The sequence below is a fragment of the Oncorhynchus masou genome, unplaced genomic scaffold (assembly GCF_036934945.1).
Source record: "Oncorhynchus masou masou isolate Uvic2021 unplaced genomic scaffold, UVic_Omas_1.1 unplaced_scaffold_609, whole genome shotgun sequence".
In the NCBI taxonomy this organism is placed as follows: Eukaryota; Metazoa; Chordata; class Actinopteri; order Salmoniformes; family Salmonidae; genus Oncorhynchus; species Oncorhynchus masou.
This window is the reverse complement of record NW_027012513.1, coordinates 140,001-195,000: the sequence shown is the minus strand read 5'-3', so window position 1 is coordinate 195,000 and position 55,000 is coordinate 140,001. Positions and strand designations below refer to the sequence as shown.

The 55,000-nt window shown below is 48.7% G+C and overlaps 1 protein-coding gene across 2 annotated transcripts; it reads left to right on the top strand.

Annotated features, from left to right (window-relative positions):
* Positions 1 to 14,884: 14,884 nt before the first annotated feature.
* LOC135536387 (deoxyribose-phosphate aldolase-like) lies at positions 14,885 to 36,596 on the top strand. Of its 2 annotated transcripts, none has more exons than XR_010454984.1 (9): positions 14,885 to 15,030; positions 15,772 to 15,869; positions 16,157 to 16,304; positions 17,991 to 18,086; positions 18,306 to 18,440; positions 20,344 to 20,472; positions 27,902 to 28,014; positions 30,935 to 31,334; positions 31,730 to 36,596. XR_010454984.1 is itself a non-coding variant. In XM_064962734.1 (9 exons), the coding sequence occupies exons 1-9, from the start codon at positions 15,000 to 15,002 to the stop codon at positions 31,784 to 31,786; spliced, it is 957 nt and encodes a 318-aa protein (XP_064818806.1). In that variant the 5' UTR covers positions 14,885 to 14,999; the 3' UTR covers positions 31,787 to 36,596. The 2 variants fall into 2 exon arrangements, 1 of the variants encoding a protein (XP_064818806.1); XM_064962734.1 differs by having other exon boundaries at positions 30,935 to 31,084.
* Positions 36,597 to 55,000: the final 18,404 nt, after the last annotated feature.

Here is a 55,000-nt window from a genome sequence, read left to right as displayed (position 1 = left end):
CTGAACGTTCAGTAATCTCACCTGGACAGAGTAAACCTGAACATTCATTAACCTCACCTGGACAGAGTTAACCTGAACATTCAGTAATCTCACCTGGACAGAGTTAACCTGAACATTCAGTAACCTCACCTGGACAGAGTTAACCTGAACATTCAGTAACCTCACCTGGACAGAGTTAACCTGAACATTCAGTAACCTCACCTGGACAGAGTTAACCTGAACATTCAGTAACCTCACCTGGACAGAGTTAACCTGAACATTCAGTAACCTCACCTGGACAGAGTAAACCTGAACGTTCAGTAATCTCACCTGGACAGAGTTAACCTGAACGTTCAGTAATCTCACCTGGACAGAGTAAACCTGAACATTCAGTAACCTCACCTGGACAGAGTAAACCTGAACATTCCGTAATCTCACCTGGACAGAGTAAACCTGAACATTCCGTAATCTCACCTGGACAGAGTAAACCTGAACATTCCGTAATCTCACCTGGACAGAGTAAACCTGAACATTCCGTAATCTCACCTGGACAGAGTAAACCTGAACATACAGTAATCTCACCTGGACAGAGTAAACCTGAACATTCCGTAATCTCACCTGGACAGAGTTAACCTGAACATTCCGTAATCTCACCTGGACAGAGTTAACCTGAACATACAGTAATCTCACTTGGACAGAGTAAACCTGAACATTCCGTAATCTCACCTGGACAGAGTTAACCTGAACATTCAGTAATCTCACCTGGACAGAGTTAACCTGCACATTCAGTAACCTCACCTGGACAGAGTTAACCTGAACATTCATTAACCTCACCTGGACAGAGTTAACCTGAACATTCAGTAATCTCACCTGGACAGAGTTAACCTGAACATACAGTAATCTCACCTGGACAGAGTTAACCTGAATATTCAGTAACCTCACCTGGACAGAGTTAACCTGAACATTCAGTAATCTCACCTGGACAGAGTTAACCTGAACATTCAGTAACCTCACCTGGACAGAGTTAACCTGAACATTCATTAACCTCACCTGGACAGAGTTAACCTGAACATTCAGTAATCTCACCTGGACAGAGTTAACCTGAACATTCAGTAACCTCACCTGGACAGAGTTAACCTGAACATTCATTAACCTCACCTGGACAGAGTTAACCTGAACATTCAGTAACCTCACCTGGACAGGGTTAACCTGCACATTCATTAACCTCACCTGAACATTCAGTAATCTCACCTGGACAGAGTTAACCTGAACATACAGTAATCTCACCTGGACAGAGTTAACCTGAACATTCAGTAACCTCACCTGGACAGAGTTAACCTGAACATTCAGTAATCTCACCTGAACAGAGTTCACCTCAGCTACTGGACCAGGTCATTGTTGAAGGGTTATGTTGTTGTCCTCAGGTGAGACGGTGAGAATCACACACCTGTAGAACAAAGTGGAACATGTTATAAAGGAGGTTAATGGTGTCAACCGCTTCATATGCCGACTGACTGGACAAGTTAGCTTGTAAACGCCTAATAACAGACGTATAGTGAAGTACAACAATCAGTTGGACTTCAGATGACCTCAGACGGGCTCCAACATCAACATTGCCTGATGGGGGGGGGGGGAATGTATATGAAAGAAATAAACAGGAAGTTGGCCTACAATGCTGACTGAGGATGAAGAGCAGTGCAATGCTATTTCATTGTCATTCTACAAATAGAAAGATATTTGTTTTAAGTCTGGGATTCTTCCGTAAAGCACTTTGTGACCTCAGGATGATGTCGAACAACAAAAAAGTGGGCTTTATAAATAAATGTGATTGTTTGTTTTGTATTGACGTTGTTATATCATTTACAGCCAAGCTGGGCTGTTACAGACCGTCTGTCGGGCGCCATTTTATCAGCTCCCCCTGAGCCACTATCGGTGGGGCAACGGGACTCGACCTTGTGGATGTGCAATGTAAAGTCTGTGTAAACTCTTACCATAAATCGTTGCTGGGTGGCACTCTGACCCGAGCTCCCCGAAGTGGGAACAACAAGGTGCCAATGTTCACGCAGGTAAAATGGCCTCTTCAACTTTATTTCAGTTTGTTGCCAGGTGATCGTGGCTCGCAATCGCAGAGGGTTGGCTGGAATGTCAAAAACCAACCATGTTGTGCGCTACATTTTACAGTTCTGTAATTCAGCAGACGCTCTTCTCCAGAGCGGCTTACAGTTCAGTACATTCATCTCCAGATAGCTAGGTGGACCAGTCATAGTCAGGACATTCATCAGATAGCTAGGTGGACCAGTCATAGTCAGTACATTCATCTCCAGATAGCTAGGTGGACCAGTCATAGTCAGTACATTCATCTACAGATAGCTAGGTGGACCAGTCATAGTCAGTACATTCATCTACAGATAGCTAGGTGGACCAGTCATAGTCAGTACATCCATCTCCAGATAGCTAGGTGGACCAGTCATAGTCAGTACATTCATCTCCAGATAGCTAGGTGGACCAGTCATAGTCAGTACATTCATCTCCAGATAGCTAGGTGGACCAGTCATAGTCAGTACATTCATCTCCAGATAGCTAGGTGGACCAGTCATAGTCAGTACATTCATCTCCAGATAGCTAGGTGGACCAGTCATAGTCAGTACATTCATCTCCAGATAGCTAGGTGGACCAGTCCTAGTCAGTACATTCATCTCCAGATAGCTAGGTGGACCAGTCATAGTCAGTACATTCATCTCCAGATAGCTAGGTGGACCAGTCATAGTCAGTACATTCATCTCCAGATAGCTAGGTGGGACAACCACATATCACAGTCCTAGTCAGTACATTTTTCCTCAATAACATAGCTGTAAGTAGAGTCAGAGCTAGAATGGGGGATGGGGGTGGGGGGTCAAGTGCTGGTTAGGTGTATTTATGTATTTATTTTGGAGGGGGGGGGGGGTCGAGGTGAGGAGAAGGATTATTTCAGATGCTGTTTGAAGAGGTCGGGTTTCAGATGTTTCCAGAAGATGGGCAGGGACTCTGTTGTCCCTGTTTCAGGGGCAAGCTGGTTCCACCATTGGGGGGACAGGACAGAGGACAGTTTGGACTGGACTGAGAGGGAGCTGCCCTCCCATTGGGGTGACAGGACAGAGGAGAGTTTGGACTGGGCTGATAGGGAGCTGCCCTCCCATTGGGGTGACAGGACAGAGAAGAGTTTGGACTGGACTGATAGGGAGCTGCCCTCGCATTGGGGGGACAGGACAGAGGAGAGTTTGGACTGGACTGATAGGGAGCTGCCCTCCCATTGGGGTGACAGGTCAGAGGAGAGTTTGGACTGGGCTGATAGGTAGCTGCCCTCCCATTGGGGTGACAGGACAGAGGAGAGCTTGGACTGGACTGAAGCAGCTGCCCTCCTATAGGGGTGACAGGTCAGAGAAGAGTTTGGACTGAGCTGAGAGGTAGCTGCCCTCCCATTGGGGTGACAGGTCAGAGAAGAGTTTGGACTGGGCTGAAGCTTCTGCTCTCCTATAGGGGTGACAGGTCAGAGAAGAGTTTGGACTGGGCTGATAGGTAGCTGCCCTCCCATTGGGGTGACAGGACAGAGGAGAGCTTGGACTGGACTGAAGCAGCTGCCTTCCTATAGGGGTGACAGGTCAGAGAAGAGTTTGGACTGAGCTGAGAGGAAGCTGCCCTCCTATAGGGGTGACAGGTCAGAGAAGAGTTTGGACTGGGCTGATAGGTAGCTGCCCTGCCATAGGGGTGAGATGGCCAAGACACCTGGGGTGGCAGAACGGAAATCTCGGGCTCTGTGTTAAGGGTCTTCCATGGTTTAAAATTGTCACAATCAGTGGTGCCAAATGCTGCAACATTATTCTAGATATATTTTTCTGCAGTCTTTGAGAAATAATGATCTTTTAATTTGGAAAAATTGATTGACTGGTCAATTGACATGGACTGGCTGCGTTAAACTCCAATACCGTGCTTGTACTACCATCTAGTGGCCACAGTGGAGTACTGCACAGAGGACAACAACTTTTTTTGCCAAAAGATCCCACAACAGCCAATTCAGTCATCGAAATCATTATAAAACATAATAATATATATATTTTGATGAATGAAACTGTGTTGTGTTTATTTTGTTAGTATGCAGACATACATAGTTTAATGATGAGGTGCTCTGTGTTACATACAGTGGTTTGTGTGAGTTTTGATGAGGTGCTCTGTTTTACATACAGTGGTGTGTGTGAGTTTTGATGAGGTGCTCTGTGTTACATACAGTGGTGTGTGTGAGTTTTGATGAGGTGCTCTGTGTTACATACAGTGGTTTGTGTGAGTTTTGATAAGGTGCTCTGTGTTACATACAGGGGTGTGTGTGAGTTTTGATAAGGTGCTCTGTGTTACATATAGGGGTGTGTGAGTTTTGATGAGGTGCTCTGTGTTACATACAGGGGTGTGTGTGAGTTTTGATGAGGTGCTCTGTGTTACATACAGTGGTGTGTGTGAGTTTTGATGAGGTGCTCTGTGTTACATACAGTGGTGTGTGTGAGTTTTGATGAGGTGCTCTGTGTTACATACAGGGGTGTGTGTGAGTTTTGATGAGGTGCTCTGTGTTACATACAGGGGTGTGTGTGAGTTTTGATGAGGTGCTCTGTGTTACATACAGGGGTGTGTGTGAGTTTTGATAAGGTGCTCTGTGTTACATACAGGGGTGTGTGTGAGTTTTGATGAGGTGCTCTGTGTTACATACATGGGTGTGTGTGAGTTTTGATGAGGTGCTCTGTGTTACATACAGGGGTGTGTGTGAGTTTTGATGAGGTGCTCTGTGTTACATACAGGGGTGTGTGTGAGTTTTGATGAGGTGCTCTGTGTTACATACAGGGGTGTGTGTGAGTTTTGATGAGGTGCTCTGTGTTACATACCGTGGTGTGTGTGAGTTTTGATGAGGTGCTCTGTGTTACATACAGCGAGTCAATGTTGTCGCATCTAAAAAAGGACCACACACAAGTACCTCACCGCAACTAAATCACGTCCTGTCTCGCTCTCTCATGCCCTAGAATCAGAACCAGACAGCAAGAAACAGAACCAGAACCAGACAGCTAGAAACAGAAACAGAACCAGACAGTTATAAACAGAAACAGAACCAGACAGCTAGAATCAGACCCAGACAGCAAGAAACAGAATCAGAACCAGACAGTTAGAAACAGAATCAGAACCAGACAGTTATAAACAGAATCAGAACCAGACAGCTAGAATCAGAACCAGACAGCTAGAAACAGAATCAGAACCAGACAGCAAGAAACAGAATCAGAACCAGACAGCTAGAATCAGAACCAGACAGCTAGAAACAGAATCAGAACCAGACAGCAAGAAACAGAATCAGAACCAGACAGTTAGAAACAGAATCAGAACCAGACAGCTAGAATCAGAACCAGACAGCTAGAAACAGAATCAGAACCAGACAGCTAGAAACAGAATCAGAACCAGACAGTTAGAAACAGAATCAGAACCAGACAGCTAGAATCAGAACCAGACAGTTAGAAACAGAATCAGAACCAGACAGTTAGAAACAGAATCAGACCCAGACAGCTAGAAACAGAATCAGAACCAGACAGCTAGAATCAGAACCAGACAGCTAGAAACAGAATCAGAACCAGACAGCAAGAAACAGAATCAGAACCAGACAGCTAGAATCAGAACCAGACAGTTAGAAACAGAATCAGAACCAGACAGCTAGAAACAGAATCAGACCCAGACAGTTAGAAACAGAATCAGAACCAGACAGTTAGAAACAGAATCAGACCCAGACAGTTAGAAACAGAATCAGAACCAGACAGTTAGAAACAGAATCAGAACCAGACAGCAAGAAACAGAATCAGAACCAGACAGTTAGAAACAGAATCAGAACCAGACAGCTAGAATCAGAACCAGACAGTTAGAATCAGAATCAGAACCAGACAGCAAGAAACAGAATCAGAACCAGACAGCTAGAAACATAATCAGAACCAGACAGCTAGAATCAGACCCAGACAGCTAGAATCAGAATCAGAACCAGACCGTTATAAACAGAATCAGAACCAGACAGCAAGAAATAATCAGACCCAGACAGCAAGAAACATAATCAGAACCAGACAGCTAGAAACAGAATCAGAACCAGACAGCAAGAAACAGAATCAGAACCAGACAGCTAGAATCAGACCCAGACAGTTATAAACAGAATCAGAACCAGACCGTTATAAACAGAATCAGAACCAGACCGTTATAAACAGAATCAGAACCAGACAGCTAGAATCAGAACCAGACAGCTAGAATCAGACCCAGACAGCGAGAAACAGAATCAGAACCAGACAGCAAGAAACAGAATCAGAACGAGACAGCAAGAAACAGAATCAGAACCAGACAGCTAGAATCAGACCCAGACAGTTAGAAACAGAATCAGAACCAGACAGCTAGAATCAGACCCAGACAGTTATAAACAGAATCAGAACCAGACCGTTATAAACAGAATCAGAACCAGACCGTTATAAACAGAATCAGAACCAGACAGCAAGAAATAATCAGACCCAGACAGCAAGAAACATAATCAGAACCAGACAGCTAGAAACAGACCCAGACAGCTAGAATCAGACCCAGACAGTTAGAAACAGAATCAGAACCAGACAGTTAGAAACAGAATCAGAACCAGACAGCTAGAATCAGACCCAGACAGCGAGAAACCGGGAGACGAAGGAACTAAGAAACTTTATACAATTTAATAGATTTTCACAAAAGACTATAAAACATCACAAGGGCTCCTAACATATGGCCGCTCCATAATATTGTGGGGCGGTGCCATGGCAACAGGGTTGGTGCTGGAATGCTTTGGGGGCCAGCACAGGACTCCAGCACTCCACTCACAATTCACAGTTAGCACACACACATACACACACACACAAGCTAGCACGCATGCACACACACACACACACACACACACACACACACACACACACACACACACACACACACACTAGCATGCATGCACACACACATGCTAGCACACACACACACACACACACACACACACACACACACACACACACAGAAGGACTGACGGAGTGACGGACTGACGGAGTGACGAACTGACGGAGTGACGGACTGACGGAGAGACGGACTGACGAACTGACAGACTGACGGACTGACGGAGTGACGGAGTGACGGAGTGACAGACTGACGGAGTGACGGAGTGACGGAGTGACGGAGTGACGGACTGACGGAGACGGAGTGACGGAGTGACGGAGTGACGGAGTGACGGACTGACGGAGTGACGGAGTGACGGAGTGACGGAGTGACGGAGTGACGGACTGACGGAGTGACGGAGTGACGGAGTGACGGAGTGACGGACTGACGGAGTGACGGAGTGACGGAGTGACGGAGTGACGGAGTGACGGACTGACGGACTGACGGAGTGACGGAGTGACGGAGTGACGGAGTGACAGACTGGCGGACTGACGGAGTGACGGACTGACGGAGTGACGGAGTGAAGGAGTGACGGACTGACGGAGTGACGGACTGACAGAGTGACGGAGTGACGGACTGACGGGGTGACGGAGTGACGGACTGACGGAGTGACGGACTGACGGACTGACGGAGTGAGGGACTGACTGAGTGACGGAGTGACGGACTGACGGAGTGACGGACTGACGGAGTGACGGAGTGACGGACTGACGGAGTGACGGACTGACGGAGTGACGGACTGACGGAGTGACGGAGTGAAGGAGTGACGGACTGACGGAGTGACGGACTGACGGAGTGTGGGACTGACGGAGTGAGGGACTGACGGAGTGAGGGACTGACGGAGTGAAGGAGTGACGGAGTGAAGGAGTGAAGGAGTGACGGAGTGAAGGAGTGACGGAGTGACGGACTGACAGGGTGACGGACTGACGGACTGACGGACTGACGGAGTGAGGGACTGACGGAGTGAAGGAGTGAAGGAGTGACGGACTGACGGAGTGACGGACTGACGGACTGACGGAGTGACGGAGTGACGGAGTGACGGACTGACGGACTGACGGACTGACGGAGTGACGGAGTGACGGAGTGACGGAGTGACGGACTGACGGAGTGACGGACTGACGGAGTGACGGAGTGACGGAGTGACGGACTGACGGAGTGACGGACTGACGGACTGACGGAGTGACGGAGTGACGGAGTGACGGACTGACGGACTGACGGACTGACGGAGTGACGGAGTGACGGAGTGACGGACTGACGGACTGACGGAGTGACGGACTGACGGAGTGACGGAGTGAAGGAGTGACGGACTGACGGAGTGACGGACTGACGGAGTGACGGAGTGACGGACTGACGGGGTGACGGAGTGACGGACTGACGGAGTGAAGGAGTGACGGAGTGAAGGAGTGAAGGAGTGACGGAGTGAAGGAGTGACGGAGTGACGGACTGACAGGGTGACGGACTGACGGACTGACGGACTGACGGAGTGAGGGACTGACGGAGTGAAGGAGTGAAGGAGTGACGGAGTGAAGGAGTGACGGACTGACGGACTGACGGAGTGACGGACTGACGGACTGACGGAGTGACGGAGTGAGGGACTGACGGACTGACAGACTGACGGACTGAAGGAGTGACCACCTGAAAATGGTCCCTTCACACAGACAGTGTGGTGAAGAAGGTGAGCAAACAAGAGGCGAAAGAGGAAATTCGTCTTGGCCCCTAAGACCCTCACGACCTTCTACGGATGCACCATTGAGAGCGATCCTGGAGGGAACTGCAACGTCCGCAACCGCTAGGGCTCTCCAGAGGATGGAGACGCATCACGGGGGTCACACTGCCTGCCCTGCAGGACATCGTCAACACCCGGTGTCACATGAAGGGCAAGAAGAAATCATCTAGGACCTCAGCCACCCGAGTCATGGACTGTTCACCCTGCTACCATCTAGAAGACCATCAAGGACCTCAGCCACCCGAGTCAAGGACTGTTCACCCTGCTACCATCTAGAAGATTATCAAGGACCTCAGCCACCCGAGTCAAGGACTGTTCACCCTGCTACCATCTAGAAGACCATCAAAGACCTCGGCCACCCGAGTCACGGACTGTTCACCCTGCTACCATCTAGAAGATCATCAAGGACCTCAGCCACCCGAGTCACGGACTGTTCACCCTGCTACCATCTAGAAGATTATCAAGGACCTCAGCCACCCGAGTCAAGGACTGTTCACCCTGCTACCATCTAGAAGATCATCAAGGACCTCAGCCACCCGAGTCACGGACTGTTCACCCTGCTACCATCTGGAAGACCATCAAGGACCTCAGCCACCCGAGTCACGGACTGTTCACCCTGCTACCATCTCGAAAATCATCAAGGATCTCAGCCACCCGAGTCAAGGACTGTTCACACTGCTACCATCTAGAAGACCATCAAAGACCTCGGCCACCCGAGTCACGGACTGTTCACCCTGCTACCATCTAGAAGATCATCAAGGACCTCAGCCACCCGAGTCACGGACTGTTCACCCTGCTATCATCTGGAAGACCATCAAGGACCTCGGCCACCCGAGTCAAGGACTGTTCACCCTGCTACCATCTAGAATATCAGCAAGAACCTCAGCCACCCGAGTCACGGACTTTTCACCCTGCTACCATCTCGAAAATCATCAAGGACCTCAGCCACCCGAGTCAAGGACTGTTCACCCTGCTACCATCTAGAAGACCATCAAGGACCTCAGCCACCCGAGTCAAGGACTGTTCACCCTGCAACCATCTAGAAGACCATCAAGGACCTCAGCCACCCGAGTCAAGGACTGTTCACCCTGCTACCATCTAGTTGCCCCCCAGTACCCTGAACTATAGTCACTGTTACTGGCCTCCACCCAGTACCCTGAACTATAGTCACTGTTACTAGCCTCCACCCAGTACCCTGAACTATAGTCACTGTCACTAGCCTCCACCCAGTACCCTGAACTATAGTCACTGTTACTAGCCTCCCCCCAGTACCCTGCCCTGAACTATAGTCACTGTTACTAGCCTCCCCCCAGTACCCTGCCCTGAACTATAGTCACTGTTACTCGCCTCCCCCCAGTACCCTGCCCTGAACTATAGTCACTGTTACTCGCCTCCCCCCAGTACCCTGCCCTGAACTATAGTCACTGTTACTAGCCTCCCCCCAGTACCCTGAACTATAGTCACTGTCACTCGCCTCCACCAATTCCAGTGGGTCAGAAGTTTACATACACCAAGTTGACTGTGCCTGTAAACAGCTTGGAAAATTCCAGAAAATTACGTCATGGCTTTAGAAGCTTCTGATAGGCTAAATAACATAATTTGAGTCAATTGGAGATGCACCTGTGGATATATTTCAAGGCCTACCTTCAAACCAAGTGCGTCTTTGTTTGACATCAAAATCAAAAGAAATCAGTTGACCTCAGAAAAATAATTGTAGACCTCCACAAGTCTGGTTCATCCTTGGGAGCAATTTCCAAACGCCTGAAGGTACCACGTTCATCTGTACAAACAATAGTATAAACACCAATTCAACTCAATTCAAGGGGCTTTATTGGCATGGGGAACATATGTTAACATTGCCAAAGCAAGTGCAGTAGATAATATATAAAAGTGAAATAAACAATAAAAATGAACAGTAAACATTACACTCACAGACGTTCCAAAATAATAGAGACATAACAAATGTCATATTATGTGTAAATGGTTAAAGTACAAATCTCTCTCTCGCTCACTCATTCTCTCTCTCTCTCACTCACTCTCTCTCTCTCTCTCTCACTCATTCTCTCTCTCTCTCACTCATTCTCTCTCTCTCACTCATTCTCTCTCTCTCTCACTCATTCTCTCTCTCTCTCACTCATTCTCTCTCTCTCTTACTCATTCTCTCTCTCTCCCTCCTCTCTTTCTCTCTCCCCCTTCTCTCTCTCTCGCCCTTCCCCCTTCTCTCTGTCCCTCACCCCTCTCTCTCTCTCTTCCTCCCCTTCTCTCTGTCCCTCACCCCTCTATTTCTCTCTCTCTCTCTTCCTCCCCTTCTCTCACAGACGTTCCAAAATAATAGAGACATAACAAATGTCATATTATGTGTAAATGGTTAAAGTACAAATCTCTCTCTCGCTCACTCATTCTCTCTCTCTCTCACTCACTCTCTCTCTCTCTCACTCATTCTCTCTCTCTCTCACTCATTCTCTCTCACTCATTCTCTCTCTCTCTCACTCATTCTCTCTCTCTCACTCATTCTCTCTCTCTCTCACTCATTCTCTCTCTCTCTCACTCACTCTCTCTCTCTCACTCATTCTCTCTCTCTTTCTCTCTTACTCATTCTCTCTCTCCCTCCTCTCTTTCTCTCTCCCCCTTCTCTCTCTCTCTCCCTTCCCCCTTCTCTCTGTCCCTCACCCCTCTCTCTCTCTCTTCCTCCCCTTCTCTCTGTCCCTCACCCCTCTATTTCTCTCTCTCTCTCTTCCTCCCCTTCTCTCTGTCCCTCACCCCCCTCTCTCTCTCTCTCTCTCTTCCTCCCCTTCTCTCTGTCCCTCACCCCTCTCTCTCTCTCTCTCTTCCCCCCCTTCTCTCTGTCCCTCACCCCTCTCTCTCTCTGTCTCTCTCTGTCTCTCTCTCTCCCTTCCTCCCCTTCTCTCTGTCCCTCACCCCTCTCTCTCTCTCTCTTCCCCCCTTCTCTCTCTCTCTCTTCCTCCCCTTCTCTCTGTCCCTCACCCCTCTCTCTCTCTCTTCCCCCCTTCTCTCTCTCTCTCTTCCTCCCCTTCTCTCTGTCCCTCACCCCTCTCTCTCTCTCTCTCTCTCTCTCTCTCTCTCTTCCCCCTTCTCTCTGTCCCTCACCCTCTCTCTCTCTCTCTCTTCCCCCCCTTCTCTCTGTCCCTCACCCCTCTCTCTCTCTCTGTCTCTCTCTCTCCCTTCCTCCCCTTCTCTCTGTCCCTCACCCCTCTCTCTATCTCTCTCTCTCTCTCTCTCTTCCCCCCTTCTCTCTGTCCCTCACCCCCTCTCTCTCTGTCTCTCTCTCTCTCTTCCCCCCCTTCTCTCTGTCCCTCACCCCTCTCTCTCTCTCTCTCTCTCTCTCTCTCTTCCTCCCCTTCTCTCTGTCCCTCACCCCTCTCTCTCTCTCTCTCTCTCTTCCCCCTTCTCTCTGTCCCTCACCCCTCTCTCTCTCTGTCTCTCTCTCTCCCTTCCTCCCCTTCTCTCTGTCCCTCACCCCTCTCTCTCTCTCTCTCTCTGTCTCTCTCTCTCCCTTCCTCCCCTTCTCTCTGTCCCTCACCTCTCTCTCTCTCTGTCTCTCTCTCTGTCTCTCTCTCTCCCTTCCTCCCCTTCTCTCTGTCCCTCTCTCTCTCTCTCCCTTCCTCCCCTTCTCTGTCCCTCACCCCTCTCTCTCTGTCCCTCTCTCTCTCTCTCTCTCTCTCTGTCCCTCTCTCTCTCTCTCTCTCTCTGTTGGCCTGTCAAGTCTCCTTTCATCATGTTAATTACTGATTGAGTCACTGATTACCGAGCCCAATGAGATGCCTACCAGTGTCTGTTATGGCAATGAAGCATTCACTCCTGCTCCTCTCAGATCTGACTCCGGGTCAGGTCTGAGTCTCAAATATCACCCTATCCCCTTTACAGTGGGCCCTGGTCAAAAGTAGTGCACTGTATAGGGAACAGAGTGCCATTTAGGATGGGGACGCATCCCAGGCCAGGTCTGGTGTTCATTCGTAGCCTACATACTGCTTCTGGGTGGGCCCATAGACTGTTGGAATCTCGGCAGATTGACTGCTCTGTAGCAGGGGCGGCAGTGTAGCCTAGTGGTTAGAGTGTAGAGGCGGCAGCGTAGCCTAGTGTTTAGAGTGTAGAGGCGGCAGCGTAGCCTAGTGGTTAGAGTGTAGAGGCGGCAGCGTAGCCTAGTGGTTAGAGTGTGGAGGCGGCAGGGTAGCCTAGTGGTTAGAGTGGAGGGGCGGCAGGGTAGCCTAGTGGTTAGAGTGTAGAGGCGGCAGGGTAGCCTAGTGGTTAGAGTGTAGAGGCGGCAGGGTAGCCTAGTGGTTAGAGTGTAGAGGCGGCAGCGTAGCCTAGTGGTTAGAGTGTAGAGGCGGCAGGGTAGCCTAATGGTTAGAGTGTAGAGGCGGCAGGGTAGCCTAGTGGTTAGAGTGTAGAGGCGGCAGGGTAGCCTAATGGTTAGAGTGTAGAGGCGGCAGGGTAGCCTAGTGGTTAGAGTGTAGAGGCGGCAGCGTAGCCTAGTGGTTAGAGTGTAGAGGCGGCAGCGTAGCCTAGTGGTTAGAGTGTAGAGGCGGCAGCGTAGCCTAGTGGTTAGAGTGTAGAGGCGGCAGCGTAGCCTAGTGGTTAGAGTGTAGAGGCGGCAGCGTAGCCTAGTGGTTAGAATGTAGAGGCGGCAGCGTAGCCTAGTGGTTAGAGTGTAGAGGAGGCAGGGTAGCCTAGTGGTTAGAGTGTAGAGGCGGCAGGGTAGCCTATTGGTTAGAGTGTAGAGGCGGCAGGGTAGCCTAGTGGTTAGAGTGGAGGGGCGGCAGTGTAGCCTAGTGGTTAGAGTGTAGAAGCGGCAGCGTAGCCTTGTGGTTAGAGTGTAGAGGCGGCAGCGTAGCCTAGTGGTTAGAGTGTAGAGGCGGCAGCGTAGCCTAGTGGTTAGAGTGGAGGGGCGGCAGCGTAGCCTTGTGGTTAGAGTGTAGAGGCGGCAGCGTAGCCTAGTGGTTAGAGTGTAGAGGCGGCAGCGTAGCCTAGTGGTTAGAGTGGAGGGGCGGCAGTGTAGCCTAGTGGTTAGAGTGTAGAGGCGGCAGCGTAGCCTTGTGGTTAGAGTGTAGAGGTGGCAGGGTAGCCTAGTGGTTAGAGTGTAGAGGAGGTAGGTAGCCTAGTGTTTAGAGTGTAGAGGCGGCAGGGTAGCCTAGTGGTTAGAGTGTAGAGGCGGCAGCGTAGCCTAGTGGTTAGAGTGTAGAGGCAGCAGCGTAGCCTAGTGGTTAGAGTGTAGAGGCGGCAGGGTAGCTTAGTGGTTAGAGCATTGGACTAGTAACCGGAAGGTTTGCAAGTTCAAACCCCTGAGCTGACAAGGTACAAATCTGTCGTTCTGCCCCTGAACAACCCACTGTTCCTCATCGTCATTGAAAATAATAATGTGTTCTTAACTGACTTGCCTACTTCAATAAATGGAAAATAAAAATGTGTGGTTTCGGTCAGTGTGGTAAAAAGTCTCAGCTTGTCACGTAGTATTCTGGTCATGTTCTGGCTTTGGCAATGGTTGAAGGATGTCCCGTCTTGGCAGGAACAACAAAAATAATGTGGTTAGTGAGTCTTGCAATAAATGTGTACAGCATTTGGAGTATTATCCAAGATCTTACATGAAGGACTAAGAAATAGCCTGGTTAAATCGATTGCTTTATATATTGACACAATAAATTGAAATTGACACAATACATTTATTATTGACACAATAAGTATATTGACACAATAAATATATTGACACCATAAATTGAAATTGACACAATAAATACATTGACACAATACATTTATTATTGACACAATAAATATATTGACACAATAAGTATATTGACACAATAAGTATATTGACACAATAAGTATATTGACACAATAAATATATTGACACCATAAATTGAAATTGACACAATAAATACATTGACACAATACATTTATTATTGACACAATAAATATATTGACACAATAAGTATATTGACACAATAAGTATATTGACACAATATATTGACACAATACATGTATTGGCACAAAAAATACATTGACACAATAAATGCATTATTGACGCAATAAATACAGAAAGTATAAGTAGAACTTTTGGTTAAAACATTCGTCTGAAAAGATATATATTATAATTGAAAATATGTCACTCATCTTTTTTAAAATTGATGATGTTCCTTCAATCGCACATCTTATGACGCCTTTTCGAGCTGAACCGTGATTGGTGGATTGAGAGGGGCGGTAACTATACATTCAGGAAGAGGTCCATGGACTGTAAACTCTGCTAGCTTGCTAGGTGAATCCGATGGAAAAATAACTCCGTTTGATCGTTAAATCGTCGTTAACCATGTCTGCAAGAAACCCGGGCATGCCCCTTGGTAAGACTCGCTTCTTTATTGTGGGAAATACATGTTTAACATTAGTCAAATCCAGCGAAATAGCTATCGATTGTGTTAGCATGTGCAGCTAGCTAGTATCAACTCAAGCTACTACCGTCGTGTTTTATGTTTAGGACATTTTTGATAATGAATGTTTTGACTGTGACACTTAGGCCTAACAGGAGGAGTTTGGTTTCTAACAAATGTATGTAAGAACTAAGGTTACCGCTCTCATATTACAGTCACTGCACATTGTCTGTCAACGTGTTGAAAATATTCATCTAACGTTAGTTCAGTAACATGCAGAGACCAGAGATACTATGTATCGTGTCTCGTGAACACCGTAAAGATAGTAGTTAGTTAACGTTACGTGCTGAATTACTGAATGTTGGTGGTCTTGACTCATGACGTCCTGGACAATATGTTTCACACGACACTCAGCTCAGCCAGGGTGAATCACGTGACTATCGGTGATCTCTTGTGGTCTGACTGTACTAAGATCCCGGAAAACCTTTCGATGCAGGCCTAACCATCGGTTGTTAACTACTGTCAGCCTACATGATATTAGGTAGATATCTGAACAGAATAGTGGATTCAGTGAGAAATGGGCCAACGTATATATAAACTTCTCTTTACTTGTACTAAAGTTTGACTATTGGGTATTTTTTCCACCACTGTGTGTGTGTGTGTGTGTGTGTGTGTGTGTGTGTGTGTGTGTGTGTGTGTGTGTGTGTGTGTCAGACCTGGAATGGGTGTCCAAGGTGCGGGTGAACACCCAGGCAGTGCTGAAGAGAGCTCAGCAGATCCAAGGACGCAATAAGAACAAGAAACAGTGGCAGGTAGGAGGAGCTTTTGGGGTTTAGCTTTTGGGGTTTAGCTTGTGTGTGTAATACCTTCATCTCCAATGTTTTCCTATAAGACACACAAGATGAAGTGGTGCTCAGTTTATATCCTACTAATAGAATAAGGATATACATTATGTCTGGTATGGTTTTTGTGTTATCTAGTGTTGAAGTGTTGTCCACACCAACCCCTTGTATTGAGAACAAACAGTTAAACACCCCGGTATGAGTTGACATCGGACTCTGTGTTACAACATTACCCATAATGCTCTCTCTATCTCCAGGCGGCGTGGCTGCTGCGGGCGGTGACCTGTATTGACCTGACGACCCTGGCCGGTGACGACACGCCCGGCAACATCCACCGGCTGTGTATGAAGGCGACCCAGCCGGTACGCTACGACCTGCTGAAGAGCATGGACATGCAGGACGAAGGTAGTGGGGGGACTGTCTCTGTCTGGACGAAGGTAGTGGGGGGGTCTGTCTGTCTGGATGAAGGTAGTGGGAGGTCTGTCTGGATGAAGGTAGTGGGAGGTCTGTCTGGAAGAAGGTAGTGGGGGGTCTGTCTGTCTGGATGAAGGTAGTGGGGGGTCTGTCTGGAAGAAGGTAGTGGGGGGTCTGTCTGTCTGGACGAAGGTAGTGGGAGGTCTGTCTGTCTGGATGAAGGTAGTGGGGTGTAGCAAAGAATAGCTTCGTACTGAGAGCAGCTGCCATTTTATGTCGATTGTGAATGAACATGTGATTATTTCTCCCCTTTTTCAGGGACGTAACATGTCTGTCGTGCTCCTTGTTTGCCCACTAGAGGGCGGCGTGCTACTTAGTTTGCCCACTAGAGGGCGGCGTGCTCCTTAGTTTGCCCACTAGAGGGCGGCGTGCTCCTTAGTTTGCCCACTAGAGGGCGGCGTGCTCCTTAGTTTGCCCACTAGAGGGGCGACGTGCTCCTTAGTTTGCCCACTAGAGGGGCGACGTGCTCCTTAGTTTGCCCACTAGAGGGGCGACGTGCTCCTTAGTTTGCCCACTAGTGGGGCGACGTGCTCCTTAGTTTGCCCACTAGAGGGCGGCGTGCTCCTTAGTTTGCCCACTAGAGGGCGGCGTGCTCCTTAGTTTGCCCACTAGAGGGCGGCGTGCTCCTTAGTTTGCCCACTAGAGGGCGACGTGCTCCTTAGTTTTGCCCACTAGAGGGCGGCGTGCTCCTTAGTTTGCCCACTAGAGGGCGACGTGCTCCTTAGTTTGCCCACTAGAGGGGCGACGTGCTCCTTAGTTTGCCCACTAGAGGGGCGACGTGCTCCTTAGTTTGCCCACTAGAGGGCGACGTGCTCCTTAGTTTGCCCACTAGAGGGCGACGTGCTCCTTAGTTTGCCCACTAGTGGGCGACGTGCTCCTTAGTTTGCCCACTAGAGGGCGGCGTGCTCCTTAGTTTGCCCACTAGAGGGCGGCGTGCTCCTTAGTTTGCCCACTAGAGGGCGGCGTGCTCCTTAGTTTGCCCACTAGAGGGCGGCGTGCTCCTTAGTTTGCCCACTAGAGGGCGGCGTGCTCCTTAGTTTGCCCACTAGAGGGCGGCGTGCTCCTTAGTTTGCCCACTAGAGGGCGGCGTGCTCCTTAGTTTGCCCACTAGAGGGCGGCGTGCTCCTTAGTTTTGCCCACTAGAGGGCGGCGTGCTCCTTAGTTTTGCCCACTAGAGGGCGACGTGCTCCTTAGTTTTGCCCACTAGAGGGCGACGTGCTCCTTAGTTTTGCCCACTAGAGGGCGACGTGCTCCTTAGTTTTGCCCACTAGAGGGCGACGTGCTCCTTAGCTTTGCCCACTAGAGGGCGACGTGCTCCTTAGCTTTGCCCACTAGAGGGCGACGTGCTCCTTAGCTTTGCCCACTAGAGGGCGACGTGCTCCTTAGCTTTGCCCACTAGAGGGCGACGTGCTCCTTAGTTTTGCCCACTAGAGGGCGACGTGCTCCTTAGTTTTGCCCACTAGAGGGCGACGTGCTCCTTAGTTTTGTCCACTAGAGGGCGACGTGCTCCTTAGTTTTGTCCACTAGAGGGCGACGTGCTCTTGTGTTTCACATGATAGGCCTATCTTTGGTGTTGGCAATGAGTGAAGAGTACCTATATGTTCTGGTTGTATCTAGGTGTGACTACTGCAGCGGTGTGCGTGTACCCATCTCGTGTGGCTGATGCTGTGAAGTCACTGAAAGCAGCCAACTCCAGCCTACCTGTCGCCTCAGGTAAGAGAGAGAGAGAGAGAGAGAGAGAGAGAGAGAGAGAGAGGGACAGTTGGACAGTCCAGGTGTATGTTGCTTAATTAACACATTAAAAACGGCTCATACAGCCACAACATGAATGAAATAACAGACTATTGTGACATGGAAAAACTATAGATAATGACTCAGCGGCTCTATAGATAATGACTCAATGACTCTCCATCCTGCTCCTCCTCTCCTCAGTGGCGACCGGTTTCCCTGCAGGCCAGACCTCTCTGAAGACCAGGCTGGAGGAGGTCCGTATGGCTGTAGAGGATGGAGCTATGGAGATAGATATAGTCATTAACAGGACTCTGGCTCTCACTGGCCAGTGGGAAGGTGTGGTATTTTAATTTAATTTTACCTTTATTTAACCAGGCAAGTCAGTTAAGAACAAATTCTTATTTTCAATGACGGCCTAGGAACAGTGGGTTAACTGCCTGTTCAGGGGCAGAACGACACATTTGTACCTTGTCAGCTCGGGGGTTTGAATTTGCAACCTTCCTGGTTACTAGTCCAACGCTCTAACCACTAGGCTACCCTGTCGCCCCAATAGACACTCACCGGACACTTTATTAGGTACATCCGGCTAGTACCGGTGTCAAGACCACCCTTTAGTTCCAGAACAGCCTGTAAACATAGTCAGTCAACAGGAATATGTAAACATACAGTCAGTCAGCCTGAATATGTAAACATACAGTCAGTCAACAGGAATATGTAAACATACAGTCAGTCAACGTGAATATGTAAACACAGTCAGTCAGCCTGAATATGTAAACATACAGTCAGTCAACGTGAATATGTAAACATACAGTCAGTCAACAGGAATATGTAAACATACAGTCAGTCAGCGTGAATATGTAAACATACAGTCAGTCAGCGTGAATATGTAAACATAGTCAGTCAACGTGAATATGTAAACATACAGTCAGTCAGCGTGAATATGTAAACATACAGTCAGTCAGCGTGAATATGTAAACATACAGTCAGTCAACGTGAATATGTAAACATAGTCAGTCAACGTGAATATGTAAACATACAGTCAGTCAGCGTGAATATGTAAACATACAGTCAGTCAGCGTGAATATGTAAACATACAGTCAGTCAACGTGAATATGTAAACATACAGTCAGTCAGCGTGAATATGTAAACATACAGTCAGTCAGCGTGAATATGTAAACATACAGTCAGTCAACATGAATATGTAAACATACAGTCAGTCAGCGTGAATATGTAAACATACAGTCAGTCAACGTGAATATGTAAACATACAGTCAGTCAACGTGAATATGTAAACATACAGTCAGTCAGCGTGAATATGTAAACATACAGTCAGTCAACGTGAATATGTAAACATACAGTCAGTCAGCGTGAATATGTAAACATAGTCAGTCAACGTGAATATGTAAACATACAGTCAGTCAGCGTGAATATGTAAACATACAGTCAGTCAACAGGAATATGTAAACATACAGTCAGTCAACATGAATATGTAAACATACAGTCAGTCAACATGAATATGTAAACATACAGTCAGTCAACATGAATATGTAAACATACAGTCAGTCAACAGGAATATGTAAACATACAGTCAGTCAACGTGAATATGTAAACATACAGTCAGTCAACATGAATATGTAAACATACACTGTCGTTCAAAATTTTGGGGTCACTTAGAAATGTCCTTTTTTTGTCCATTAAAATAACATCAAATTGATCAGAAATACAGTGTAGACATTGTTAATGTTGTAAATGACTATTGTAGCTGGAAACGGTTGATTGAACTATGGTGTTGCTATGGCAGTATGAACTATGATGTTGCTATGGCAGTATGAACTATGATGTTGCTATGGCAGTATGAGCTATGATGTTCCTATGGCAGTATGAACTATGATGTTGCTATGGCAGTATGAACTATGATGCTGCTATGATGTTGCTATGGCAGTATGAGCTATGATGTTGCTATGGCAGTATGAGCTATGATGTTGCTATGGCAGTCTGAGCTATGATGTTGCTATGGCAGTATGAGCTATGATGTTGCTATGGCAGTATGAGCTATGGTGTTGCTATGGCAGTATGAGCTATGATGTTGCTATGGCAGTATGAGCTATGGTGTTGCTATGATGTTGCTTTGGCAGTATGAGCTATGATGTTGCTATGGCAGTATGAGCTATGGTGTTGCTATGGTGTTGCTATGGTGTTGCTATGACAGTGTCCATTTAAATGCCCTCTGTCTCCTCAGCCATGTATGATGAGGTGTGTCAGTTCAGAGAGGCCTGTGGGGAGGCTCACATGAAGTCCATCCTGGCTATAGGAGAGCTGGGGACCTACACCAATGTCTACAAGGCTAGTCTGGTGGCTATGATGGCTGGTGAGTGTTCTCTCACACACACACACACACACACACGGCCGGTGTTATATACACCTGGGATCCAACTCACATTTCTCTCTCTCGTTGACGAATGATTTGTGAAAATCCCAGTTGAATGCGCTCCGCTCATCTCTCCTGCGAATCAGGCCCAGTGATATTGTTTTTTGTTTTTTTACAAATGGTGCAGTTTGTCATGTTCTCCTGTGGGGGGCGCTGTTGTTCAGGCTGTACTCTCTGTCTCTGTACTTAGCTAACCTGATGAACACTCTCTCACACACACACACACACACACACACACACACACACACACACACACACACACACACACACACACACACACACACACACACACACTGAACTGTACACTTAGCTACCAGTCACATAATAAGCCTGACTACCAAATTGTCAGCCGGTCCGATAGAGATCATTATTAAAATACATTGCTTTTGTCTCACTGCTTGCTCCTTAATCTCCCCTTGTTCTATAAATTGCGTATGAGATTCCAGAAATTGAATGATAATTTTGCCTATTAATCTATGACTGCGGCTATTTTACTCCGACACACACACACACTCACACACATGCTCTCACACACACACTGCTTACACACACACACATGCTCTCACACACACACACACACACACACACGCTCTCACACACACACGCTCTCACACACACGCTCTCTCACACACACGCTCTCACACACACACACGCTCTCACACACACGCTCTCACACACACACACACACGCTCTCACACACACGCACACACACACGCTCTCACACACACGCTCTCACACACACGCTCTCACACACGCTCTCACACACACGCTCTCACACACGCACACACACACGCTCTCACACACGCTCTCACACACACGCTCTCACACACACGCTCTCACACACACACGCTCTCACACACACACGCTCACACACACACGCTCTCACACACACGCTCTCACACACACGCTCTCACACACACACACTGCTTGCACACACACACTGCTTGCTCACACACACACACACACACACTGCTTGCTCACACACACACACACACTGCTTGCACACGCACACACACACACACACACACACTGCTTGCACACACACTGCTTGCTCACACACACACACACACACACACTGCTTGCTCACACACACACACACACTGCTTGCCCACGCACACACACACGCTCACACACACACACGCTGCTTGCCCACGCTAGCCAAATGAAAGGAGCGTCATTACCGCCATCCTCGTTTAATAACCTCTATCAATTATCAGCTCATTAACATCCCCCATAACCAATGTACAAAATTACTCCTCTGTCCCTCTGTCTGAGGGGGGGGGGGTATGTGGAGAGGGAAAGATGGTGAGAGATGGGGGGTGAGGAGAGGGAGAGGGAAAGATGGTGAGAGATGGGGGGTGAGGAGAGGGAGAGATGGTGAGAGATGGGGGGTGAGGAGAGCGAGAGGGAAAGATTGTGAGAGATGGGGGGTGAGGAGAGCGAGAGGGAAAGATTGTGAGAGATGGGGGGGTGAGGAGAACGAGAGGGAAAGATGGTGAGAGAGGGGGAAAGATGGTGAGAGACGGGGAGAGATGGTGAGAGAGGGGGAGAGATGGTGAGAGAGGGGGAAAGATGGTGAGAGAGGGGGAGAGATGGTGAGAGATGGTGAGAGAGGGGGAGAGATGGTGAGAGAGGGGGAGAGATGGTGAGAGATGGTGAGAGAGGGGGAGAGATGGTGAGGGAGGGGGAAAGATGGTGAGGGAGGGGGAAAGATGGTGAGGGAGGGGGAAAGATGGTGAGGGAGGGGGAAAGATGGTGAGGGAGGGGGACAGATGGTGAGAGAGGGGGAAAGATGGTGAGGGAGGGGGAAAGATGGTGAGGGAGGGGGGTGAGGAGAGCGAGAGGGAAAGATGGTGAGAGAGGGGGAAAGATGGTGAGAGAGGGGGAAAGATGGTGAGAGAGGGGGAAAGATGGTGAGAGAGGGGGGAAGATGGTGAGAGAGGGGGAGAGATGGGGAGAGAGGGGGGAAGATGGTGAGGGAGGGGGAAAGATGGTGAGGGAGGGGGAAAGATGGTGAGGGAGGGGGAGAGATGGTGAGGGAGGGGGAGAGATGGTGAGGGAGGGGGAGAGATGGTGAGGGAGGGGGAAAGATGGTGAGAGAGAGGGTGAGAGAGGGGGAAAGATGGTGAGAGAGAGGGTGAGAGATGGAAAGATGGTGAGAGAGAGAGGGGGAAAGATGGTGAGAGAGGGGGAAAGATGGTGAGAGAGAAAGATGTTGAGAGAGGGTGAGAGCGAAAGATGGTGAGAGAGCGGGTGAGAGGGAAAGATGGTGAGAGAGAGGGTGAGAGAGGGAAAGATGGTGAGAGAGAGGGTGAGAGAGGGAAAGATGATGAGAGAGAGAGGGTGAGAGAGGGAAAGATGGTGAGAGAGAGAGAGGGAAAGATGGTGAGAGAGAGAGGGGGAAAGATGGTGAGAGGGGATTATGAGGGAGAGAGAGAGAGAGAGAGAGTAAGAAAGAGAAGGGGACGATAGTGTGAAGAGAGCGAGAGAGAAAAAGGGAAGAAATAAAGAAACTCTGACTGTAACAATACATAGTACATATCTGTAAAGGGTTCATCAGTCTAACGTAACAATACATAGTACATATCTGTAAAGGGTTCGTCAGTCTAACGTAACAATACATAGTACATATCTGTAAAGGGTTCGTCAGTCTAACGTAACAATACATAGTACATATCTGTAAAGGGTTCGTCAGTCTAACGTAACAATACATAGTACATATCTGTAAAGGGTTCATCAGTCTAGTAATGAGCTGTCGTTAGGGGGTTGGGAGGAGGAAGAAGGGATGGGGGAGGAGGGAAGAAGGGATGGGGGAGGAGGGAAGAAGGGATGGGGGGAGGAAGAAGGGATGGGGGAGGAGGAAGAAGGGATGGGGGGAGGAGGAAGAAGGGATGGGGGGAGGAGGAAGAAGGGATGGGGGAGGAGGAAGAAGGGATGGGGGGAGGAGGAAGAAGGGAGGAGGAAGAAGGGATGGGGGAGGAGGAAGAAGGGATGGGGGGAGGAGGAAGAAGGGATGGGGGAGGAGGAAGAAGGGATGGGGGAGGAGGAAGAAGGGATGGGGGAGGAGGAAGAAGGGATGGGGGAGGAGGAAGAAGGGATGGGGGGAGGAGGAAGAAGGGATGGGGGGAGGAGGAAGAAGGGATGGGGGGAGGAGGAAGAAGGGATGGGGGGAGGAGGAAGAAGGGGTGGGGGGAGGAGGAAGAAGGGGTGGGGGGAGGAGGAAGAAGGGATGGGGGGAGGAGGAAGAAGGGATGGGGGAGGAGGAAGAGGGGATGGGGGGAGGAGGAAGAAGGGATGGGGGAGGAGGAAGAGGGGATGGGGGGAGGAGGAAGAGGGGATGGGGGGGGAGGAGGAAGAGGGGATGGGGGGAGGAAGAGGGGATGGGGGGAGGAGGAAGAGGGGATGGGGGGGGAGGAAGAAGGGATGGGGAGGAGGAAGAAGGGATGGGGGAGGAGGAAGAAGGGATGGGGGGAGGAGGAAGAAGGGATGGGGGGAGGAGGAAGAAGGGATGGGGGAGGAGGAAGAAGGGATGGGGGGAGGAGGAAGAAGAGGGATGGGGGGAGGAGGAAGAAGGGATGGGGGGAGGAGGAAGAAGGGATGGGGGGAGGAGGAAGAAGGGATGGGGGGAGGAGGAAGAAGGGATGGTGGGGAGGAGGAAGAAGGGATGGGGGGAGGAGGGGGAGGGATGGGGGGGAGGAGGAAGAAGGGATGGGGGGAGGAGGAAGAAGGGATGGGGGGAGGAGGAAGAAGGTATGGGGGGGGGAAGGAAGAAGGGTTGGGGGGGGGGGAAGGAGGGCAGAATAGAGGAATGATGCTTTTTACCAGGGTTTGTGGTTCATCTATTAAAAGCCTGTCATTTCATCTTCTATTTTTATCCAGAAAGCTGATAAGACATAATTGTCTCAGAAGGAAAGGAAGGGGATAAATGTAGGGATGGACGGGAGGGAAGGGGATAAATGAAGGGTTATATTGATGAAGCAGGCAGCACACACCCTCTGTTAGCTCTGTCACAGTGTCAGACACCATATGTTCTCCTCTGGCTCTGGAGGCTCTGGGAGCGGAGCGGCCCTCTCTGGAGACCCTGGGAGCAGAGCGGCCCTCTCTGGAGGCCCTGGGAGCGGAGCGGCCCTCTCTGGAGGCCCTGGGAGCGGAGCGGCCCTCTCTGGAGGCCCTGGGAGCGGAGCGGCCCTCTCTGGAGGCCCTGGGAGCGGAGCGGCCCTCTCTGGAGGCCCTGGGAGCAGAGCGGCCCTCTCTGGAGGCTCTGGGAGCAGAGCGGCCCTCTCTGGAGGCTCTGGGAGCAGAGCGGCCCTCTCTGGAGACCCTGGGAGCAGAGCGGCCCTCTCTGGAGGCTCTGGGAGCGGAGCGGCCCTCTCTGGAGGCTCTGGGAGCGGAGCGGCCGTCTCTGGAGGCCCTGGGAGCGGAGCGGCCGTCTCTGGAGGCCCTGGGAGCAGAGCGGCCCTCCCTGGAGGCTCTGGGAGCGGAGCGGCCCTCTCTGGAGGCTCTGGGAGCGGAGCGGCCCTCCCTGGAGACCCTGGGAGCAGAGCGGCCCTCTCTGGAGGCCCTGGGAGCAGAGCGGCCCTCTCTTGGAGACCCTGGGAGCAGAGCGGCCCTCTCTGGACGCTCTGGGAGCAGAGCGGCCCTCTCTGGAGACCCTGGGAGCGGAGCGGCCCTCACTGTAATGTCTCTGGAGGCTCTGGGAGCAGAGCGGCCCTCTCTGGAGGCTCTGGGAGCAGAGTGGCCCTCACTGTAATGTCTCTGGAGGCTCTGGGAGCAGAGTGGCCCTCACTGTAATGTCTCTGGAGGCCCTGGGAGCAGAGCGGCCCTCTCTGGAGACCCTGAGAGCAGAGCGGCCCTCTCTGGAGACCCAGGGAGCGGAGCGGCCCTCTCTGGAGGCCCTGGGATGAGAGCGGCCCTCTCTGGAGACCCAGGGAGCGGAGTGGCCCTCTCTGGAGGCCCTGGGATGAGAGCGGCCCTCTCTGGAGACCCTGGGAGCAGAGCGGCCCTCTCTGGAGACCCTGGGAGCAGAGCGGCCCTCTCTGGAGACCCTGGGATGAGAGCGGCCCTCACTGTAGTGTCTCTGGAGACCCTGGGAGCGGAGCGGCCCTCTCTGGAGACCCTGGGAGCAGAGCGGCCCTCTCTGGAGACCCTGGGAGCAGAGCGGCCCTCTCTGGAGACCCTGGGAGCAGAGCGGCCCTCTCTGGAGACCCTGGGAGCAGAGCGGCCCTCACTGTAATGTCTCTGGAGACCCTGGGGGCATTGCGGCCCTCACTGTAATGTCTCTGGAGACCCTGGGAGCGGAGCGGCCCTCCCTGGAGACCCTGGGAGCAGAGCGGCCCTCACTGTAATGTCTCTGGAGACCCTGGGAGCAGAGCGGCCCTCCCTGGAGACCCTGGGAGCAGAGCGGCCCTCCCTGGAGACCCTGGGAGCAGAGCGGCCCTCACTGTAATGTCTCTGGAGACCCTGGGAGCAGAGCGGCCCTCCCTGGAGACCCTGGGAGCAGAGCGGCCCTCACTGTAATGTCTCTGGAGACCCTGGGAGCAGAGCGGCCCTCTCTGGAGACCCTGGGAGCAGAGCGGCCCTCCCTGGAGACCCTGGGAGCGGAGCGGCCCTCCCTGGAGACCCTGGGAGCAGAGCGGCCCTCACTGTAATGTCTCTGGAGACCCTGGGGGCAGAGCGGCCCTCACTGTAATGTCTCTGGAGACCCTGGGGGCAGAGCGGCCCTCACTGTAATGTCTCTGGAGACCCTGGGAGCAGAGCGGCCCTCTCTGGAGACCCTGGGGGCGGAGCGGCCCTCCCTGGAGACCCTGGGAGCAGAGCGGCCCTCACTGTAATGTCTCTGGAGACCCTGGGAGCAGAGCGGCCCTCACTGTAATGTCTCTGGAGACCCTGGGAGCAGAGCGGCCCTCCCTGGAGACCCTGGGAGCAGAGCGGCCCTCCCTGGAGACCCTGGGAGCAGAGCGGCCCTCCCTGGAGACCCTGGGAGCAGAGCGGCCCTCCCTGGAGACCCTGGGAGCAGAGCGGCCCTCCCTGGAGACCCTGGGAGCAGAGCGGCCCTCAGTATAATATCCTGTTTCAGTCAGAGATACTTTAGAACTAGCTGTGCCTTTTATACTGTAGTAGTATCATATTGTTTTTTTTTAGTCCAGTCTGATGACATCTCTACATGTCCTATATTTATTCAAACAAAATGTATTTCTAGAATGTTTAAATGTATTGTCGTCATCTGTATGTCTAGTTTCCTATTTCTATAGCTCATTCTGCTCGGATGGGATCTTTTTGGAATTGTAGAAAGTTGAAAAGCTGAGTAGATTCCATATTGATATAGAAGAAATTGTAATGGTGACAATAACACCACATTTCCACATTTCGCAAGTCCCCCGTAGTGACATCGCAAGACCCCGTAGTGACATCGCAAGACCCCGTAGTGACATCGCAAGACCCCCGTAGTGACATCACAAGTCCCCCGTAGTGACATCACAAGTCCCCCGTAGTGACATCACAAGTCCCCCGTAGTGACATCACAAGACCCCCGTAGTGACATCACAAGACCCCCGTAGTGACATCACAAGACCCCGTAGTGACATCACAAGACCCCGTAGTGACATCACAAGACCCCGTAGTGACATCACAAGACCCCGTAGTGACATCGCAAGTCCCCCGTAGTGACATCGCAAGACCCCGTAGTGACATCGCAAGACCCTGTAGTGACATCGCAAGACCCCCGTAGTGACATCGCAAGTCCCCCGTAGTGACATCACAAGTCCCCCGTAGTGACATCACAAGACCCCGTAGTGACATCACAAGACCCCGTAGTGACATCACAAGACCCCCGTAGTGACATCACAAGACCCCGTAGTGACAAAGCAAAAACAGGTTTGCAGGAAAGCAAAATGAAATATCACATTTACTTAAATATTCAGTTCTTTTACTCAGTACTTTGTTGAAACATCTTTGCCAGCGATTACAGCATCGAGACTACATGGGTTTGACGCTACAAGCTTGGCACACCTGTATTTGGGGAGTTTCTCCCATTCTTCTCTGCAGATCCTCTCAAGTTCTGTCAGGTTGGATGGGGAACGTTGCTGCACAGATATTGTCATGTCTCTCCAGATATTTGATCAGGTATCTCGTCTGGGATCTGGCTGGGCCAGCAAACATTTCTAAAAAAAAAACAGTTTTGCTTTGTCATTACGTGGTTACTCTGTGAAGGTTGATGAGGATTTTGTTCTTTTACATTTAACATAACGCTTTTGAATACTTCCCCAAATGCGCTGTACATTATAATTATAATTAATTATTAATGTACACATTAAGGTCAGTTGATCTGAGGTCGTTTTTTTTTTAACAATGTCTGTTTGTGTTACAACAGGGTCGGACTTCATCAAGACGTCAACAGGGAAGGAGTCTGTCAACGCTACCTACCCTGTCGCCATAGTGATGGTCAGAGCCATCCGGGACTACTTCCTGAAGACTGGACATAAGGTGTGTGTGTGTGTGTGTGTGTGTGTGTGTGTGTGTCCGTTCAGTCAAGTGGAATTAAGTCAGTTGCAATCAATGCCGTTCAACATCAGATACAGTGGGGCAAAAAAGTATTTAGTCAGCCACCAATTGTGCAAGTTCTCCCACTTAAAAAGAAGAGAGAGGCCTGTAATTTTATTTTTTAATGAATTTATTTGCAAATTATGGTGGAAAATAAACTTTTGTTATTGACCAAATACTTATCTCAATACTTTGTTATATACCCTTTGTTGGCAATGACAGAGGTCAAACGTTTTCTGTAAGTCTTCACAAGGTTTTCACACACTGTTGCTGGTATTTTGGCCCATTCCTCCATGCAGATCTCCTCTAGAGCAATGATGTTTTGGGGCTGTTGCTGGGCAACACGGACTTTCAACTCCCTCCAAAAATGTTCTATGGGGTTGAGATCTGGAGACTGGCTAGGTAACTCCAGGACCTTAATGCTTCTTATGAAGCCACTCCTTCGTTGCCCGGGCGGTGTGTTTGGGATCATTGTCATTCTGAAAGACCCAGCCACGTTTCATGTTCAATGCCCTTGCTGATGGAAGGAGGTTTTCACTCAAAATCTCACGATACATGGCCCCATTCATTCTTTCTTTCCTTTACACGGATCAGTCGTCCTGGTCCCTTTGCAGAAAAACAGCCCCAAAGCATGATGTTTCCACCCCCATGCTTCACAGTAAGTATGGTGTTCTTTGGATGCAACTCAGCATTCTTTGTCCTCCAAACACGATGAGTTGAGTTTTTACCAAAAAGTTATATTTTGGTTTCATCTGACCATATGACATTCTCCCAATCTTCTTCTGGATCATCCAAATGCTCTCCAACAAACTTCAGACGAGCCTGGACATGTACTGGCTTAACTTCTTGACGCTACACATCCCTTTAGCGGGATAATTGTCATCAACAACCGCTGAATTGTAGAGTGCCACATTCAAATAATATTACTAAAAATATTCATATTCATGAAATCACAAGAAAGACACAGTTTAGCCTTTTGTTAATCCACCTGTCGTGTCAGATTTAGAAAATATGCTTTAAAGCGAAAGCAATCCAAGCGTTTGTGTAAATTTATCGTTCGCTCAACAAAACATTATGAACACCTAGTATCATGTAGCTTGGTCACGAAAATCAGAAAAGCAAATCAAATTAATCGTTTACCTTTGATGATCTTTGGATGTTTTCACTCACGAGACTCCCAGTTACACAATAAATGTTCCTTTTTGTTCCATAAAGATTATTTTTTAAATCCAAAAATACCTCCGTTTGTTTGGCGCGTTATGTTCAGAAATCCACAGGAAAGAGTTGTCACGACAACGCAGACGAAAATTCCAAATAGTATCCATAATGTCCACAGAAACATGTCAAACGTTTTTTTATAATCAATCCTCAGGTTATTTTTAAAATATATAATCAAAAGTCTTTTTCAGTAGGAGAGGGATCGGCAATGGCTGCCCAAACAAAACGCTGCTGGCACCCAGCCATACAATGACGCGATGTTATTGTTCTCGCTCATTTTTCAAAATAAAAGCCTGAAACTATGTCTAACGACTTGAGGAAGCGAAAGAAAAAGGAATCTGGTTGATAGCCCTTTAAATGGAGCAAAGATAACTCTATGTTCCATAGCCTTTCAAAATAGAAGCCACTTCCTGGTTGGATTTTCCTCAGGGTTTCGCCTGCAATATCAGTTATGTTAAACTCAGACTATTTTGACAGTTTTGGAAACTTTGGAGTGGTTTCTATCCTAATCTGTCAATTAAATGCATATTCTAGAATCTGGTCCTGAGAAATAGGCCTTTTACTTTGGGAACGTTATTTTTCCAAACATAAAAATATAGTGCCCCCTAGCTTCAAGAGGTTTTAAGACGAGTTGAGTTTTTACCAAAAAGTTATATTTTGGTTTCATCTGACCATATGACATTCTCCCAATCTTCTTCTGGATCATCCCAAATGCTTTCTGGCAAACTTCAGACGGGCCTGGACATGTACTGGCTTAAGCAGAGGGACACATCTGGCACTGCAGGATTTGAGTCCCTGTTGGCGTAGTGTGTTACTGATGGTCGGCTTTGTTACTTTGGTCCCAGCTCTCTGCAGGTCATTCACTAGGTCCCCCCGTGTGGTTCTGGGATTTTTGCTCACCGTTCTTGTGATCATTTTGACCCCACTGGGTGAGATCTTGCGTGGAGCCCCAGATCGAGGGAGATTATCAGTGGGTCTTGTATTACATTTGTATGTCTTCCATTTCCTAATAATTGCTCCCACAGTTGATTTCTTCAAACCAAGCTGCTTACCTATTGCAGAATCAGTCTTCCCAGCCTGGTGCAGGTCTACAATTTTATTTCTGGTGTCCTTTGACAGCTCTTTGGTCTTGGCCATAGTGGTGTTTGGCGTGTGACTGTTTGAGGTTGTGGACAGGTGTCTTTTATACTGATAACAAGTTCAAACAGGTGCCATTAATACAGGTAATGAGTGGAGGACAGAGGAGCCTCTTAAAGAAGAAGTTACAGGTCTGTGAGAGCCAGAAATCTTGCTTGTTTGTAGGTGACCAAATACTTATTTTCCACCATAATTTGCAAATAAATTCATTAAAAATCCTACAATGTGATTTTCTGGATTTTTTTTTCTCTCATTTTGTCTGTCAAAGTTGAAGTGTACCTATGATGAAAATTACAGGCCTCTATCATATTTTTAAGTGGGAGAACTTGCACAATTGGTGGCTGACTAAATACTTTTTTGCCCCACTGTGATATGTAGTTACCTGAAAACCGATTGAAATGAACAATGTTCCCTGTTGAATGGCCCTCCGTCCCTCGTGAAGTTGTATGGTCCCCTCTCTGACATACAGCCGTTGTTCCTGTGTCCTGTGACTCGTACACCCCGCTAGGTTGGTTTTAAGCCTGCTGGTGGGATCCGTACAGCCAAGGAGTCGCTGGTGTGGCTGACTCTGATGAAGGAAGAGCTGGGAGACGAGTGGCTGAGCCCTCGCCTCTTTAGACTGGGGGCTAGTAGCCTGCTGGCTGACATAGAGAGACAGGTATACACACACACACACACACCTTCCAACACACGTCCCATAACGTGACCGATTAGTGCTGAGCCCTCGCCTCTTTAGACTGGGGGCTAGTAGCCTGCTGGCTGACATAGAGAGACAGGTATACACACACACACACACACACACACACACACACCTTCCAACACACGTCCCATAACGTGACCGATTAGTGCTGAGCCCTCGCCTCTTTAGACTGGGGGCTAGTAGCCTGCTGGCTGACATAGAGAGACAGGTATACACACACACACACACACACACACACACACACACACACGTTCCAACACACGTCCCATAACGTGACCGATTAGTGCTGAGCCCTCGCTTCTTTAGACTGCGGGCGAGTAGCCTGCTGGCTGACATAGAGAGACAGGTATACACACACACACACACTCCTTCCAACACATGTCCCATAATGTGACCGATTTAGTGCTGAGAGTGGAAAGGCTTGGTACTGTAGGACACCATAATGGTTTAGTTTGTCCATTAGTCACGACCTTTAACCTTACACATGTCAGTGTTCTCCTAATAACAACGGGGTCATATGTAAATGATTTACCTGTCATCCTCTTTCATCTTCCGTTTCATTTCCTGTTTCTCTCTTCTTCTTCTTCTCTTTTTCTCCTCCAGATCTACCATCACGTGACTGGTCGCTACGCAGCCTATCACCAGATGCCCATGGCCTGAAACCACGGTTACCATTTACCAAGTGACCAATCCGAAACCTCACCCGAACCAGCCTATCGCTGTGCAGGTTTCTTACAGGTTACCTGGAAGAAATGTCTGTTGTTGGACTTGTCAGGAATGTGTTAATTTGAGATGATGACCAGATCAGGTGAAGAAAAGAGAGAGCCTGCCATTTTACTGTGTACAGTACTACTGGTATATCTGATATTTTACTGTGTACAGTACTACTAGTACATCTGATATTTTACTGTGTACAGTACTACTAGTATATCTGTCATTTTACTGTGTACAGTACTACTAGTACATCTGATATTTTACTGTGTACAGTACTACTAGTATATCTGATATTTTACTGTGTACAGTACTACTAGTATATCTGATATTTTACTGTGTACAGTACTACTGGTATATTTTACTGTGTACAGTACTACTGGTATATTTTACTGTGTACAGTACTACTAGTATATCTGTCATTTTACTGTGTACAGTACTACTAGTATATCTGACATTTTACTGTGTACAGTACTACTAGTATATCTGATATTTTACTGTGTACAGTACTACTAGTATATCTGATATTTTACTGTGTACAGTACTACTAGTATATCTGATATTTTACTGTGTACAGTACTACTGGTATATTTTACTGTGTACAGTACTACTAGTATATCTGACATTTTACTGTGTACAGTACTACTAGTATATCTGATATTTTACTGTGTACAGTACTACTAGTATATTTTACTGTGTACAGTACTACTGGTATATTTTACTGTGTACAGTACTACTAGTATATTTTACTGTGTACAGTACTACTGGTATATTTTACTGTGTACAGTACTACTAGTATATCTGTCATTTTACTGTGTACAGTACTACTAGTATATCTGACATTTTACTGTGTACAGTACTACTAGTATATCTGATATTTTACTGTGTACAGTACTACTAGTATATCTGACATTTTACTGTGTACAGTACTACTGGTATATCTGATATTTTACTGTGTACAGTACTACTAGTATATCTAACATTTTACTGTGTACAGTACTACTAGTATATCTGTCATTTTACTGTGTACAGTACTACTGGTATATCTGATATTTTACTGTGTACAGTACTACTAGTATATCTAACATTTTACTGTGTACAGTACTACTAGTATATTTTACTGTGTACAGTACTGCTAGTATATCTGATATTTTACTGTGTACAGTACTACTAGTATATCTGATATTTTACTGTGTACAGTACTACTGGTATATCTAACATTTACTGTGTACAGTACTACTGGTATATTTTACTGTGTACAGTACTACTAGTATATCTGACATTTTACTGTGTACAGTACTACTGGTATATCTAACATTTACTGTGTACAGTACTACTGGTATATTTTACTGTGTACAGTACTACTAGTATATCTGACATTTTACTGTGTACAGTACTACTAGTATATCTGATATTTTCCTGTGTACAGTACTACTAGTATATCTGACATTTTACTGTGTACAGTACTACTAGTATATCTGATATTTTCCTGTGTACAGTACTACTAGTATATCTGACATTTTACTGTGTACAGTACTACTAGTATATCTGATATTTTCCTGTGTACAGTACTACTAGTATATCTGATATTTTACTGTGTACAGTACTACTAGTATATCTGATATTTTACTGTGTACAGTACTACTAGTATATTTTACTGTGTACAGTACTACTGGTATATTTTACTGTGTACAGTACTACTAGTATATTTTACTGTGTACAGTACTACTGGTATATTTTACTGTGTACAGTACTACTAGTATATCTGTCATTTTACTGTGTACAGTACTACTAGTATATCTGACATTTTACTGTGTACAGTACTACTAGTATATCTGATATTTTACTGTGTACAGTACTACTAGTATATCTGTCATTTTACTGTGTACAGTACTACTGGTATATCTGATATTTTACTGTGTACAGTACTACTAGTATATCTAACATTTTACTGTGTACAGTACTACTAGTATATTTTACTGTGTACAGTACTGCTAGTATATCTGATATTTTACTGTGTACAGTACTACTAGTATATCTGATATTTTACTGTGTACAGTACTACTGGTATATCTAACATTTACTGTGTACAGTACTACTGGTATATTTTACTGTGTACAGTACTACTAGTATATCTGACATTTTACTGTGTACAGTACTACTGGTATATTTTACTGTGTACAGTACTACTAGTATATCTGATATTTTACTGTGTACAGTACTACTAGTATATCTGATATTTTACTGTGTACAGTACTACTGGTATATTTTACTGTGTACAGTACTACTAGTATATCTGATATTTTACTGTGTACAGTACTACTAGTATATCTGTCATTTTACTGTGTACAGTACTACTAGTATATCTGATATTTTACTGTGTACAATACTTCTGGTATATTTTACTGTGTACAGTACTACTGGTATATTTTACTGTGTACAGTACTACTGGTATATTTTACTGTGTACAGTACTACTAGTATATCTGATATTTTACTGTGTACAGTACTACTGGTATATCTGATATTTTACTGTGTACAGTACTACTAGTATATCTGATATTTTACTGTGTACAGTACTACTAGTATATCTGATATTTTACTGTGTACAGTACTACTAGTATATCTAATATTTTACTGTGTACAGTACTACTGGTATATTTTACTGTGTACAGTACTACTAGTATATCTGATATTTTACTGTGTACAGTACTACTAGTATATCTGACATTTTACTGTGTACAGTACTACTAGTATATCTGTCATTTTACTGTGTACAGTACTACTAGTATATCTGATATTTTACTGTGTACAATACTTCTGGTATATTTTACTGTGTACAGTACTACTAGTATATCTGACATTTTACTGTGTACAGTACTACTAGTATATCTGTCATTTTACTGTGTACAGTACTACTAGTATATCTGTCATTTTACTGTGTACAGTACTACTAGTATATCTGTCATTTTACTGTGTACAGTACTACTAGTATATCTGATATTTTACTGTGTACAGTACTACTGGTATATCTGTCATTTTACTGTGTACAGTACTACTGGTATATCTGTCATTTTACTGTGTACAGTACTACTAGTATATCTGACATTTTACTGTGTACAGTACTACTAGTATATCTGACATTTTACTGTGTACAGTACTACTAGTATATCTGATATTTTACTGTGTACAGTACTACTAGTATATCTGATATTTTACTGTGTACAGTACTACTAGTATATTTTACTGTGTACAGTACTACTGGTATATCTGATATTTTACTGTGTACAGTACTACTAGTATATCTGATATTTTACTGTGTACAGTACTACTAGTATATTTTACTGTGTACAGTACTACTAGTATATCTGATATTTTACTGTGTACAGTACTACTAGTATATCTGATATTTTACTGTGTACAGTACTACTAGTATATCTGACGTTTTACTGTGTACCAGACATACAATACTGCTGGTATATCTGCCTCTTTGTGCCTTGAGACAGCTCAGCCAGTGTGGTTTCATCTAGTCCCCATCCAAACAATGTGAAACTATGACGGTGAATGAATTGAGTGTTGATGAGTCAGTTTCAATGAACCACTTTAAATTGTAGTTGTTTTTGAGAGTACTATATTATAGCCGATATAAAACTCTTAATTCAGTATTTCTATTGTCGTTGTCGTTGTAATGAAAGGTTGCCACCCATTCTAATCATGTCTGGTCTGGACATTTTGTTGGGAGATGTTGAAGTGTGATTAAAGAGCATCAAACATTATCGATTGTTATTCACATGAGATGAAGTCAGGAAACCGTATTGTGCATTAGGTTCTCACAAAATGGAGATTGGTCTTTGGAGCTCTGACCTACAGCTCTGACCTACAGCTGTGACCGACAGCTCTGACCGACAGCTCTGACCGACAGCTCTGGCCGACAGCTCTGACCGACAGCTCTGGCCGACAGCTCTGACCGACAGCTCTGACCTACAGCTCTGACCGACAGCTCTGACCGACAGCTCTGACCGACAGCTCTGACCTACAGCTCTGACCGACAGCTCTGACCAAACAGCTCTGACCTACAGCTCTGACCTACAGCTCTGACCTACAGCTCTGACCTACAGCTCTGACCAACATCTCTGACCAACATCTCTGACCAACAGCTCTGACCTACAGCTCTGACCTAACAGCTCTGACCTAACAGCTCTGACCTAACAGCTCTGACCTAACAGCTCTGACCAAACAGCTCTGACCTAACAGCTCTGACCTAACAGCTCTGACCTAACAGCTTTGACCTAACAGCTCTGACCTAACAGCTCTGACCTAACAGCTCTGACCTAACAGCTCTGACCTAACAGCTCTGACCTAACAGCTCTGACCTAACAGCTCTGACCTAACAGCTCTGACCCAACAGCTCTGATTAACAGGGTAACTGTAATACACCACTAGAGTTTCTCTCTCTGAGCACGTGGTCGATATTAACGGACGAACCGCTTTAGGGCCTGTGTGCCCTTTATCACGGTATCTCCACTATATAATCAGCTCAGTCTATTCATGTGAACAGTGTTGATGAGTCAGTTTCAATGAACCACTTTAAATTGTAGTTGTTTTTGAGAGTACTATATTATAGACGATATAAAACTCTTAATTCGGTATTTCTATTGTCGCTGTCGTTGTAATGAAAGGTTGCCACCCATTCTAATCATGTCTTGTCTGGACATTTTGTTGGGAGATGTTGAAGTGTGATTAAAGACCATCAAACATTATCGATTGTTATTCACATGAGATGAAGTCAGGAAACCGTATTGTGCATTAGGTTCTCACAAAATGGAGATTGGTCTTTGGAGCTCTGACCTACAGCTCTGACTAACAGCTCTGGCCGACAGTTCTGACCGACAGCTCTGACCGACAGCTCTGACCTACAGCTCTGACCAACAGCTCTGACCGACAGCTCTGACCGACAGCTCTGACCTACAGCTCTGACCTACAGCTCTGACCTACAGCTCTGACCTACAGCTCTGACCAACATCTCTGACCAACATCTCTGGCCAACAGCTCTGACCTACAGCTCTGACCTACAGCTCTGACCTACAGCTCTGACCTACAGCTCTGACCAACATCTCTGACCAACATCTCTGACCAACATCTCTGACCTAACAGCTCTGACCTACAGCTCTGACCGACAGCTCTGACCTACAGCTCTGACCGACAGCTCTGGCCAACAGCTCTGACCTACAGCTCTGACCTACAGCTCTGACCAACATCTCTGACCAACATCTCTGACCAACATCTCTGACCTAACAGCTCTGACCTAACAGCTCTGACCTACAGCTCTGACCGACAGCTCTGACCGACAGCTCTGACCGACAGCTCTGACCTACAGCTCTGACCTACAGCTCTGACCTGCAGCTCTGACCAACATCTCTGACCAACATCTCTGACCAACAGCTGTGACCTACAGCTCTGACTAACAGCTCTGATTTTAACATCTCTGACCAACAGCTCTGACCTACAGCTCTGACCTACAGCTGTGACCCAACAGCTCTGACCCAACAGCTGTGACCCAACAGCTCTGACCCAACAGCTCTGATTAACAGGGTAACTGTAATACACCACTAGAGTTTCTCTCTCTGAGCACGTGGTCGATATTAACGGACGAACCGCTTTAGGGCCTGTGTGCCCTTTATCACGGTATCTCCACTATATAATCAGCTCAGTCTATTCATGTGAACAGTTTAGGGCGCTCCACCTGTCCCTCATGGTGTGCCTGCCTGTGTGCTGAGAATGTTCCGGACCGTTCTTCTTCTGGTCTAATTTCATTAGCTGGGAGCTCAGTAAACAAAGAGAGGGTTAATGAGGGATTAATGAGGGGTTGAAAGGATCTGATTGAAACAGTTCTCAGTTTGGACGCAGCTTCGTTTTGAAGACTGAAGAAAACTTTCATCCTCTTTTGCTTCCCGCTCTTCTTTAAGGAAGATATGCCGGGTCGTGACCTTGACGAGAACAGAGGAGAGGATCAATGAAATAACATCATTAATTGTGTAATGGGGATGTAAGTCTTGAGGGAGTGGAGAAGTCTGTCTGAAGAGGGATTGAGTATGTTGAGGGGGAAGTCTGTTGGAGAGAGAGGGGTTGAGTCTGAAGGAGAGAGAGGGGGAAGTCTGTTGGAGAGAGAGGGGTTGAGTCTGAAGGAGAGAGAGGGGTTGAGTCTGTTGGAGAGAGAGGGGTTGAGTCTGAAGGAGAGAGAGGGGTTGAGTCTGTTGGAGAGAGAGGGGTTGAGTCTGTTGAGGGAGAGAGAGGGGTTGAGTCTTAAGGAGAGAGAAGGGGAAGTCTGTCTGAAGAGGGAGGGAGAGAGGGGTTGAGTCTGAGGGAGGGAGAGAGGGGTTGAGTCTGAGGGAGAGAGAGGGGTTGAGTCTGTTGAGGGAGAGGGGTTGAGTCTGAAGGAGAGAGAGGGGTTGAGTCTGTTGGAGAGAGAGGGGTTGAGTCTGTTGGAGAGAGAGGGGTTGAGTCTGTTGAGGGAGAGAGGGGTTGAGTCTGTTGGAGAGAGAGGGGTTGAGTCTGTTGGAGAGAGAGGGGTTGAGTCTGTTGGAGAGAGAGGGGTTGAGTCTGTTGGAGAGAGTGGGTTTGAGTCTGTTGAGGGAGAGAGGGGTTGAGTCTTGAGGGAGAGAGAGGGGTTGAGTCTGTTGGAGAGAGAGGGGTTGAGTCTGTTGGAGAGAGAGGGGTTGAGTCTTGAGGGAGAGAGAGGGGTTGAGTCTTGAGGGAGAGAGAGGGGTTGAGTCTGTTGGAGAGAGAGGGGTTGAGTCTGTTGGAGAGAGAGGGGTTGAGTCTGTTGGAGAGAGAGGGGTTGAGTCTGTTGAGGGAGAGAGGGGTTGAGTCTGTGGGAGAGAGAGGGGTTGAGTCTGTGGGAGAGAGAGGGGTTGAGTCTGTTGGAGAGAGAGGGGTTGAGTCTGTTGGAGAGAGAGGGGTTGAGTCTGTTGGAGAGAGAGGGGTTGAGTCTGTTGGAGAGAGAGGGGTTGAGTCTTGAGGGAGAGAGAGGGGTTGAGTCTGTTGGAGAGAGAGGGGTTGAGTCTGTTGGAGAGAGAGGGGTTGAGTCTGTTGGAGAGAGAGGGGTTGAGTCTGTTGGAGAGAGAGGGGTTGAGTCTGTTGGGGGAGAGAGAGGGGTTGAGTATGTTGAGGGAGAGAGAGGGGTTGAGTCTGTTGAGGGAGAGAGAGGGGTTGAGTCTGTTGGAGAGAGAGGGGTTGAGTCTGTTGGAGAGAGAGGGGTTGAGTCTGTTGGAGAGAGAGGGGTTGAGTCTGTTGGAGAGAGAGGGGTTGAGTCTGTTGAGGGAGAGAGGGGTTGAGTCTGTTGAGGGATAGAGGGGTTGAGTCTGTTGGAGAGAGAGGGGTTGAGTCTGTTGGAGAGAGAGGGGTTGAGTCTGTTGGAGAGAGAGGGGTTGAGTCTGTTGGAGAGAGAGGGGTTGAGTCTTGAGGGGTTGAGTCTGTTGGAGAGAGAGGGGTTGAGTCTGTTGGAGAGAGAGGGGTTGAGTCTGTTGGAGAGAGAGGGGTTGAGTCTGTTGGAGAGAGAGGGGTTGAGTCTGTTGGAGAGAGAGGGGTTGAGTCTGTTGGAGAGAGAGGGGTTGAGTCTGTTGGAGAGAGAGGGGTTGAGTCTGTTGGAGAGAGAGGGGTTGAGTCTGTTGGAGAGAGAGGGGTTGAGTCTGTTGAGGGAGAGGGGTTGAGTCTGAAGGAGAGAGAGGGGTTGAGTCTGTTGGAGAGAGAGGGGTTGAGTCTGTTGGAGAGAGAGGGGTTGAGTCTGTTGAGGGAGAGAGGCGTTGAGTCTGTTGGAGAGAGAGGGGTTGAGTCTGTTGGAGAGAGAGGGGTTGAGTCTGTTGGAGAGAGTGGGTTTGAGTCTGTTGAGGGAGAGAGGGGTTGAGTCTTGAGGGAGAGAGAGAGGGGTTGAGTCTGTTGGAGAGAGAGGGGTTGAGTCTGTTGGAGAGAGAGGGGAGAGAGAGGGTTGAGTCTGTTGGAGAGAGAGGGGTTGAGTCTGTTGGAGTTGAGTCTGTTGGAGAGAGAGGGGTTGAGTCTGTTGGAGAGAGAGGGGTTGAGTCTGTTGGAGAGAGAGGGGTTGAGTCTGTTGGAGAGAGAGGGGTTGAGTCTGTTGGAGAGAGAGGGGTTGAGTCTGTTGAGGGAGAGAGGGGTTGAGTCTGTTGGAGAGAGAGGGGTTGAGTCTGTTGGAGAGAGGGGGAGAGAGAGGGGTTGAGTCTGTTGGAGAGAGAGGGTTGAGTCTGTTGGAGAGAGAGGGGTTGAGTCTGTTGGAGAGAGAGGGGTTGAGTCTGTTGGAGAGAGAGGGGTTGAGTCTGTTGGAGAGAGAGGGGTTGAGTCTGTTGGAGAGAGAGGGGTTGAGTCTGTTGGAGAGAGAGAGGGGTTGAGTCTGTTGGAGAGAGAGGGGTTGAGTCTGTTGGAGAGAGAGTCTGTTGGAGAGAGGGGTTGAGTCTGTTGAGGGAGAGGGGTTGAGTCTGTTGGAGAGGGGTTGAGTCTGTTGGAGAGAGAGGGGTTGAGTCTGTTGGAGAGAGAGGGGTTGAGTCTGTTGGAGAGAGAGGGGAGAGAGAGGGGTTGAGTCTGTTGAGGTTGAGAGAGGGGTTGAGTCTGTTGGAGAGAGAGGGGTTGAGTCTGTTGGAGAGAGAGGGGTTGAGTCTGTTGGAGAGAGAGGGGTTGAGTCTGTTGGAGAGAGAGGGGTTGAGTCTGTTGGAGAGAGAGGGGTTGAGTCTGTTGGAGAGAGAGGGGTTGAGTCTGTTGGAGAGAGAGGGGTTGAGTCTGTTGGAGAGAGAGGGGTTGAGTCTGTTGGAGAGAGAGGGGTTGAGTCTGTTGGAGAGAGAGGGGTTGAGTCTGTTGAGGGGGGTTGAGTCTGTTGAGAGAGAGGGTTGAGTCTGTTGAGTGAGAGGGGTTGAGTCTGTTGGAGAGAGAGGGGTTGAGTCTGTTGGAGAGAGAGGGGTTGAGTCTGTTGGAGAGAGAGGGTTGAGTCTGTTGGAGAGAGAGGGGTTGAGTCTGTTGGAGAGAGAGGGGTTGAGTCTGTTGAGGGAGAGAGTCTGTTGGAGGGGGGGTTGAGTCTGTTGGAGAGAGGGGGTTGAGTCTGTTGGAGAGAGAGGGGTTGAGTCTGTTGGAGAGAGAGGGGTTGAGTCTGTTGGAGAGAGAGGGGTTGAGTCTGTTGGAGGGAGAGAGGGGTTGAGTCTGTTGGAGAGAGAGGGGTTGAGTCTGTTGGAGAGAGAGGGGGTTGAGTCTGTTGGAGAGAGAGGGGTTGAGTCTGTTGGAGAGAGGGGTTGAGTCTGTTGGAGAGAGAGGGGTTGAGTCTGTTGAGTCTGTTGAGAGAGAGGGGTTGAGTCTGTTGGAGAGAGAGGGGTTGAGTCTGTTGGAGAGAGAGGGGTTGAGTCTGTTGGAGAGAGAGGGGTTGAGTCTGTCTGGAGAGAGAGGGGTTGAGTCTGTTGGAGAGAGAGGGGTTGAGTCTGTTGGAGAGAGAGGGGTTGAGTCTGTTGGAGAGAGAGGGGTTGAGTCTGTTGGAGAGAGAGGGGTTGAGTCTGTTGGAGAGAGAGGGGTTGAGTCTTGGAGAGGAGGGGTTGAGTCTGTTGGAGAGGGGTTGAGTCTGTTGGAGAGAGAGGGGTTGAGTCTGTTGGAGAGAGAGGGGTTGAGTCTGTTGGAGAGAGAGGGGTTGAGTCTGTTGGAGAGAGAGGGGTTGAGTCTGTTGGAGAGAGAGGGTTGAGTCTGTTGGAGAGGAGAGAGTCTGTTGGAGAGGGTTGAGTCTGTTGAGAGAGAGGGGTTGAGTCTGTTGGAGAGAGAGGGGTTGAGTCTGTTGGAGAGAGAGGGGTTGAGTCTGTTGGAGAGAGAGGGGTTGAGTCTGTTGGAGAGAGAGGGGTTGAGTCTGTTGGAGAGAGAGTCTGGGTTGAGTCTGTTGGAGAGAGAGGGGTTGAGTCTGTTGGAGAGAGAGGGGTTGAGTCTGTTGAGGGAGAGAGGGGTTGAGTCTGTTGAGGGTTGAGAGAGAGGGGTTGAGTCTGTTGGAGAGAGAGGGGTTGAGTCTGTTGGAGAGAGAGGGGTTGAGTCTGTTGGAGAGAGAGGGGTTGAGTCTGTTGGAGAGAGAGGGGTTGAGTCTGTTGAGGGGGGTTGAGTCTGTTGGAGAGAGGGGTTGAGTCTGTTGGAGAGAGAGGGGTTGAGTCTGTTGGAGAGAGAGGGGTTGAGTCTGTTGGAGAGAGAGGGGTTGAGTCTGTTGGAGAGAGAGGGGTTGAGTCTGTTGGAGAGAGAGGGGTTGAGTCTGTTGGAGAGAGAGGGGTTGAGTCTGTTGGAGAGAGGGTTGAGTCTGTTGGGGTTGAGTCTGTTGGAGAGGGGTTGAGTCTGTTGGAGAGAGGGGGTTGAGTCTGTTGGAGAGAGAGGGGTTGAGTCTGTTGGAGAGAGGGGTTGAGTCTGTTGGAGAGAGAGGGGTTGAGTCTGTTGGAGAGAGGGGTTGAGTCTGTTGGAGAGAGAGGGGTTGAGTCTGTTGGAGAGAGAGGGGTTGAGTCTGTTGGAGGGAGAGAGGGGTTGAGTCTGTTGGAGAGAGGGGGTTGAGTCTGTTGGAGAGAGAGGGGTTGAGTCTGTTGGAGAGAGTGGGTTTGAGTCTGTTGAGGGAGAGAGGGGTTGAGTCTTGAGGGAGAGAGAGGGGTTGAGTCTGGAGAGAGAGGGGTTGAGTCTGTTGGAGAGAGAGGGGTTGAGTCTGTTGGAGAGAGGGGTTGAGTCTGTTGGAGAGAGAGGGGTTGAGTCTGTTGGAGAGAGAGGGGTTGAGTCTGTTGGAGAGAGAGGGTTGAGTCTGTTGGAGAGAGAGGGGTTGAGTCTGTTGGAGAGAGAGGGGTTGAGTCTGTTGAGGGAGAGAGGGGTTGAGTCTGTGGGAGAGAGAGGGGTTGAGTCTGTTGGAGAGAGGGGTTGAGTCTGTTGGAGAGAGAGGGGTTGAGTCTGTTGGAGAGAGAGGGGTTGAGTCTGTTGGAGAGAGAGGGGTTGAGTCTTGAGGGAGAGAGAGGGGTTGAGTCTGTTGGAGAGAGTGGGGTTGAGTCTGTTGGAGAGAGAGGGGTTGAGTCTGTTGGAGAGAGAGGGGTTGAGTCTGTTGGAGAGAGAGGGGTTGAGTCTGTTGGAGAGAGAGGGGTTGAGTCTGTTGAGGGAGAGAGAGGGGTTGAGTCTGTTGAGGGAGAGAGAGGGTTGAGTCTGTTGGAGAGAGAGGGGTTGAGTCTGTTGGAGAGAGAGGGGTTGAGTCTGTTGGAGAGAGAGGGGTTGAGTCTGTTGAGGGAGAGAGGGGTTGAGTCTGTTGGAGAGAGAGGGGTTGAGTCTGTTGGAGAGAGAGGGGTTGAGTCTGTTGGAGAGAGAGGGGTTGAGTCTGTTGGAGAGAGAGGGGTTGAGTCTGTTGGAGAGAGAGGGGTTGAGTCTGTTGGAGAGAGAGGGGTTGAGTCTGTTGGAGAGAGAGGGGTTGAGTCTGTTGGAGAGAGAGGGGTTGAGTCTGTTGGAGAGAGAGGGGGGGTTGAGTCTGTTGGAGAGAGAGGGGTTGAGTCTGTTGAGGGAGAGAGAGGGGTTGAGTCTGTTGAGGGAGAGGGGTTGAGTCTGTTGGAGAGAGAGGGATTGAGTCTGTTGGAGAGAGAGGGGTTGAGTCTGTTGGAGAGAGAGGGTTGAGTCTGTTGGAGAGAGTGGGGTTGAGTCTGTTGGAGAGAGAGGGGTTGAGTCTTGAGGGAGAGAGAGGGGTTGAGTCTGTTGGAGAGAGAGGGGTTGAGTCTGTTGGAGAGAGAGGGGTTGAGTCTGTTGGAGAGAGAGGGGTTGAGTCTGTTGGAGAGAGAGGGGTTGAGTCTGTTGGAGAGAGAGGGGTTGAGTCTGTTGAGGGAGAGAGAGGGGTTGAGTCTGTTGAGGGAGAGAGAGGGGTTGAGTCTTGAGGGAGAGAGAGGGGTTGAGTCTGTTGGAGAGAGAGGGGTTGAGTCTGTTGGAGAGAGAGGGGTTGAGTCTGTTGGAGAGAGAGGGGTTGAGTCTTGAGGGAGAGAGAGGGGTTGAGTCTGTTGGAGAGAGAGGGGTTGAGTCTGTTGGAGAGAGAGGGGTTGAGTCTGTTGGAGAGAGAGGGGTTGAGTCTGTTGGAGAGAGAGGGGTTGAGTCTGTTGAGGGAGAGAGGGGTTGAGTCTGTGGGAGAGAGAGGGGTTGAGTCTGTGGGAGAGAGAGGGGTTGAGTCTGTTGGAGAGAGGGGTTGAGTCTGTTGGAGAGAGGGGGTTGAGTCTGTTGGAGAGAGAGGGGTTGAGTCTGTTGAGGGAGAGAGGGGTTGAGTCTGTTGGAGAGAGAGGGGTTGAGTCTGTTGGAGAGAGAGGGGTTGAGTCTGTTGGAGAGAGAGGGGTTGAGTCTGTTGGAGAGAGAGGGGTTGAGTCTGTTGAGGGAGAGAGAGGGGTTGAGTCTGTTGAGGGAGAGAGAGGGGTTGAGTCTGTTGGAGAGAGAGGGGTTGAGTCTGTTGGAGAGAGAGGGGTTGAGTCTGTTGGAGAGAGTCTGTTGGAGGGGGTTGAGTCTGTTGGAGAGAGAGGGGTTGAGTCTTGAGGGAGAGAGAGGGGTTGAGTCTGTTGGAGAGAGAGGGGTTGAGTCTGTTGGAGAGAGAGGGGTTGAGTCTGTTGGAGAGAGAGGGGTTGAGTCTGTTGGAGAGAGAGGGGTTGAGTCTGTTGAGGGAGAGAGGGGTTGAGTCTGTGGGAGAGAGAGGGGTTGAGTCTGTGGGAGAGAGAGGGGTTGAGTCTGTTGGAGAGAGAGGGGTTGAGTCTGTTGGAGAGAGAGGGGTTGAGTCTGTTGGAGAGAGAGGGGTTGAGTCTTGAGGGAGAGAGAGGGGTTGAGTCTGTTGGAGAGAGAGGGTTGAGTCTGTTGGAGAGAGAGGGGTTGAGTCTGTTGGAGAGAGAGGGGTTGAGTCTGTTGAGGGAGAGAGAGGGGTTGAGTCTGTTGAGGGAGAGAGAGGGGTTGAGTCTGTTGGAGAGAGAGGGGTTGAGTCTGTTGGAGAGAGAGGGGTTGAGTCTGTTGGAGAGAGAGGGGTTGAGTCTGTTGGAGAGAGAGGGGTTGAGTCTGTTGAGGGAGAGAGGGGTTGAGTCTGTTGGAGAGAGAGGGGTTGAGTCTGTTGGAGAGAGAGGGGTTGAGTCTGTTGGAGAGAGAGGGGTTGAGTCTGTTGGAGAGAGAGGGGTTGAGTCTTGAGGGAGAGAGAGGGGTTGAGTCTGTTGGAGAGAGAGGGGTTGAGTCTGTTGGAGAGAGAGGGGTTGAGTCTGTTGGAGAGAGAGGGGTTGAGTCTGTTGGAGAGAGAGGGGTTGAGTCTGTTGGAGAGAGAGGGGTTGAGTCTGTTGGAGAGAGAGGGGTTGAGTCTGTTGGAGAGAGAGGGGTTGAGTCTGTTGAGGGAGAGAGGGGTTGAGTCTGTTGGAGAGAGAGGGGTTGAGTCTGTTGGAGAGAGAGGGGTTGAGTCTGTTGGAGAGAGAGGGGTTGAGTCTTGAGGGAGAGAGAGGGGTTGAGTCTGTTGGAGAGAGAGGGGTTGAGTCTGTTGGAGGGAGAGGGGTTGAGTCTGTTGGAGAGAGGGGTTGAGTCTGTTGAGGGAGGGTGGGAGAGCGTAAAGGAGAAGGGATTGAGAGGAAAACTCGGGGGGAAGGAAGAGTGCCATGAACACAGCAAGGGTTGGGCTTGGGACCAGGGCATGATGGGATATGTCAATTGTAAGTATGCAAAGCCTCACGTTTTATCTAATTAGATAAAGTTTTAGATGATTTGTGGCTTGGCAGAAAGTCTGGTTTCTCTGTTACAGGATGAGGTCATCTTGAATTCAGAGTGGCTGAGGATGAGTGGCTGAGGATGAGTGGCTGAGGATGAGTGGCTGAGGGTGAGTGGCTGAGGATGAGTGGCTGAGGATGAGTGGCTGAGGATGAGTGGCTGAGGATGAGTGGCTGAGGATGAGTGGCTGAGGATGAGTGGCTGAGGATGAGTGGCTGAGGATGAGTGGCTGAGGATGAGTGGCCGAGGATGAGTGGCTGAGGATGAGTGGCTGAGGATGAGTGGCCGAGGATGAGTGGCCGAGGATGAGTGGCCGAGGATGAGTGGCCGAGGATGAGTGGCCGAGGATGAGTGGCCGAGGATGAGGGGCCGAGGATGAGTGGCCGAGGATGAGGGGCCGAGGATGAGGGGCCGAGGATGAGGGGCCGAGGATGAGGGGCCGAGGATGAGGGGCCGAGGATGAGGGGCCGAGGATGAGGGGCCGAGGATGAGTGGCTTTTCTGGAACCGGCGTGCCTTGGCTATTGATACAGAGATTTCTGCACATGTGCAGGATCTCTATTGTTATGTATCTGCTGCCCACAGCTTCTGCTGTCTAGATATCTTCTGCTCAGTGTTCCACTCTGCTGTCTAGATATCTTCTGCTCAGTGTTCCACTCTGCTGTCTAGATATCTTCTGCTCAGTGTTCCACTCTGCTGTCTAGATATCTTCTGCTCAGTGTTCCACTCTGCTGTCTAGATATCTTCTGCTCAGTGTTCCACTCTGCTGTCTAGATATCTTCTGCACAGTGTTCCACTCTGCTGTCTAGATATCTTCTGCTCAGTGTTCCACTCTGCTGTCTAGATATCTTCTGCTCAGTGTTCCACTCTGCTGTCTAGATATCTTCTGCTCAGTGTTCCACTCTGCTGTCTAGATATCTTCTGCTCAGTGTTCCACTCTGCTGTCTAGATATCTTCTGCTCAGTGTTCCACTCTGCTGTCTAGATATCTTCTGCTCAGTGTTCCACTCCGCTGTCTAGATAGCTTCTGCTCAGTGTTCCACTCTGCTGTCTAGATAGCTTCTGCTCAGTGTTCCACTCCGCTGTCTAGATAGCTTCTGCTCAGTGTTCCACTCCGCTGTCTAGATAGCTTCTGCTCAGTGTTCCACTCCGCTGTCTAGATAGCTTCTGCTCAGTGTTCCACTCTGTTGTCTAGATATCTTCTGCTCAGTGTTCCACTCCGCTGTCTAGATATCTTCTGCTCAGTGCTCCACTCTGCTGTCTAGATATCTTCTGCTCAGTGTTCCACTCTGCTGTCTAGATATCTATTGTTCAGAATAACTATGTAGATTATCATCACCAATAGGAGACAGTCTAAAGCAGCAGAATAACTATGTAGATTATCATCACCAATAGGAGACAGTCTAAAGCAGCAGAATAACTGTAGATTATCATCACCAATAGGAGACAGTCTAAAGCAGCAGAATAACTATGTAGATTATCATCACCAATAGGAGACAGTCTAAAGCAGAATAACTATGTAGATTATCATCACCAATAGGAGACAGTCTAAAGCAGAATAACTATGTAGATTATCATCACCAATAGGAGACAGTCTAAAGCAGCAGAATAACTATGTAGATTATCATCACCAATAGGAGACAGTCTAAAGCAGAATAACTATGTAGATTATCATCACCAATAGGAGACAGTCTAAAGCAGAATAACTATGTAGATTATCATCACCAATAGGAGACAGTCTAAAGCAGAATAACTATGTAGATTATCATCACCAATAGGAGACAGTCTAAAGCAGAATAACTATGTAGATTATCATCACCAATAGGAGACAGTCTAAAGCAGAATAACTATGTAGATTATCATCACCAATAGGAGACAGTCTAAAGCACAATAACTATGTAGATTATCATCACCAATAGGAGACAGTCCAAAGCAGAATAACTATGTAGATTATCATCACCAATAGGAGACACTCTAAAGCAGAATAACTATGTAGATTATCATCACCAATAGGAGACAGTCTAAAGCAGAATAACTATGTAGATTATCATCACCAATAGGAGACAGTCTAAAGCAGCAGAATAACTATGTAGATTATCATCACCAATAGGAGACATTCTAAAGCAGAATAACTATGTAGATTATCATCACCAATAGGAGACAGTCTAAAGCAGAATAACTATGTAGATTATCATCACCAATAGGAGACAGTCTAAAGCAGAATAACTATGTAGATTATCATCACCAATAGGAGACAGTCTAAAGCAGAATAACTATGTAGATTATCATCACCAATAGGAGACAGTCTAAAGCAGAATAACTATGTAGATTATCATCACCAATAGGAGACAGTCTAAAGCACAATAACTATGTAGATTATCATCACCAATAGGAGACAGTCCAAAGCAGAATAACTATGTAGATTATCATCACCAATAGGAGACACTCTAAAGCAGAATAACTATGTAGATTATCATCACCAATAGGAGACAGTCTAAAGCAGAATAACTATGTAGATTATCATCACCAATAGGAGACAGTCTAAAGCAGTAGTTGAATGATAGTGTGCCGGGCGATGTAAAACTCACTCGCCCGTTGTCAGACTCTACCGGTCCTGATACACATGCTAGTCTGCCTAGAACGTTCGGCTTCCCATAGGTGGAACAGGTAGTCTGCCTAGAACGTTCTGCTTCCCAGAGGTGGAACAGCGAGTCTGCCTAGAACGTTCTGCTTCCCAGAGGTGGAACAGGTAGTCTGCCTAGAACGTTCTGCTTCCCAGGGGTGGAACAGCGAGTCTGCCTAGAACGTTCTGCTTCCCAGTGGTGTAACAGGTAGGGTAGTCTGCCTAGAACGTTCTGCTTCCCAGTGGTGGAACAGGTAGGGTAGTCTGCCTAGAACGTTCTGCTTCCCAGTGGTGGAACAGGTAGGGTAGTCTGCCTAGAACGTTCTGCTTCCCAGAGGTGTAACAGGTAGTCTGCCTAGAACGTTCTGCTTCCCAGTGGTGGAACAGGTAGGGTAGTCTGCCTAGAACGTTCTGCTTCCCAGTGGTGTAACAGGTAGGGTAGTCTGCCTAGAACGTTCTGCTTCCCAGGGGTGTAACAGGTAGGGTAGTCTGCCTAGAACGTTCTGCTGCCCAGTGGTGGAACAGGTAGGGTAGTCTGCCTAGAACGTTCTGCTGCCCAGTGGTGGAACAGGTAGGGTAGTCTGCCTAGAACATTCTGCTGCCCAGAGGTGTAACAGCGAGTCTGCCTAGAACGTTCTGCTTCCCAGGGGTGGAACAGCGAGTCTGCCTAGAACGTTCTGCTTCCCAGTGGTGGAACAGGTAGGGTAGTCTGCCTAGAACGTTCTGCTTCCCGGTGGTGGAACAGGTAGGGTAGTCTGCCTAGAACGTTCTGCTGCCCATAGGTGTAACAGGTAGGGTAGTCTGCCTAGAACGTTCTGCTTCCCAGAGGTGTAACAGGTAGGGTAGTCTGCCTAGAACGTTCTGCTGCCCATAGGTGTAACAGGTAGGGTAGTCTGCCTAGAACGTTCTGCTGCCCATAGGTGTAACAGGTAGGGTAGTCTGCCTAGAACGTTCTGCTTCCCAGAGGTGTAACAGGTAGTCTGCCTAGAACGTTCTGCTTCCCGGTGGTGGAACAGGTAGGGTAGTCTGCCTAGAACGTTCTGCTGCCCATAGGTGTAACAGGTAGGGTAGTCTGCCTAGAACATTCTGCTGCCCATAGGTGTAACAGGTAGGGTAGTCTGCCTAGAACGTTCTGCTTCCCAGTGGTGGAACAGGTAGGGTAGTCTGCCTAGAACGTTCTGCTTCCCGGTGGTGGAACAGGTAGGGTAGTCTGCCTAGAACGTTCTGCTTCCCAGGGGTGTAACAGGTAGTCTGCCTAGAACGTTCTGCTTCCCAGTGGTGGAACAGGTAGGGTAGTCTGCCTAGAACGTTCTGCTGCCCAGAGGTGTAACAGGTAGTCTGCCTAGAACGTTCTGCTTCCCATAGGTGTAACAGGTAGGGTAGTCTGCCTAGAACGTTCTGCTTCCCAGTGGTGGAACAGGTAGGGTAGTCTGCCTAGAATGTTCTGCTGCCCATAGGTGTAACAGGTAGTCTGCCTAGAACGTTCTGCTTCCCAGGGATGTAACAGGTAGTCTGCCTAGAACGTTCTGCTTCCCATAGGTGTAACAGGTAGGGTAGTCTGCCTAGAACGTTCTGCTGCCCATAGGTGTAACAGGTAGGGTAGTCTGCCTAGAACGTTCTGCTTCCCAGAGGTGTAACAGGTAGGGTAGTCTGCCTAGAACGTTCTGCTTCCCAGTGGTGGAACAGGTAGGGTAGTCTGCCTAGAACGTTCTGCTTCCCGGTGGTGGAACAGGTAGGGTAGTCTGCCTAGAACGTTCTGCTTCCCAGTGGTGGAACAGGTAGGGTAGTCTGCCTAGAACGTTCTGCTTCCCAGAGGTGTAACAGGTAGGGTAGTCTGCCTAGAACGTTCTGCTTCCCAGAGGTGTAACAGGTAGTCTGCCTAGAACGTTCTGCTTCCCAGGGGTGTAACAGGTAGTCTGCCTAGAACGTTCTGCTTCCCAGAGGTGTAACAGGTAGGGTAGTCTGCCTAGAACGTTCTGCTTCCCAGAGGTGGAACAGGTAGTCTGCCTAGAACGTTCTGCTGCACATAGGTGGAACAGGTAGGGTAGTCTGCCTAGAACGTTCTGCTTCCCAGAGGTGGAACAGGTAGTCAGTCTACGTGCGTAATCATTGAGAAGTGAAATAGCAGTTAGTAGGGTCTGTTTTGTAGTTGAACACAGATTGTATTTCTGCCCCGTTGTGGGGACTTACATGCAGCTATCTAGACAGCATATCGAGGGACTGCAGACGGAGAAGTTTTTGTTCTCCTAGCCTTTCGATATATACTTTTGGGGATACGCTCGTTCACATCACAGCAGGGTTTATTTATTTCAACTGTTCAGAAATAGGAGAACGACCGGCTACGTCGTTATGGTTCAGAAGAGGGTAAAGAGAGAAGCGTTAAGGGAAGTGGAGTGTGAGCAGACGCCACCTGCATAAAATAACAAGCTGAACGTAATCTGGATCCGAGGCTTTGAGACAGAGGTTTCCGAGGAGGCGAGGCAGGGGGGGCAAACTCTCCGTATCGGCAGCCAGGGCCTGTTGTGATGAGTCTCTGTTGTGATGAGTCTCTGTTGTGATGAGTCTCTGTTGTGATGAATCTCTGTTGTGATGAATCTCTGTATCTCCAGCCAGGGCCTGTTGTGATGAGTCTCTCTATCTCCAGCCAGGGCCTGTTGTGATGAGTCTCTGTATCTCCAGCCAGGGCCTGTTGTGATGAGTCTCTGTATCTCCAGCCAGGGCCTGTTGTGATGAGTCTCTATCTCCAGCCAGGGCCTGTTGTGATGAGTCTCTATCTCCAGCCAGGGCCTGTTGTGATGAGTCTCTATCTCCAGCCAGGGCCTGTTGTGATGAGTCTCTGTTGTGATGAATCTCTGTTGTGATGAGTCTCTATCTCCAGCCAGGGCCTGTTGTGACGAGTCTCTGTATCTCCAGCCAGGGCCTGTTGTGATGAATCTCTGTTGTGATGAGTCTCTGTATCTCCAGCCAGGGCCTGTGTTGATGAATCTCTGTTGTGATGAGTCTCTGTTGTGATGAGTCTCTGTTGTGATGAGTCTCTGTATCTCCAGCCAGGGCCTGTTGTGATGAATCTCTGTATCTCCAGCCAGGGCCTGTTGTGATGAGTCTCTGTTGTGATGAATCTCTGTATCTCCAGCCAGGGCCTGTTGTGATGAGTCTCTGTTGTGATGAGTCTCTGTTGTGATGAGTCTCTGTATCTCCAGCCAGGGCCTGTTGTGATGAATCTCTGTTGTGATGAGTCTCTGTATCTCCAGCCAGGGCCTGTTGTGATGAGTCTCTGTATCTCCAGCCAGGGCCTGTTGTGATGAGTCTCTATCTCCAGCCAGGGCCTGTTGTGATGAGTCTCTATCTCCAGCCAGGGCCTGTTGTGATGAATCTCTGTTGTGATGAGTCTCTGTATCTCCAGCCAGGGCCTGTTGTGATGAGTCTCTATCTCCAGCCAGGGCCTGTTGTGATGAATCTCTGTTGTGATGAGTCTCTGTATCTCCAGCCAGGGCCTGTTGTGATGAATCTCTCTTGTGATGAGTCTCTGTTGTGATGAGTCTCTGTATCTCCAGCCAGGGCCTGTTGTGATGAGTCTCTATCTCCAGCCAGGGCCTGTTGTGATGAGTCTCTGTATCTCCAGCCAGGGCCTGTTGTGATGAATCTCTGTTGTGATGAGTCTCTGTATCTCCAGCCAGGGCATGTTGTGATGAGTCTCTGTTGTGATGAGTCTCTGTTGTGATGAGTCTCTGTATCTCCAGCCAGGGCCTGTTGTGATGAGTCTCTATCTCCAGCCAGGGCCTGTTGTGATGAGTCTTTGTTGTGATGAGTCTCTGTTGTGATGAGTCTCTGTATCTCCAGCCAGGGCCTGTTGTGATGAGTCTCTGTTGTGATGAGTCTCTGTTGTGATGAGTCTCTATCTCCAGCCAGGGCCTGTTGTGATGAGTCTCTGTCTCCAGCCAGGGCCTGTTGTGATGAGTCTCTGTATCTCCAGCCAGAGCCTGTTGTGATGAGTCTCTGTTGTGATGAGTCTCTGTTGTGATGAGTCTCTGTATCTCCAGCCAGGGCCTGTTGTGATGAGTCTCTGTTGTGATGAGTCTCTATCTCCAGCCAGGGCCTGTTGTGATGAGTCTCTGTTGTGATGAGTCTCTGTTGTGATGAGTCTCTGTATCTCCAGCCAGGGCCTGTTGTGATGAATCTCTGTTGTGATGAGTCTCTGTATCTCCAGCCAGGGCCTGTTGTGATGAGTCTCTGTATCTCCAGCCAGGGCCTGTTGTGATGAGTCTCTATCTCCAGCCAGGGCCTGTTGTGATGAGTCTCTATCTCCAGCCAGGGCCTGTTGTGATGAATCTCTGTTGTGATGAGTCTCTGTATCTCCAGCCAGGGCCTGTTGTGATGAGTCTCTATCTCCAGCCAGGGCCTGTTGTGATGAATCTCTGTTGTGATGAGTCTCTGTATCTCCAGCCAGGGCCTGTTGTGATGAATCTCTCTTGTGATGAGTCTCTGTTGTGATGAGTCTCTATCTCCAGCCAGGCATGTTGTGATGAGTCTCTGTTGTGATGAGTCTCTGTTGTGATGAGTCTCTGTATCTCCAGCCAGGGCCTGTTGTGATGAGTCTCTATCTCCAGCCAGGGCCTGTTGTGATGAGTCTCTGTATCTCCAGCCAGGGCCTGTTGTGATGAGTCTCTGTTGTGATGAGTCTCTATCTCCAGCCAGGGCCTGTTGTGATGAGTCTCTGTTGTGATGAGTCTCTATCTCCAGCCAGGGCCTGTTGTGATGAGTCTCTGTCTCCAGCCAGGGCCTGTTGTGATGAGTCTCTGTATCTCCAGCCAGGGCCTGTTGTGATGAGTCTCTGTTGTGATGAGTCTCTGTTGTGATGAGTCTCTGTATCTCCAGCCAGGGCCTGTTGTGATGAGTCTCTGTTGTGATGAGTCTCTATCTCCAGCCAGGGCCTGTTGTGATGAGTCTTTGTATCTCCAGCCAGGGCCTGTTGTGATGAGTCTCTGTATCTCCAGCCAGGGCCTGTTGTGATGAGTCTCTATCTCCAGCCAGGGCCTGTTGTGATGAGTCTCTATCTCCAGCCAGGGCCTGTTGTGATGAGTCTCTGTATCTCCAGCCAGGGCCTGTTGTGATGAGTCTCTGTATCTCCAGCCAGGGCCTGTTGTGATGAGTCTCTGTATCTCCAGCCAGGGCCTGTTGTGATGAGTCTCTGTTGTGATGAATCTCTATATCTCCAGCCAGGGCCTGTTGTGATGAGTCTCTGTTGTGATGAATCTCTATATCTCCAGCCAGGGCCTGTTGTGATGAAGAGGAGGATATTAATTCCAGGTTATCTATATATGAAGACAGACCGGGTTCTTATAGTCTCAGACATGCAGCTCTGGGGAAGGACAAGGCTAGGTGGTTAGAGTGATGAAGAGGAGGACAAGGCTAGGTGGTTAGAGTGATGAAGAGGAGGACAAGGCTAGGTGGTTAGAGTGATGAAGAGGAGGACAAGGCTCGGTGGTTAGATTGATGGAAAAGAGGACAAGGCTAGGTGGTTAGATTGATGAAGAGGAGGACAAGGCTAGGTGGTTAGAGTGATGAAGAGGAGGACAAGGCTAGGTGGTTAGATTGATGAAGAGGAGAACAAGGCTAGGTGGTTAGATTGATGAAGAGGAGGACAAGGCTAGGTGGTTAGAGTGATGAAGAGGACGCGGCTAGGTGGTTAGAGTGATGAAGAGGAGGACAAGGCTAGGTAGTAAGAGTGAAGTGGAGGACGCGGCTAGGTGGTTGGAGTGATGAAGAGGAGGACGCGACTAGGTGGTTAGAGTGATGGAAAAGAGGACAAGGCTAGGTGGTTAGATTGATGAAGAGGAGGACAAGGCTAGGTGGTTAGAGTGATGAAGAGGAGGACAAGGCTAGGTGGTTAGATTGATGAAGAGGAGGACAAGGCTAGGTGGTTAGATTGATGAAGAGGAGGACAAGGCTAGGTGGTTAGAGTGATGAAGAGGAGGACAAGGCTAGGTAGTAAGAGTGAAGTGGAGGACGCGGCTAGGTGGTTGGAGTGATGAAGAGGAGGACGCGGCTAGGTGGTTAGAGTGATGAAGAGGAGGACAAGGCTAGGTGGTAAGAGTGATGAAGAGGAGGACGCGGCTAGGTGGTTGGAGTGATGAAGAGGAGGACAAGGCTAGGTGGTTAGAGTGATGAAGAGGAGGACAAGGCTAGGTGGTTAGAGTGATGAGGAGGACGCGGCTAGGTGGTTAAAGTGATGAAGAGGAGGACAAGGCTTGGTGGTAAGAGTGATGAAGAGGAGGATAAGGCTAGGTGGTTAAAGTGATGAAGAGGAGGACAAGGCTTGGTGGTAAGAGTGATGAAGAGGAGGATAAGGCTAGGTGGTTAGGTGTATGAGTTAGAGGAATGAAGAGGAGGACATTAGTTACAGGTTTAAAGTTTACAACTCTATATGATGAGAGAGCTCTGGTTCTCCTTTTAGATTGTCATCCATGCTAACGCTAAGTACATGATGAGAGAGCTCTGGTTCTCCTTTTAGATTGTCATCCATGCTAACGCTAAGTACATGATGAGAGAGCTCTGGTTCTCCTTTTAGATTGTCATCCATGCTAATGCTAAGTACATGATGAGAGAGCTCTGGTTCTCCTTTTAGATTGTCATCCATGCTAACGCTAAGTACTTGATGAGAGAGCTCTGGTTCTCCTTTTAGATTGTCATCCATGCTAACGCTAAGTATATGACAGTTAGCATGATAACGTAGCCATGTGTCTGCTCCTCTCCTCCTCCCCAAGCCTGATGCAGCGATAGGTATGTGAGGTGGAATCGGCTCTCCTCTG

Coding starts and splice junctions, on each gene's coding strand:
- LOC135536387 (XM_064962734.1), top strand. CDS start 15,000: ATGTCTGCAAGAAACCCGGGCATGCCCCTTG. Junction 16,305..17,990: donor CATGGACATGCAGGACGAAG/GTAGTGGGGGGA, acceptor GGTTGTATCTAG/GTGTGACTACTGCAGCGGTG. Junction 18,441..20,343: donor TCTCACTGGCCAGTGGGAAG/GTGTGGTATTTT, acceptor CTGTCTCCTCAG/CCATGTATGATGAGGTGTGT.